The sequence below is a fragment of the Plectropomus leopardus genome, chromosome 11 (assembly GCF_008729295.1).
Source record: "Plectropomus leopardus isolate mb chromosome 11, YSFRI_Pleo_2.0, whole genome shotgun sequence".
NCBI lineage: Eukaryota > Metazoa > Chordata > Actinopteri > Perciformes > Serranidae > Plectropomus > Plectropomus leopardus.
Window position 1 is genome coordinate 28,513,484 of NC_056473.1, and position 72,089 is coordinate 28,585,572.

Genomic DNA, 72,089 nt, shown 5'->3' on the forward strand with positions numbered 1-72,089 from the left:
ATGTATTTCATTAGGATGTAAATGATCAACATAATGATGATTTTTAATTAGAATGTAAATGATAATTATTTGTATGAAGATATCAGCAGCTGTGGGAGAGGACTGTGACAGCGAGCTGTTGTCTCTGACTGACTGACTGAATGGATGGATGGCTGCTCTTTCATTCGTCTGCTAACAGTATTCTGTTTTTTCCTCCTCTTTCATTTCTCCCTCTGGTTCTCTTTCTGTTCCTTCTGCCTGAGGTGTTAGGCACACACACACAAACACACATATATTCGAGGCTGACATTTTTGGGGAATCCTGTGGGTCACGGGATTCCTGTGGGATTCCCATGGGATGCCAATCAATTTCACTATTTATCACGTGAGTGGGATGGGACAGGAAAAATACAGTGTTGCGGTGAAGCCCAAAATTCATGTCGCTGCATGTTAAGTTAATATTAGACACAGTCAAACAGCGGAGGGGAGCTAATTCCTCTGGAGCTGTACCTGCTGATCATTTAACACATCGTCCCTCTTCAGCCCGGGTCGGACCTGGGGATGAACATCCCCATGTGACCGGCGGAGGCTTCATTGCCCACGGCCGCTATCAGCGACAATCTCAGCCGATAACGATTGTTTGTGAATTGTCCTGTCGCCGCTGATTAACAAAAAGTCATTGTAACGCCACCTGGTCCAACACTATAGCACATAATATTCACTTCAGTTTCAATCAGTGTCTGAATTTCTTCTTTGTGTAATGGCAGCACCACCCGTTCTCACATTGTAACGCTGCATCTAAATAAATGTATGGCTTATATCGTACAGACAAGGCTGTTCCTCAAACAAACTGATGAGGTGATCCTCTCTCTCCTACATCCAAAACTGACATAATGACCACGCATGGCTAGTGAGCTCTCTCACTTGCTATTTCCACCATGCTGCCATGTTACACTGGTTACAGAGAATGAGGATTATCCTTACAGTAATACATACTGTTAGCGTCTGTCAGCGTCTGTCAGTGTGTCCAAATGTTTATTTTGAAAGAAAGAACAACTGTCAATGGGGAAAAGGCAACGTCACACACCATCAGTCACACTGACCCAATATTAACTTAGTCAGTCAGTCAGTCACTCACTCACTCACAGCCAATAACACACACACACATGCTTGTCTGCTGCAGAGCCATGTACACAGCTCTGCTGTCCTGGCAGCGCCTCCCCATGTTTAAAAAGCCTGCTTATATGCACTGATTTTGGTGCATAAGGAGTATTAGAAATCCGTTTCTCTGCCAGGTGTGGTGCATCACCTTGTGCATACACACACACACACACACACACTCAGAGATGTATACACCATCCTCAAAGATACACCCAAATTTAATACTCTACAAATTCAGAAGTGAGGCACTGTTGAATAGAAAAAGACTTTTCATCGGCTCTCTCTCTCTCTCTCTCTCTCTCTCTCTGTTTCATTCATTCATTCAGCTCGTCATTTCTTTCTGTCTTCCATCGGCCAGCGGGTGGCTGCAAAATGAGAATGGGGTCAACCCCTCCTCATTTACCTAACAAAAGACTGGAAAAAAGAGAGAGAAAGAGGAGCTGACGGCTGTCACAGACAGAAAGAGAGAGGGGATCCAAGACAGATGACCTGCAGCTTCACTCTGAAAAGTTTCATTCCATTACATCTCACACAATCCACATCATGTCAGCACCTATCAATTACTGTCTGCATCAAACAGCACAATAGGAAGTCTAATCATCAAAGAGCATTTAGTGATGATCAATGATGGCTCCCTACCTTCCACCACTGAAACAAGAGGGATGACAAGATCATTAGGTTATTCTGGCCATAACGGGACTATGATTGTGTGTGTGTGTGTGTGTGTGTGTGTGTGTGTGTGTGTGTGTGAGTGTGATTGTGATTGTGATATTGTAGTATTTCTGAATGCCATTTGCCAGGTTATTGCCATTTTCCATCCATTAACCCCAGACATCAACCCTCAATTCACACTAGAGCTGCAACTAACAATTATTTTGATAATCTATTAATCAGTTGATTATTTTTTCAGTTAATCGATGATTCTGATTTAAAAAAATAAAAACAGAAATAATGATAAAATAAGCATTTTTTTCTCCCATCACTTTGTTCAAAAACGTCATTGACAACAGTGCTAAAAGTGCAGTGCATAAACAGGCGGTTGCTTTAACATCCCTGAGCTGTCAAAATAATATTAAATTATTAAAAATAACTACAAACATGAAACAATTCAAAAGCTAAATGTTGATAGCTTTTACAACATACCTTTACATTTCCTTACTTTAAAACTGAACATATGTCGTTTTTGTCAAGACTTATCCCGCCATTAAGCTCTCCTATTCCTCACTTTCGGTTTCGTTTCAGATGCTGCGTCATAACCGTCATGCTCCTGTGCCGTGCCATGTCACGTTTGCATATTTATTTTGCAGCTAACACACTTCCTTGTTTTGCATAACGTGAAGTGCTTCCAAACTTTTTTTTTCATATGAAACGTTCTCTCTGCCTCCGCCATGCCTCCTCAAAACACCGGCTTCTCCCATCTGCATATGACGTAAACAGTCCCGCGACATAGCGAGGGATGTAATAATCACGCAACACGACGAATCGATAATTTTATTCGTTGCCAACACATTAACACAACAATTATAATCGATTTTAGCGATTTGTTGTTGCAGCCCTACTTCACAGAATACCTCGCATCATTAGACGTGATGGCTGATTATATAGAAAGTTGATAGTAAATACACATTGGTGTGTGGCAACAAAAGCATGTTGGCGAAGGTTAGAGTAAGATTGTGGCTTCTGTTTTAATGTTTTATTAAAATTATATATCAAATCACTTGACTTTTTTATATTCCTATCACTCAGTAACTAGAGGTACATCATATGACAGAAAAGACTTTACAAGTCTTTACTCTCAATATTAATTTCATATATACGCATTTCCCGCTTTGTGACGCAGCATGATAAAGTTTTTAATGCAATTTATTAAATTTTGGAATAACCTCAAGAGGGGGAGTTGTGTTATTATGAGGTGTTACTGGTGGTCCCAGAGACCACTCTAGTCACGTTGCAAGAAGACAGTGTTGCTTCAGATCAGCTTCAGTGCTCCTTTTACTACATCCTCCAGCGCTACAGGAGGGATTAACAGCATCCTTCAAAAAGATAGTCCTCTATTTGAAGTTTTGATTATTTTGCTAAAGGGGTGCACACGTATTGATGAGCATTAATTCTTCAGAGAAGCAACAATTTGATTATGTTCACTCCCAGTACGTTCCAGCGACCGCACCTTGACGACTCTGCACCGCGTAGTGAATTTGGTGTTTGGTGCCACATGACTTGGGCTGCCCCTTTAAAGTTGGAGATTTGAATTCTCCTTCATTCCTGAGACCTGAGAGCAGTTGAGCTTGAGTCAAGCAGTTGTGTTTTTGTTTTTGTTTTGTCTCTGTGGTAATTTTGGACTTTTGTTGTGGAGTGAGCACTCTTCACTTTCACTATACGCTCTTAGTTACAAGCAGCTGCGTGCATATACCTCCGAGATAACACCATCATCTCTCCTCTGCTTAGAAGTGGTGAATTTAAATTTCGCTGCAACTTAATACGACATAATTCTGAGTCGGGTACAGCCCTACAAATGACACTACACATCGTGATATGGCCTATGTGTTATCAAGTTGCTCACTTTCCAAAGGGTTTTTTATTTGAATGCATCCAAAATACATACATGTAATCTGCATGCAGTTGGTCCATTTCTTTTCTCTTGAGATGGATAGCACTACAGCCTGTACTGTTTCAGGTTTGTTTTCCATAGCAAAAGCCTGAAGCTCTTAAGTTTCAGATGCTCAGGTAAGGTCCAAAAGGCCTTTGAGAGTCATGTCTGGGTCTCTCAGTGCTCTGCTCCAAAGACGTGATAGAGTTCAGTTATTAGATCTATATGTCTTACTAGTGCTGGGTGGTAAACTGGTTCATACGGTATGCTGGTATTAATTTTTCATGTGATATCAATTTTTCAAATACCGTCATACCACTACATAGCAGCGACAGCTGCTGAGGTGCAATCTTTGTTTCTTACTTATACAATAGAATATTTGAGATATTTTTCTTTAAATACTTAAATACTTTGAGTATATGTGTTTATTTTAGTTATTTATTAATTTGATATTGTTGCTGTCCATACATATGTTTAGTTTGCTTTTGATAATGTTCGATAATGTTGACATAGTTATCTGTTAGCTTGATTACTGTATTAACTGAATGCCACTGTCACACTGAATGTCCCCGCTGAGCCCCACTCAAACTTTAAAACTTTATATGGAAATTTAAAAAAAAACAGACTCGTCAAAAATATTGATATTGATATTGATTCAACTTGAAAAATTCTGATTCGGGTACTTCCCTAGTAACAAGAACTGTATTTGAAATAACTTTATTATGGAAACCCTCCCAGATCACTGGAGAAGACGAATACTTTACACTTTAAAATTAGAAACAGATTTACATCCCAGACACAATCTATTGTTCACTTTTTACAACCCAGCAAAGTGTTTGATCTGTGTCCAGTCTTTGAATAGTTTGTTTACTGTTAAACTTCTGGACAAAGGATCTTTGGAATTAAAACAAACTGAGACCCCCCCCCAAACAGACATAGTTTTTCACTTCAGAATCAGAGTTCATGCCAGTTAGGAGATCACATCCAGGTCAGGGTTTTTTACAATACCAAACACACGTCACCAGAATCCACATTCTGAAATTCTGTACAAATACTCCAGACTGGAGCTTTTGGAGTCTGCTGATGTAACACATTCACAGCAGACAGTTCATTTAAGTTCTTCCCTTTATGTTTCAGTCAACAACTTTTTGCTACAAATACACCAACATGATATAAATTAGGAACTGAAAGTGGAGGTAATTTGTCGGACACTGAGCAGTTCATTCCCGTCTGGAGTTCAGTGTCAGGATGGGCCACCTTCCTGAGCTTCCTGAGTACAGCTCAGACTCGTGCTTTTCATTCTGGGCTTGTGCCAAAGTGTCCTCACCAACCAGACTTTGAATGGCAGCTGGAGATGGTTTTGAGACAGACCTTTCCAAGACCATGTGGTAACATTACAATCAATATTGGAAGAAGTTTCTGTCCTGCTTGTCTCATGAATTTGGTCTTCGCGCAAACATTAATGAGAGTATTTCTTCATATTTATTTGCTGAGGTGCAGTCTGTTGTTGTCAATGACAGGTCCTTTTTGACATTCAAGCTGTAAAGTAGGGATAGGTCTTTCTCTGATGTCCCATATGGTCCTGTTGCAGCAGCCACTGCTGACCATCACTACAGTAAAGAACAATTGCCGTGGGAAATGACATCACTGCAGGCGTGGCCAGTATTGTGACATGTCCGCCTCATTTCCTGGAACTTGGACTGGAACTGAGACACCAGGGGAAATCAGACCTGGTCGCAGGAGAAAGAAGAGGTCATTAGAGTTGACAAATAATGACACAACTTTAAAGGTGTGTTTCAACTAAACACATAAGCACATTTTAGAAGCAGCATAGTTGCAAAAAAGAGCAGATGCAAGTCTTTTCTTATTGAACAGAGTCCATGCAAGGCATGTAAACCAAAGTAACCATGCAGCTGTCATGAAAAGAGCAAGAGCAGACCTGTACAGGTAGGATGTTGCACTCAAACCAGCAATGAATGACAAGCAATCTGAGATTTCCATCTAATCTTTTTTTTAAGTATTTTTGGAGAATTTCAGCTACATTATAGCTTGCTTTTTGTTTGTACCAGCTGTCAGAATTTTTGTTCTGCATTTGGGTCCACATCCTGACAGTAGTTATGTTTTCAGTTATAGTTTTCACAGTTTTTACAGTCCTTAATGCAACATCAAAACCAAAAAACGATTGATAAAATCCTACATTCCATGTCTTGGTATTTTTAAGACTTTAAAAAGATTTGACTTAAGACATTTTAATACTAATTAAGGCTTTTTTTTATTAGATTAATGAATTAAATGCCTTTTAAGACTTTTTAAGGCTACGCAGTAACCCTGTGTTTACTAACTAACTAATACAGTACGGCTAAGCATTGTCCAAGCACACAGAACTCTATCATAAATTCTAGTGATTTCAGGGTTTCCAAAAGTACCAAACATGACAAATGAATCTTGGAAAAAATGTGCAAAAAAAGAAGCTTTTTTTTCCATTGGATGGAATGGTGCAGAACATGTAATATAGTACTGTGAAAAAATGTGATCTGGGCTCCAAGTCTTTGTTTTTTGTTAGTAATTTGTATTTGGTGTTCCAGTCACTGAGGGTTTGCTGCCGTCTCGAAATATAAATGACAGTTCAGAATATACAGTTGTTGGAGTTTAAGAGTTAAACTTATTATCCTTGAATGTTCTCAATGTGTATCTGAAATTTTACCATAACTAGCTTTGCTGTGGATACATTTTTTTAAATTCCAAGAATTCTTACACTGAAAAATTTGAACCCCAAATTTTATACATGATTGATTATCATCAGTATTAAGTGCAAGGTATGAACATGCATCCTGTTAGCTCAGGCAGCAGGACAGGTATGTAAAGAGTCCAACAGTGGGGAACTTCCTACCTGTTGACGATGTTGCAGAGGACGTCATTGTCTGGCTGTTGATGTGAGGCTGCATGTGTGGTGGAGTATATGTCTCATAACTTCTTCCATTTACAGTGGGGCTGGTGGGCAGCATGCATGAATAAGAGGTCTGACTGGAGGCCTGGAAACAAATAATATTACCCATTCAAACAGCAGAATTGATCTGTTCACCATTTAATTGTTGTCATGCAAGATTAACTGTGTATGCAACATTCAGGACATTAATACTGCAACAAATCATTATTTTTACACAACTAAATATAAGAAGTGTGAGGGCGCTTATAAGGCGAGTGGGAGGCGCTGTTTATGGGTGGGAGTCTGGTGTTTCAGTTAGCATCTGAATGTGAAAGTTTTTTCTTGGCCTTATGTGTCTCCTTCCCCTAAACCTAACCATCTGTGGCAGCATGTACGTTTGTTGACGTTGGTTTTCATGTGCTTTTGTTGCCTAAACATAACCACGTGCTGAGTTATATCATCTTGTGATTGTGTTGACATCATAGTATCAGCATCCTAGAGCATAATGAGCAGACACAGAAGGATACTGAGTCCACAACGAACAATGGTCATCCATGACAAACATTACCACAAGATGGTCTGGGCAACTGCAGGAGCAACACTTTAATTTGTCACATGAATATCAGCCAGCCTGATCAGGAGAGAGATACTGACACGTAGAAGATGCCGTCTCTAATAGGGTATCTATTGTTTTTTTTTCCAATATTGGTGTCAAAACAATACTTTTAAAACAGTACCAGTACCTGGCGTTGCCTGAACGGATACTTTTTTTTTCAAAGTAAAACACAAGTTAATGGCTTTTTTTTACATTGCAAAGACAAATTTGAAATGGAAATTGAGTGCTTTAGCTCCTACCAGTTTAAAATAGATACAGATATATAAATATGAATTAATACAAAACATTATCAACAAATTCATGTAATGCATTAACATAAATAATACAACTTAACCCAACAACAATAATTTACACTAATTAACACTTATAGTAATAACTGCAACAAAAATTTTGAGATTGGATCAAATATTGTCTCCCTAACTCTCGTGAGACTCAGCAGCCAGAGATTCCTCCATCATCTGATTAAGAGCGGCAGAGATCAGGGCTGGTCCACCTTAACAGTCCACTTTAAGTGAGCCTGGTCAGTGTGAATGTGAAGCTAACTTCACTAGCTAACTTTGGGGCTAAACACCTTTGCTTTAATTAGCAGGTGGCAAGAATGACTTGTGGACTTGTAGCATTTATTCCCTGACAAATCGCCTATTACCATACCCTGTGTTGTTTTTAACTACATAGTCTGCTCTCTCAGGTTCGGACCTTGGGCAGGGGGGCCCTTCTGCTGTGGAGTTTGCATGTTCGCTCCGGGTTCTCCGGCTTCCTCTCACATTCCAAAGACATGCAGGTTTAGGTCAATTGGTGACTCTAAATTGCTCGTAGGTGTGAATGAGAGTGTGAAAGGTTGTCTGTCTATATGTGTCAGCCCTGTGATAGTCTGGCGACCTGTCCAGGGTGTACCCCGCCTTTGCCCAATGACATCTGGAATGGACTCCAGCCCCCCTGGCGACCCTTACGAGGACAAGCGGTTACGGACAATGAATGGACTCTCTGCTCCAGTCGCCACAGCCTCACTATCACCAGCACACATTCACTGCACACATAATCTGGCACTGAAATACGGCACCGAAATTTGCATGAGTTGAATGGAATCGGTGCCATATTAGCACTGGGTTTCGGTACCCGATCCTCATCTCTAACTTGAGGTGTTCCAGTGCTTAATTAATTGTGTATTGTGCTGTTATGTAAAGTAATCTTACTTGCATAGGCAGGCTGGCAGCCATACTGAAGCTGGGCATGGCTGGTAGGCTGTAGCTGTTGGACAGAACTGGGTCGGACCTTCCCAGCATGGATCCTGATGAGAAGGACACTAGAGCGATAAGGATGGAGAAATGGAGAGAACAGAGATTTGTATGGTATCCCAGTTATTTTAATTGACCAAATAAGATAATACAGTATCTCTATGACAGTGGTGGATGTAGGGAAGATAGTTCCAGGCTGTTTGCAAGTCACAAGCAAATCTGAAGTCGTACAGTTCAAAACTCTATACTTCCTAAACTAAGACAGTTATCAGCAGATAATCCATTAATTGCAGGGTTAGTGGGTTGATTCCTATGTCCAGAGGAAGACATAAAATCCCCATATTGTAAATGGTAAATTTGATGCACTCATTAAATTCCACCACAAACACTAAAATGGGAAAGTCTATCAAGCTCAGCATGGATCTCGCAAAGCAGATTTCAGAAATTACAGAAAGTATTTGAAACTGAAGACTGCAATGACATGCATGCTCTTTACAAGTGTATGTAAACGTTTGACCACAACTGTATTTGTACTTGTAGCACATTTCCTGGTCAGCACCTGGTGTAGTAGGTTGTGGTATAGGCTGGTAAACACTGGTGTTGAAACTGCTGCTGATGGGAATGTGGTTGGAGGAGCTGGACACCTGACGACGTTGATTTCTCAGCTTCTCCTCTCTTCTCCACTTTGCTCGTCTGTTGGAAAACCAAACCTGTCCATGCCACATAGAAAAGAACAAAACCCAGGTTGTTATAGGGTTATTGGATTAGTTCACAAAAGTCTGTCCATCTGGTCCATTCTTGTGAATGTGATATTTCAAGAAGACCTTGAAGGAATTACTTTAAACTTTGGTATAGACGCTCGAGGAGACTCATGGGTGAGCTGATTGGAATTTGGTATTCAAAGGTCACTGTGACCTTGCATCCGTCTCATTTTCGTGAATGCAGTATCTGAAGATGGAAGCCTTCAGTGAGTTTCCCTGTTTCCTCAAATTTTGCACAAACGTCTACCTTGACTCAAGAATGACCTGATTAGAATCTGGTAGTCAAAGGTCAGAGATCATGTCCACATGTAAACAAGTTTTTTATTAGGGTTATTTAATGATAAATATTAGTACAACATATACTCACAAGCTGATGCACTGACTTGTGTTTAAGAAGAATTATATCCAGTAGAGATTACCTGTATTCTCGCCTCTGGAAGGTCTATTTTGTTGGCAAGGCGTTCTCGGGCAAACACGTCTGGGTAGTGAGTCCTTTCAAACTCTGGAACAAAATCATGATAACATAAGTTGTGCTGTGTTAGACTGATACAGTCAAAGAAATTATTTAGTCTTTTCTGTTCGATTTGCCTGTTTCATTTACATAAAAGATTTCCATGCAACAGAGTCAACATAAACCATACGTTATATTTAACCCGGCCTATTTAAATCAACTAAAACAAAGATGAATAGACTGAGAATTTATGTAACTATAGTGCATAGAATTGACCTAATTTAATCTTATCAAGTTTGTGCGATTACTGTTAAGACATTCTGTGTATTTCAAATCTGTATTTATCCTTTAAAACCTGGAGAGACATCACTTTTCTTATGCTGCATTCAGACACCTTAAACCTTTAAACCCAGAGGAAATGGGTTTGATCTCTTACCCAAACATGTGAAAAAAGGCAATGAGCAACTTCACAAAAAATTATTATTATTATTATTCAGAAAATCATTTTTTAAAGGGAAAAGGGAAACACTAAACAATATGTATAAATATATAATTATAATTTTGAAATTATTTCATTGAATTATTTTACCAATACAATACAGCTAAGCAATTAACTAATTTCTTGCAAATTTTCAGGCCTCTTCTTCTCAAGTTGCACATTGCCTTCTTCCCATGTTTGTCAAATAAGTCAAGCCAGTTTGCCCGGGTTTCAAAGGGTTAAACTACAAATGATGGCTTTATGTGCGATCTGCCGTATGCAGAGGACTGACTCTGGTATCTGTCTCAGGGAATCTACAGAGAATCAATTCAGCGCAGACTAATTAGCAAACATTTACACGATTACATAAACTTGCTGCTTCCCAAATTCCAGAGCATAGTTGACAACCAGATGTTTTAGGAGAGATTTGACATTTCCAGAACAACAGGAGCGTTTTCCTTACATGCAGTCATTTTTAACACACAGTAGATGACATGACATTACAACACAACACAACATGTGCTGGGTGACAGCACACAGGAAGTGACTGATAGTTGTCTACATGAGACAGCATCATGGTCATTTCTGATCAGCAAAACTTGCTGAGCTGTCATTGTCTTTATTTTTGATCATTTGTGTTGAAGAACATGATGTTTGTTATGGAGACATTTTCTCCTTAGGCCCCAAAATCAGGCTTTGAATGAAATGATACCAAAAGAACCACAACATTTACACATTAAACAACATGCTTAGCTTGTTATTTTAAACTCAGTTACCTTTCTCCAGGGCTTCTATCTGGTCCTGTGTGAAAGACGTTCTGTTTCTCTGCAGTTTCCTTTTCAGCTGAAGCCTCATCTGAGTCTCCTCTGAGTCTTCACCGTTTGAACTCACTGATATGGTGTTTTCCCCTCCCTCAGCTTGTGAGCACTCTGCACCAAGGAGGAAGGAACAAGTTGTGGTTAGGCTCACAGGGGTTTTAACATCTTAAACATCAAATAGCACCACTTTTGCCATGATTTTGGCATAAGATCCTGTTGCCAAAAACCACCTTTCGCATCTGCATGATATGTCATTGGATGTCATCAGCTGAGAACCCGGCAGGATAGAACCATTTGCGGTGTTATGATTTGCGACGGCATCAAGTTGAAACACTGCATGTAACAACGTTATATAAGGAGCATGAAGGTCTGTAAAAGGCGGTCGGGAGTGGTGTTGGATGGATCGAACAAACCAAGGACTTTCATGTGAGAGTCTGCTGTTCGCTTCCCATTAGAATATGATATTTTCCCCCACACTTTACCATTTGCCCTTTTGCCTAAACCGAATCTGTGTCAGCATGTGCTTTTGTTAAGGTCGCAGCGTTGGTTGCCATGTGCTTGTGGTGTTTAAACATAACCATGTGCAGCATAAACCCACTATGTGCTTTTGTTCACATCACGGTTGAGGCATCCTGAAATGTTAACAGCAGACGCAGAAGGATGCCTACAGTATTGTATTTACATGCAGAAGTCCACTGCAAAATGGCAATATGTGACGACTTGGGATGAGAATGTATTTAAAAAAGGCAAAAAGCAACTTGGCAAGATCCTGCAAATTGCAAGAAATTAGACGATTCAGGAGATTATATTTTTAAAAGGCTAGAGAAAAATGTCCAGAGAACTATATATTCAGAATTTTATATTTTAAGTTATTTCACAGATTTTTTAAAATTTTTAACAGTTGTTTTTTTTTTGCTAATTTGCCCAGGTTTCAGAGGTTTAAACCAGGCTTGAATTAGTATGATCTCATTAGCTCTGATTTGGGTTTGTGGGATATCACGTTCCCCTGATTTAGTAAAATTTATCAGTTTTGAAACATAGAAATGTGTATTTTTTTGTAAGTCAAAGCTCTTTAATTATATTGTCTCAATTTATGTGTTGATAGGCACATGAAGTCATATTTTACTCATATTGTTTCACTACCGTTGATATGTTATATTAAGGTATTTTAAAATGTTATATTTTATATTATATACTAAGTATGTCAGAATTTAATAGTTTAATAGTTTAATGCTGTAGGTAACTTGCATAAAATTAAGCTATGTATTTAATTAAATAAATGTTAAATTATTTGTATAGTATGCTGAGTGAGACTGTCTGTGTGTGAGCTGCAGGGTCTAGCAGGTTTATTAGCAAAACCAACTGAATCAGTGGCTGCAGCACTTCAATAAAACCCAGACCTTTATCAGAGTAGACAAAACAATATATATTATTCAGATCCATGAGATGAAACCATGCATGTAAGTTAAAGATGAGTGAAGGTACAGGGCACTTAAGAGTGGAGATCCCTGAGCAGACGGGGAGCTTGACTCCAGCTCCCTGTGGAACTCATGTTATTTGTGGTGCTAGCCTAATTATTCATTATCCCCAGCAGACAGAGACTGCAAAACAGAATGAAGCTCAGTGTCACACTCAGTCAGGCAGAAAGAGACACAGATAAGAGCAGACGCCCCCTCTCCCTCCCCCACACACACACACACACAGGCACAAACATGCTGCGGACTGATGAGGAGGCAGCAGCCGTGGTATATAGCATGACTTTGTTTCACTGTTGTAATCCCAGGGTGCTGGAGGAGGCGCAGCATATGAGCCTACTCCATACAGCAAATGGGGCCCCCCTTAGCCACACACATTTAAAAAAGGAGGCTGCTCTTGTCCTCTGCCCCATATTATTTCAGTTTTAGTATATTCTGCAAGCAGTTAATTTAATGCCACTGACCTCTTTAAAATCAAACACAATCGGACAAACATGACTGAAATGTGACCTGAGATCAGGATTTTTGAATCGTGGTGCGTACAACATAACGAGATTTCATAACAACAGAAATATTTTGAGTTTTGTGCAGTAAAGGTGAAGTGGCCTGCACTCACACAACTTTGTAAAACAGTGGGGCAGTAATGCAGAGTATCAGAATTACATCTTAAAGGTTTTTTTTGTCTGTTATGTCTTTTAAATGCAAAGTCTATTAAACAAGCAGACAGAGTCTCACTAACAGTAGCTGCATTTACTCTAGAAATATGATGCTATTATGCTGTCTCGCCATTCTGTGTATGACATCTGATTGTGAAACAGAAACTGAAAAAAAGGTCTATGTAAAATGAAAAGCTGGAAAAACATGACAATGGGCAGCATAGGTGGGACATTTAGATGACATATTCATGTGTATGGCCCACAGTGAGAGATTTAAAAGCAGGTGTTACCATAGCAGCTAATTCAGAGAAGCAGAGCAGTGGTTGGAAATGTCCACTAAGTGGGAAAACGATGAGACCCTCCAAGCAGAAGACAAGACCAACTACCTTATATCAGAGACTGTGCATATGCTATATGGGATGCTACTGCCCAGCACTGAGTAGTAGTAGTAGTAGTAGTAGTAGTAGTAGTAGTAGTAGTAGTAGTAGTAGTCAAATAGAAGAAGTAGAGAGGTTAGTGTCTAACCTGTGGCAGTGAGTGTAGTCCCGGCAAACCACCCTGAGCGTCCCCCCCACGTGGTTTGTCCATTGAGCATCTTGAGTTTGTCAAACATCCCTTCAGCTCCCACTGTGCCCATTTGCTGCTTGTCACTGGCCAGGTTCCTGAGCACTCGGTTTATTGACGAAACCTGGTGATTAACACAACGACGTTAGTACATAAGAGCAAATACATTGTTTGAAACCACTGATGAACAGACACTAAGGAATCAAACACTTCAATCTTGAACTTAAACCAAAGCATTAATGACCCTCTGTCAACCTTCAGCAAGCCTCACCACGTCCTTTCAAAGAAACGGCATCGATGTTTCATGCGTAAACCGAGTGGACAGACAGATATTGGTCCTCCTCTATCACTCATTTGTAGAGAGATGAACAATGTTATGTGTGTCAAGGGTTATCATGGCCACCTAATCAGAAATTGGGGAGTTATTAAGAGGAATATTGGGCGGCTGGTGTGCGCCACAGCCCTCGTCGCCACAGTGTGTCACATGGGCCCTCATCGGCTTTTTTTCCACCGGATTTAGCATGTTGAATCAGTGGTGGCGGGCACTGAGCCGCACTCTCAAAATGCCCGATCTCGGCCCTTTGCTGCGTGTCGTCCCCCCCCCCCCCCACCTTTACACACTTACTCCTCTATCTGAATAAAGGCAAAAAGCTCCCCCAAAAAATATTTGAAAAAGCCTACCTAAAAAATACTATATCAGTGTAAGACACTTTATTGAGTATTTTCAACATGAAGTTTAATTTCAGTTAGATCCCATAACGGCCGCTAACAGTACTTTCTGACCCAAACAGCTTACTGCAGGCGGATGAGAAATATAGTGCCAAAAGAAAAGACTTTGTAACAATGAGGTGCGCGTCCCGTCTGTCTCCTCAAACCTGGAGTACACTGACTGCCAGCTACTTTATTTAATACACTGAATAGACATGTGTATGTCATAAAGCCCCACTTTGTAAAATCCCGAACTATCCCAGGTTTCCTGATTGGTTCTGTTGTTATACACTCTGTAAATATTCTTTGTTCTTTCAATATTGGGATGTGCTGGCTTAACTGGCTAACTGGCGGTCTTCCAGTTTCCTGTGTGAGTGATGATAACAGACAAGCACCGTCTGCGGGTATGGAGGGGATTCTCCTCTCATGGAGGTGCAGAACATACATGATGGTTGGCCGTCGGGTTGGTGATTTTATGTGCAAGATTTGGCCCAGACACGGCATGAGGCAACGCAGCAAGTGGCTTTCGTCACCGCTAGTTCTTGGATGTTGACTTAGTGTGTCACGGTCTTAACTGACATGACTCAGCTGAAAAACAAAAGGGTCTTACGCTGGGTATATTGTCGTTGGTGCAGATTCCCTCTGCCAGCAGTCGGTCTCTGATCTCCCAGGCGAAAATGGACGGACACTCTCTCTTGTACTGGGCAATCTTTCCCACCACATCTGGAGTAGCCACCCTGGGTTTACTCCCTCCTATGGCCCGAGGACGGATTGAACCTGTCTCGTAATACCTGCCCAAGATCTTACTCACACAGCCGTTAGACACCTGGACACAAAAAGAGCAGACATCACAACCGTTATTTGTGACTGGAAAAAAAAATACATCCAAATAATTGCTGTTTGGTGGAAGATTTAGGGCAGTTGTTCTTGTCTGGTCGAGCCATGGGCTATAGACTTCTCCTTAGTCATTAGTTCAAGGTCCACACATTTGATGAATTACCACATATTTAGTCATACTGCAGCTCTGTGCGTGAAATAAAGTAATAAAGTGTGTTTTTTGCAAACTTGACACTTTCACAAGTTTCCACCAGTTAGGAACCACTGATTTAGGAAATGAGCACCATAAAAATTAAAGGGTAACTCCACCAATTTAACACATCAGTGTTTGAGGAGAACAACAGCCAATGAGAAAAACATACCTAGTTCTGATTGATGGATTGATTAATTGATCGCAATATTTTGATACAAAACAACCAACTGTTCATATTGAGTCCAACAATCTTATAGGATTGCAATGCTTAATCGACAGGGTACTCCTCTATAAGAACTAGGGCCGTACCTGTCTCAGAATTTTGCAAGTCAAATTAGACTTGGCTGTTCAATACGAATGTTTGACAAATTACACTTTATGTTTAAAGTTTGAATGGGCTCAGCAGGATGTTCAGTGTGACGGCGGCATTTACTTAATATAGTAAACAAGCTAACGGCACTAACAACGGGTCGTCAGTGCACAGTAACGTTTTTTGCCAACACTAGATATCAAAAGACAGATAAGAAATTTCTGTGCACTGTAAATTCACCATTTCTAAACCGCATTGAATCAGCTGCAGCTTGTATCAAAGAGTATCATAAAAGTCAAGAGCGTTCACTCTGCAGCAAAGCCTAGGGATCAAAACTTTCCCAGAAGTACCCTACACAGCACACTGACTAGCAACAAAAAAAAAAACAACTGCTTGACCTGAAGCACTCTCAGTCAACTGAAGGGTCTCCAACTGATGATTCGAATGTCCGACTTTTGGGGAGGGGGTCCCTAAAGAGAACCAACTGGTGATTGTAGGAACGAGGAAACAAGCAGTACTGCTTAATTTCAAAGTCAGATGCTTTATTTACCACCCTGACAACCTGATCACTGTCACTACAAGGCATCTTGGCTACATCAGCGTCACATCTCTTCCTTTTGATTCTTATGAAAACAGTCAAAATTTACAAGGCAAACCAGAGCTCGTCAGTTACACATAAACAAACCCACTGAGAGTGTTTGGGGCGGCAGAGAGTCCAAACTGAGCTCACGTCATAGTTACCAGGCTATGTCCCTGTGCTCTGCGTGACCCGTGTGATGTTAAGATGGTTATGCAACCAGCTCACTATTCCTGTACGTACAGTCTCTACTCCCACATTTGGTACGACTGCTGAAAGTGTTAGCTCTAAGCATGAGGAGTTTACCTGTAGTATTCTGGATATGTCACAGGGTCGAGCTCCACTGTGTGCCAGCTCCACTATCTTCTGCCTGGTAGAATCAGGTAAAGGTCTCCCATTTACAAACACACCTCCCAGCTGGTTAACTCCACTGTGACCTACACACACACACACACACATAGAGTAAAAAAAAAAAAGATGTTTTCAGCAGTGTATTCACTTAGCTATAGCTAATGCAACAATAATTTTTGAAAATAATTCCATTTAAAGCAAAAAAAAAAACTGAGAATGAAATGAAAAGTCAGACTACAATGACTTGACCCACACTGATCAGGTTCAAACAAGGGAAAGAAGTATGTTTGTTTATATTTGTGTGAAGTGAGGAAACACAGGTCAGAGGTGACAAAGGGAAAAAAATATCTCAAGCCAAAAACATGTGGATTCTTGTGTATTTTTTGGCAGATCTTTCTGTCTTTACAGCAGGTGTTACTATAGATTTGAGTATTCTAATATGATATGATCTGGTTTCTTAAGACATGGTAGATGGTAGATTTCTTAGTCATCTTTTAAACAAAGTTTAAAAAATGAAATTACAATATCTCCTTAATCCTGCTACATCTTTGTAGTTGAAGGAGGAGTTCATTAACATCCCCAGCTACTATGAAAATTTCATCTGGTTGTTTGGGCATGCTGCTGCTGATGGCGTCATAAAATGCCTGCAGTGAAATTTTTGAATTTGTTAATAGATTGAATTTTATCAATTATTACAACAATGTTAAGTGATGCCTTGATGCCGGACTGGGGACTCGGACTCAGTTAATTCTGACTGGACTCGGACTCAAGTCAAACTATTATCTGGTGACTTGACTACAACACTTTTTCATGGACAAGGTCTGAATCTAAAGTAGTTTTTTACTATAACATACAGTTTATCTTACGTCACATAAAACATTTTTTGTAAGAAGTTATAATGGAATTGCAGTCCCAATCGTTTAACCAAGGGAATAGGGTCAAGCTGCAAACTGGCACTTGTGTAGGCTTTTGTGTGGAGCTTAACATGCTCTGTCTGCTGATCAGCATGTTGCAGGTCTGACACGTTTCAGTCAGCAGCAGCAGCGGCAGCAGCAGACCACAGTCTGTGCTGTGACACTGTGCAGGTTAAGTAGGGATTTGCACTGAATCAATTGTCTATTGTCCGTTAATGGCTCTGTGGGGGAAAGCATATTGCAGATTTATAAACCTCTCAACGGGACATTAATAAATCATACAACCGGCCAACACACACACGCGCACACACACACACACACACACACACAGGAGGTAAGCAATGAAGCGGGGCTGCTGTAAATCAAAAGATCAAAATGGGTTTCCCTATAGACTCTGTTCAGTCATCATCAGGAGGCCACAAATATGAATAAAAACAATATATTCATGTTTTTTTTCCACTAAAGAACAACATATGTGCAGGGTGGGAAACACACTGCAAAAATCTCAATTTTATCATCACCGAGTCTGTAAACATTATTTTCTAGATAAACAACATTTAGTCCTTTTTTATGGAAATTTCCAGAGATAAGTATCTTTGTCTTCATACAAACAATAATAAAGGAAGTTGCTGCACTAAAAAAAAAAAAACAGCAATGATTTGACTTGAAGTTTTTGCAGTGTGGGCACTGGTGCCAACAAAGGAGTGGGTGGCATGCTGACAATACTGGTTCATCTTCAGAAAAAGTAAAGAAACTGCACATCTTTTTAACATGCATGATCTAGTATATGTGTTAAGATATTGTTTGTCCCATAGAAATACTGGTTTTTGAATCCTTCATGTAGATGTTTAATAAAGGTTTAAGGCTATCCAATATTTATACAGTAGTTAGGGGTGGGCGATAAATCCAATACACCCAATGTATTGCGGCTTGTTCCAGGTGCGATTTATAAATGACTTCATCATGAGCATCGAGTATATATTGTCTAGTTTTTTTTAGCCACTAGCACGAGACTCACTTTGCATTTCATTTTCCCCTCTCTCTCCTTTCTCTGCCTCTCACAGACACACACACACACACAAAGGAGGGCTTTTGCAGAGCTCCAGACCGTGACTATTTAGTCACATTAAGTGACCATGGAGCACCACCATGACTTACATATACTATTAATATATGAAGTGGAGAGCTGTTAGTTTGTTTCAGCTTACAGAGAATAAATCATGATGTTGACCTGCGCTGCGGTAACAGTGTTATGAGTGGTCGTGGCGGTAGTCTGAGCAGTTGAGGCTTTGTGTTTTAGTATCTGTAGAGCTTGATCATGAACATTTAGTCACATTTTGTGACCACGGAGCACCAGTGCAACTTGGAAATCTTTGCAATATATGAACTGGAGATACAGTACTCGTCAAAAATTTGGACACACCTCCTCATCCAATGGTTTTTCTTTATTTCTATCATTTTCTGCATTGTAAATTAATACTGAAGACGTCAGAACTATGAAATAACACATATGGGAATATGTAGTGATATGTATGATTCTTCAAAGTAGCCACCTTTTGCTCTTATGACAGCTGTGCACACTTCTGGCATTCTCTCCATCAGATTGGACTATAACTGTAAGCTTTTACCAAAAAAGGAGGGAGGGGTTAGACTTTGAGTCATCAAGTCATTACTAAAAAAATACCAAGGCACACTGTTTGGCAAAATGGGCTTAGCACCTATGCGTTTCTACTCACAGACTTCATCAGGGCGTCACGCCTTGAGTTAATGACAAAACAAACGTCAGGTTTAAACTCTCCCTGCTTTCTTGGTCATGTTTGTCCTTGAAATCAAAGAGCACCTATTTTGATACCTACATATATAAAGTAGCACTCCTCAGCCAGTCTACATGAAATAAGTTTTTACCTCTGAAACCGTCTTCGCAAGAAAACTGGCACTTTCAATTGTTCGTTCAAATACCTAAATATGACCAATATTTGCCTGACAGGCAAAATAATGAACATTACGGTTATGACAGAGCAGAGGTGGAAGTAGTGTGATGTTGTAGCACTGCATACTAGATTTGGTGGTAGTTCAGATAGATTGTTACTGTATGTCAACAAAGCAAGTAGTCTGAACATGGGAGACGGTGTTTCTCAACTGTCAACACGACCATGATTGTTGCCGAATCAAACTAAACCTTAAACCAGTGATACTCATCTGATGGCCCACAGTCCATATCTGGCCCCAGATGGGGTGGTGGGTACCACCAAACATTTTCTAATTCACAATAAATATAAAGTGATTCACACTGGGAATTGTTTTTGCACTTTAAGTATACATAAGGTGCCAGAGTGCATAAAAACGCATCAAAATAGTGCTTGTTTATTTATTTTTTTTTTAAAAAAGCGCCAATAGAGGATCCCTGCACCCCTGGACGGGGGTCATAACTTACCCCCTAATGTCCTTAATTCCTGGAAATTTCCTAAAATCAGAGAAATGTCCAGAAATCCTGGAAATGTCCTAAAATCTAAGAAATGTCTTAAAATCCTAGAAACATCCAAAAATCAGAGAAATGTCTCAAAATCCTAGAAACATCCAAAAATCAGAGAAATGTCTTACAATCTGAGAGAAGCCCTTAAATCCTAGATATGTCCTAAAATCCTTGAAATGTCTTAAAGTCCTACAAACATTGTAAATTCCTAGAAAATTTTACAAAAGCAGCCCCTAAGCAAAGCAAGTTGAGTATCCCTGCTCTAAACCATGTACGAGTTGCATATCCAGATAAAGTAATATAAATAGTTTTTGTAGCAGCTGTGTGCAAGAACACTGACGAATGCAAGGTGTCGGACCAGAAAATTCTCATATGTGTTGACACAAAAACATATTTTGTTATGGGTTATATGCGATTTCAGATCATTGACTGTGTTAATTTGCTTTATTTATTTGCGCTTTTTAAAAAATATAATGCTGCATGTGTTGTCATGGTGAGGAAAGACAGAAGATGGCCCACACATTCTGAGGTGTAAGCAGGAAAGACAACAGTAATGTAACTAATATATAACAGCAGTAAAATTGAGCTAAAGGTGATCTGTTTCATTCATTTAGATCTGTATGGAGGACAGAGGGTGGAGGCACTCACCCACCGTCCTTTGGAGATGAGCAACGGATGGATAAACAGGATCACAGGTAGTGTACCTCCCAACACACCTCACACTGTTGTGGCTTTAAAATTCTCTCCTGGTTAATTAAATTATAAGGAGAGCCGTGGCCCCTGTAGAAGCTGCCATTGACTTTGAGTGTGACGGTGGATTATTTCACCTTCTAAATCTCCCTCATGCTGCCTCACATCATGTTCACTTTGAGTTCAGGGGTTGATCGCTTCGCTGAAGAAATGTTAATCACAGTGTCATTTCCCAGAGGAACACACCCGGGCTTTCCTCTGCTGACACACAATTAATAGACAGACATATGGAGTCAATTTGGCTGTGGTCCCTCTGTGACACACACACACACATGCACACACATACACACACACACACACACACACACACACACACACACACACAGCAGGCGGGCCCCTGGGAGCAGCTCAGCAGCTTTCACTTTAAATCAGCTCATTCACACTGAACCTGACTTCAATTAACTTTCACTTTAACCATGTTCTGTTATTTTCAATGAGTTCTTCAAATTAAACAACAAATGACGCTGTTTGTGCGTGCACTACAGAGTGATCTGATCTCATCTCTGATCTGCATGAAGACATCATTTATTTGTGCCTTCAAAAACTGCTACATATCACTGTTGAGAAATTATCCTGTTTTATGACACTAATGTCAACACAGTCAGCAGAAAATGTCTTTCTGCAGACCTTCATATGTTATATTTTCAGGTTATTATATAGCTGATATGTTGAAACTTTTACGTTTCAACACGCTGGTTAACTTGAGTTAAGTTGAGGCACAAACCCTGGTTACAGTTCAGAAAATACCTTTTTTTGCCCAAAATGCCCATTTTTTTGTGGCATAATAAATACGGAGATGTCCCTATAAAAAACAACTGCTTGTTTTGGCACTTTGCTTTACAATTAAAAAAACAGGACGTCATCAAACACACATGCTTGCATGCATGGTTAGGATGCCGCAACAAGGGCCTGATTGATTAAGTTCCTTCCCACCCTATAGGTGCCCTCACGCTCCATACGTCACGTCATTAACAGCAGTGTTTCATCCTGACGCTATCCTGAGGCGCAACAGGTTCTGTCCAGACGAACTCTCGTGGCAGGGCCAGCTGCCAACGTATAGTAACACCGCGAGTGGTTCTGTCCAGCTGCTTTCTCACCTGACACTTTACAGCAGTGTTTCATGCAGACGCAAAAGGTCGATTTTGACGTAGCGATCTTACGCCAAAAGCACTGTCAAAACGTTGGTATTTTACGAGTTTGGAATGAGCACGGGCTGATTTTACAGCATTACCTCTACATTTGGAAATCACATACTGTTGCACAAACTAGTCTACAGTCATGTCAGCTGCAGGAACTCTTTTGAATAGACTGTAGAGATAGATAGATAGATAGATAGATCCTTTATTGCTACATAACTACACAACAAAATTTAGTTTGGCAGCATCTTTCAAACTTAGCAGCTTCAATATAAATTTAAAGAGATACGAAGCAGACAAAAGTATGATGTGTATTTCGAACATAAGAAAATACTATGCATATGAATGTCTGAAAGGGGGTAGGAAGAAGCAAAATGCTTGTCTGGTCCTACTACTGATCTTTTCTAACCTGTTAATCATCAAACATGAACCAACTCTGCAGCCAAGTGTCCATCTCCACACCTAAACCTCTCTGATCATGCTCCTCATATAAATAATCAACAATACTACAGAAATACAGAAAACAACAAAATCACCATTAGCATGCTTTAAATTCCCCTTCCTCGCCTCTGTATCTTGCAAAAATGATCTTTTTGAACATATTTTTAAACTGTCTGATACTCTTCCATTATTTAATTTCTTCTTTCGGTCCATTCCACTAAAGCACACCACAAATTAAACCTTAAATTATAACCTCCTTCTCTACCCATGAACATTTTTTGTTTATTTCCAAGAAGTACATTATTTTTTGCTTTGTACACGACCTTACTCTCATACACAACTTTACTCTATTACACAAGCATACTGCGCGCACAAGCACATACACACAGACACAAACGATGACGTGCGCAGACTCACACATCTCAAACTCAAAAAAGAGTTGGACGCTTTGGAGAATTTCAGCTCTCATGGAGCACACTGCAGACTGACTGAGCCCATTCCAATCAATGCCTGATGTAATCTGCGCCTCATTCACTAATGATCTTCGCTAATGAATATTGGTGTTCACCTTTAGTTACTCCTCAACAACCTCCAGCGGCTCCATTCTCACTATATTTGAATTAGAAATGATTAAAGCGGAGGTGATGTGATAATAGCACCCAGTCTGACATTTGACCCAGTGCTGCTGCCTGACAGAAACCCGGCTAAAATCTGACATGAAGCAGCATCATCCAGCAAGGCGGGGTGTAGAGGCGGTGTGGTGTCAGAGGAGAGATGCAGGACAAAAAATAAATAAAACAAGCACAGACACAGAGAGAGAAGTAATCCACACACCTTCACCGCAGACAGCATGGACCTCTTGTCCCGCAGAAAGAAAAAAAGAAATCAGGTGGAGTTCATTGTCATTTCCACCCAAAGTAATTTCCACAGCCCAGCATTTTGACTTTACAAAAAAGGTCCAATTAGTGGTTTTGAGATGCATTCAAATACATTACTGAAAAGTTAGAAGTTAGTGACAGAAGATCAGCATCTTATACTGAATGTCTCAACAGACTGGAAAACAGTCATTAAAGGGTCATTACAGTTTATTACAATTTAGGCCCTGTTTTTGTTGTTTTGTCCATCGTTTCTATCAGTAATAGCATGATATTATACACCAAAGAACATATGATGACTTCAACAAAGTCCATGGGGGTAGAAAATGTCAGCGTGTGTTTCTTACACTTGCCTGTTTACGGCTGTCAGCATTAATGTGTTAATTGCAATGAGATTAAGGTCTGACCATAATGTGTGTTGTTTTTTTAGGAAATTATGGTAATCACGTGCTGCTATTTTGTCGCCCATGCTTCCACAGAGATGGAGCATTATGACACTACTGCTTTTGTGAATGGCTCATTTCACTTCAAAAAAACTCCCAGACGGCTCAGTTGACGAGTCAAAAGTAATATGCTCCTCCAGAGGAAAAACTATTAGTGTGTCTCTCAGAGCTGCCGCTGCCATTGGTCTGTGAAGGAGAGCCAGTTTTACCCTCGGCATCAGGGCGCAATGTATCCTAAAAGTCCGTTTGAAATGTCGTTTTGAATGTTTGAAAAGTTTACACCAACTACCAGCAATACTGTGAGTAGCTACCAGGTGTTTGTAAATAATTTCCTGCCCCTGAACTGCAAATATAGCCGTGGATACCATCAATCAATTAATCAAGCAATCAATTTTATTTATATAGCTCCTTTCAAACAAATCAAATGCAGTTCAGAGTGTGTTACAGTTTGATGATCATAGTTGTATCAAGAGAGATTTGGATGCTATTTTGATTTCCTGATTTATTTGTGGGGATTCACAGCAAAACCGGGGGTGGACTTTTGAATTGTATTTTCTTTCAGTGGTTCAAGCTGGACTGGGATTGAACTGTGCTGAGTGGCCAGCAAAAACAAAAAAAAGACTCAGTGGACTGAACTTTTGATGCTGTGGGGCAGTTTTTTCACCTACTCACTGTTACTGCAGTGCAGCACTGATTTGACAAAAATAGATTAAAAAATTAAGATGATAAAGTCACTTTTCTTTGCAGTAAGCGGTTAATGTGGTTTAAAAGAAAACAATTTTTTTTGACAGTCCTGCTATTTACACATCCAGCAGATATTCGTCTCTTTAGATGCTGAATGCTCCACTATGTTCCCCAGTTAGGGGACATAGTGGAGCAAAACTGTGTGTGTGCCTGCAGTTTGCAGCTGAGCAGTTGGTGTACAGTGACTACATCAGAGCTCTGTCACTGAAAGCAGCTGCTGGAGAAAACGACACTGTGAGAGCAGTGAGAGCCAGCCACAAATCGTTTTAAAGCTCCGTAAAGCTGCAGAGTCTCTGTAGGCTCATCACTATGAGTGAACCCTCACAGATTGTCACATTGTCACTTGTTATCATAAAAATATCAATTATAGCCGCATTAAGACCCAAGATGACAAACTGAGTTGTGTATATCTGATATTTTACGACACTGGAAAACACTACAGAGATGGTCGAAATGATCAGTAATGAATCAGATGTCCCAGTTTTGAATGCTGCAGGTGAAGCTCTGCTGAGCATTTGTTTTTGTCAGATCAGCCCGTCGTTTTGTGAGGGTTGATTTTATTTGACATGGGCCCCTAAAAGTATTTCTCAGTTGGAATATTAATGTGGATTGCTTTATAACTGTAAGATGTTTATATATGTACATACATAATATTTATCATTAACCCTTTAAAACCTGGATAAGCATAAACTTTTCTTGTGCTGCCTCCAGACTCCATTAACAAGTATTTACACCTTGAGCAAATTGGTTTGATTTCTTATAAAAATATTGGGGGGAAAAGACAATGAACAACTTTGAATTTTTTTCACAGATTGCAAGAAAATAGTAGATTTAGAAAAATATTTTTTAAAAGCTAGGTAAAAATGTCTAGGGGAAAAAGCTATATAATGAATAAAAATTACATATTTAGCATTATTTTTATGCAATTAATTTATAGCACTATTTGCATATAATTTCCTTCTTTTTTAGCTTTCTTTTTCTTCTTTGTGCTGACTTTCAGGCACTTTCCTTGCACTTTTTTTTTCTAATTTCTTGCTTATTTGGGGTGGTATCTTCTTAAGTTGCCTTCTTTCCATGTTTTAAAAAGAAATCAAGCCTATTTGCTCAGGTTTCAAAGGGTTAAAGCACTGTTGGATACAATTAGTGACAACAAAAGCATAAATTATAGTAAAAACAAATACTTTTGGGGATGTAACTCACTGTTTTGCATCATGGAGGCTACACCAGTCTCCCAGCTTGTTTGACTTCTGAAATCTGTACAGAAAGAGAAACATTATAAAGTACACAGATAGATATTACAGCACACACATCTGTCCCTGCACATGAATCAGAGCAAAGGAAGACATCCTCTTAAATTATCAGGACACTTTTTGTCTAATCAGTTTTCCTACAGCAGTGAGAGACACACATTTCATTCTTTCCTTTTTAAAATTGGTTTGTAGGGATTTGGAGGAAATGGCGAACACTTTTTTTCCCCAGAAATAAAAGCATGTTGAGAAGAAATGATACCCACAGACACTGTCTGGACTGAATGGCTGAATGCCAGGCCATCCTGTGATTGGTTCATATGCTAATGTATGCTAATGTCCATAAAGTTATGAGCACAGACTTGAGCTCTCACAGTCGGGTTCAGTGAGCTGCCACAAACTGAGAAGCTTTGTTTCATTCTCATTTTCTGTATTTATTTATCTTTTGGAAACACGTCTGTGTCTGTTTTATTCTACGACCTAACTTACTGCACTGCAGAGTTCTTAATAGTTTTTGTTCTTTCTCTTTAAAACATTACAGTTTTTGTCATTTCAAACTGAAGCTGTCCACTTATGAAAAAAAACAACCCAACTTTTTTTCTTGTTTGTGCCTCAGTTAGACATTGTGTCTGTGTGTTGCTGAACAATGTGTGCACAGTTGCATGCATGCTAAATATACAATGGCATTGTATGAGAATATATCTCATTTAGGTGAAGCCTCGGCACCTTATGATAACCTGAAATTTAGCTACATTGTGGGATTTGGGCGACAGCTGGTATACAGTATAAAAAAAATCAAGGAGTGTTTGTTTAAAGTATAATAATTTGGATGAAAGATGGCTTTAGCTGTTTTAGATTATTTTCAGGGGCAAAGGTCTGGACACATCCAAAGTTTTTACCAAATATATTTAAAGATCACGCAGAGTTGCATATTGAAATGAGAGGCTGCTTTTTCCCGAGAAGTCATGCAGGTGGAAAGACGTACAGCCACAGACTCTCACAAAGTTAACGGGAGCCTCAGAGATCATGGAGAGACTGAATATAGGCCCATAACATAAGTCTTTTGCCAAATGTTAAGTAGACAAAGGAAGAATCCCAGGCAATTCACAGTGTCCAAATTAAGGAGAGGCAATGAATCACCTACAAAAACAAAAAACTTAATGTAACCATGAAATTGTAAATTGTTCTGAAATGTTATTTCACCCTGCTTCCTTTCACAATAAGAGAGTTTATTAGAAATAATGAAAACAAATTTTGTAACAAGAACATGCTGGAAAACAAAACAAATCATAGTAAAGATGAAGTAAATAAATCAGGATGAATAAAAATTCATGAAAGTGAACAGTTGTTTAGAAAGTGATAGTTCACTTGTCCATTTATTTAGTCTGTATTTGTTATCATTAGTAGTCATGTATTTATTTATTTAATTCTAAATAATTGTGAGCACTTTTTTTTTATCAAAATTTGATGGTGTAGCAGGGGTAGCTAAGAAAAGTAGGAAATCAGAGTTACTCCTAAATGAGATTAAGTTGAGTTGGAATGATAACAAATACAGACTAATAATAATAATAATAATAATAAATAATAATAACAACATATATAATATTAATGATAACCACACATGTGTGGTTGCGGTTTCTTTTAAAAACAAACAAACAAAAAAGAAGAATTACTGATAATTGGTGTGAGTGCCAGATCAGTATAGCTTGTTTCCTGCCTCTCTCTCTTATAGAAAAGGTATTTAAAGAGGTAAAAATTAAAAAAAAAAATAAAATTGTAAATGTGTGTGTGTATATATCGTATATATATAATCGCTAAAAAATGCACTGCTGTGGAAGGATGATTGTAGGCATACTAAGATGACCAGTTCAGCTATCTATTGTCATTAATGCATGTAGAAAGCACGTGACATTCATTATACTTCATCTCAATACTCGAAACCAAAGCGCTTTTAGTTTGGCTTAAAAAAAGCTAACCAATAAAGGCTTCAAAGCAGCTACTTCTGTGAAGCTCTTGTCATTAACAACCTGCATAATGAACATGAAGCAGCTCCACACACACACGCGCACACACACGCACGCACACAGGCCGGCTAAAGGCACCTTGTCCCCGCTATAACTCAGCGCCTTTCTGCAGTGAAAGGAGACAAAGAGCCGGAGGAGCGGAGCCGCAGCTCTGCTCGGTAAATACCCGCCAGGCTTTGTGTGTCCGCGGGATTTTGGTGTCGTTGCCTCGTTAGTTGCGGCTCGTTAAAAAACCTGCGACACAAAACCGCGGCGGGGAGCCCAATTTGACCAGTACAACCGACATAAAGGAGTTCTGTTGAACACACTGATGACAATATAAAAGTTTCATTCAGCCGCATTCAGCGCGCTGATATGAGCAGAAAAGAGCTGAGAGAGACACAGAGCTGCTGCCCAACACTCACCACACTGCTGCTGATCTACACCACATCCTACTGCATCCTCATAATACTCAGAATAATAATAATAACAATAACAATAATAATGTTTTATTTTACATTGTATGTGCTGCAGTAAAATGAAACGACAGGACAGGGATATGAGACAAGGCTACTGTTGCTGTTATACATTACACTAGTGTATGTTTATATCTCCCAATATTATTATATCAAGCACATTATAGTCTTTCAAACACTGTAAAAAGTTGATCTTACTTAAATAATCTTGGAAACCGATTGCCTTTAGAAAAGGGAAAGTAAATTTAAATTTAATCTTAATTTATGGTTTCTTCATATCTAATTGTTGAGTTTAATCAAAATGTGTCTCTATTTATGATTTATTTACAAAATTACCGTGTTCTTTTGAAGTTTTTAGCAACTTCAGTGAATCAAGTTAGTCTGACTTAATTTTATCATGACAGAGGATTTAGCCAATGATGAACCAGGAGATCTGCGAGTCTGTTTTGTTAACATGTTTAAGAAAATACAAATATGACTGACTAGTTTGCAGCCGGCAGAATAAAGATATCTAGCACTGTAAACTTGGTTTAACTTAGAAAGACTGAATTAAACTTGACATTTTAAGTTGCAACAACTTTACAAAATGAAGTAAATATAACTAAGATTTAAGTAAATATTACAATGAGACATAAAGTAAACATAAATCAAGACTTATATACTTAGATTTTTCAACGCAATCAGTTTTCTAGATAAAAAAAAAAAAAGAGTTAAATCCGCCTATCAGATTTTACACTGAATGTACACAGCTGCAATAAAACTTCAGGTTATCCAACATTATGTGAAATCGTGATCTGTTTTAAAGGCACATTCTCTTTTATGTGAAACCTGTGGCCCCTAAAAGCAGTGAATAAAACACAACCCCCCTAAAATCTTATACAAGTACCCTGACCAGGATCGATAGGTTTAAAGGATTTCTGAGTAGCGTTTATTTTTTATTTTGTGTGTTTCTAACCTGTTTATGCTTTTATGATGTCTGACCAAAGCAAGTTGCTGACAACTTTTGTTTGAATAGATTCAGTAATAAACTCACCTTCATTTGAAGAGAGAGCAACAACAGAATATAAACTACAAACATTTGTTCTGTTTACATTAAAATGAAATGGGCTGATTAAGTCAAGCTGTAATGCTGCTTATGCTCCTCAGTCTGTTCAGCCCAGTGATTAGGGGTTTGCATCAGTTATCAACGTGATCTTCTTGGAAAGTTGGTGAACAAATAGCCGAAACTGAACAGTTCTGAGATCAAAGTTAAATGATGATTTGCGAAGGTGACACGATACAGAGTAGCAGATCACATATTCTGTAATTATAGCTACATATGATTTAATTTTGTATTTTAGTGTCCATGCAAGTGCGTTTTCCCGGGAAAGGCAAATCTATTCTTCTGTATTCAGCCAGTGCAGCCTGTGGATATGTTTTTAAACATGAAATACAATTGGAAATTGTAACATAAATACACCAATTCTGATTTCTGTGTGATAATATATCCAAATGTGTGTCGGTGAGGCTCTGTCCTGCTCTCCTCAACAATAACCCGTGGCTCAGGTGCGCGCGGCACATTCACATACAGAGGCGTTTGCGCATATCTCGTGTGATCATCACAACATATGGGAGCATCGCGCTCGCGCCCCTGTGACACACACAAAAAGCTTCAGACTCACATGTTGGATGAATTCACTTCCGACCTGATTAATCATGCAGTTAATTGGATTCGATTTAATTAAGACGTTAATTAACATCGGACTTAATTGGATCATCAATTCTTGTATTTGTTGGTTTGGGGTTTTAAAAAAGCCTCCCACTCCAAACAACATGCATTGTTTTACACTGAGAGCGTTTTCATGATCAGAATCACATTTTGTATGATGACGGATTTCTTAATGTGATCCACAAAAGTCAAGTATTAAAATGAACTTCTCTTCTCCAGTTGTGACTTTAACATCGCGCAGGCCTTCGAGCTCTCACTTATTTTAGTTTGGGCCTCCATAAAGTACAACTCCGAGAAAAGACAGGAAAGGCCTTCGTTGCATAACCTGATAGTTTATAGGTTTAACCCTTTGAAACCTGGAACGACGTTAATTTTCTTTTGCTGCGTTCAGACGCCCCTCAAATGCATTTAAACCTCTGAAAGCTGAGATAATTGGTTAGATTTCTTTTGAAGACGTGGATCAAAAGGCAACAAGCAGCTTTGCAAGAAATGGCCCACAAAACACAAGAATTTAATTTTAAAAAATTACCTTAAATTTTGTTTACAGAGAGAGGGGGAGAGAGATAGGATTTTGTTAAAAGGGAAAATGCTGAGGAATCTATATACTGTGAAAATAGCTATTAACTGTTTTATCTCTATGTTGATTATTTTAGATTTATATTATTTATTTTCCTGTTCTTTGTATTTTGCATTTTATTTTTATTTTTAAGCTAAATCTCAGGTTCTTTTTCTGTAACTTGTAACTTCTTCCTGTGTTTTCGAAGGAAATCAAGCCAATTTGCTGAGGTTTCAAAGTGTTGTATTGATATTGATATCGTCACAGGTCTTACGTTTAACTAACAATTAAATGTTTCCACACATATTCTACAAATGCGTATTTTTAGCGGACAATAACAAAGACGTGACGGGCTTTACAAGCTAAAAAGGATGGGTTTTAAATGATTGAGCTGTGTCAGAGCCTTTGGTGTTTGGGTCAAATGCAGCGCTTTCCCCTCGCAAGATTCACAAATCCTGTTTGGATTTTTAAAAATAATTTTATCGCTTTCGAGGTCTTAAACAGCAGAGCAAAGAGGCCTGCTGCTCCAGAGGAGTCGGAAAAGAGTTGAAGTGCAGCGTTCACTTGACACATGTGATCATTTCGGGCTCAGCCTGCACACTGACAGTGATTTCACATTGGGAATTTTGTTTAAATAAATTCCTCAATAACCTACAATAACTGAGCTCTGAGATGTGTGAAATAAAGCAGTTTAGGCATGGTACGTTGGATAAATAAGTGAAAGGCAAAATACAATAGTCCTATTGGAAAATCCGTGATCGATGGGATTCATTAATTGGCTAATACTCTCCAAAGAAGCAATAATCCAACAATTTAATTGACAGATTGCCCAAAATATGTTATAGACTCCACCATGAAGCGGCAAAACAATTTAAGAATTTAGCCTAAGTTAAAAATGGCCAACTTCAACGACTTAGATATTACACGCACGCGCCCACAGCTTACTTTTGGGAACACATTTGGGCTTCTCTGCTTTTGAAAATTGTTGAATCAAAAAAAATCTCCCTTTGCTCTTTCCCAACCATTATAATCCAGCAGAGACTATGTTTTAATCCACATCACTCAGTGCTGAGTGAGCGCGAGGCGTGCACCACGCGCTCTCAGCACGAGCGTCAAAGCGGCAGGGAGCGCTGCTTTGAGGTTGTTTGTTTGTTTATTTGTTTGTTTGTTGTTTTGTCTGCATTGAGTTGTGCGTCTGTTAGTCAGCGTGCTCTCTCGGGGATCGGAGGGGAAATGATCTCGACCAAAGCAGTGTAGTCCGCTCTGAGCAAGACGTCAGATACAAACAGCAAGAATTCAAACATTTATCCAAAATCTGGATCTTAATGCCCAAATTGTGGAAAAGCGACGGGACAAAGCAATTTTTTTTTTAGTTAATAAGTAGTTTGTATGTTTCGTTCAAGGCAAAACTTCTACAACTACACATCTGTTGATATTTCACTTTGACAAAAACATCAGATTTGGGGTGAATTAGTTAATATTATCGTTGATTAATCACTTGTATTTTCAGTAAATTCAAAAGACATCCGAACTTTTTCTACTTTTTCTTTCTTTGACTGATACTTTATAAAACATTTCTGCCACCAAAGAGGAAACAGAGTGATTGGAAAACTGCTTTTCTTCCCTCCTTGATCCTTTTTAGTCGCTCTGTCCCTTGAAACCTGAAGTCCCTCTTTGCTCCTCTTTATCTATTTAAGCTGCTGAATTGTTCAGATGTAATAATTTTTAAATTTCTTTCCCTCTTTCTTTCTTTCTTTCTTTCTTTTCTCCGAGATTACAAACACTTTCCTCTTCTGTCTCAGCCAGGTTCAAAATTCATCCATCTTCATCTTGTTCTTATCTGTTGAATAAAGTTTTTTAACTCCATGCTGATGGGGAGAGAGAGTGAAGAGAGAGAGAGAGATGAGATGGACAGAGAGGGAGAGAGAGAGAGGAAGTGGGAGAGAAGGAGACAGAGAGGGAGAGAGAGAGGGGGAGAAAAGAGAGAGCGAGCTTACCTTTCTGTGGCATGCTGGAGAGAAGTAAAGTTTTGGTTCGTTTAGTTTTCCAACAGCTCCTTTCTTCTTTTCTTTCCTCCAATTAGTTTCTCCTTGACTGAGGAGACAAGTGCAGAGAGAGACAGAGCTGCTCCTCTGAGGAGGAGGGAGGAGAGAGGGAGGGAGAGCAAGTGGGAGGGCAGAGAGACTGCCAGGGAGAGAGGATGGAGAGAGAGAGGGAGGGAGAGGGAGGGGATGAGGGGTTTGAGCAAAAGTGGTGAGGTCTGTGTGTGTGTGTGTGTGTGTGTGTGTGTGTGTTTCTCTCAGTAACTCAGACATTATTTGTAGTGCACCAACCAAATTTAGATATATTGAACTTCTATTTTTCCACTATTTACCTCTACTATTTAAATTCAGTTACATATGGCAAATCATTCAGATTATTTATTTGAATGAAATAGGTCGGATGTTGCTAACGACCACAGCCCTGGTGACGGTTGCAACATGATGAAAAATACATTGAATTTCATTAACTTTTGCATTTTTGTCTCAGTAAGCATAGTATGCCTAAAATATGTAATGTTGTACAATAATAAGTTATTATTTATCAGTACAATAATATTGTTTCATTTATTTAATTAGTAATGTTTGAAATAGGTTTTGAGTTTTCTTTGTTAAAAATTCTCCTTTTAGATGATTTATACAGCGTGTGGTAAATAATAATGGCAGTTGCAACACCTTTTGCAGTTCTCTCAGTTCCTCTATTAGACTATTTGGAGTACAACAACCAAATTTATATATATATTAAAAAGATATTTGTCTGCTTTTGTTTCTGTAAGCATAGCATGCTGAAAATATGTATTGTTGTACATTATTTATTTTGTAATATTTATCAAATAAGAGTTGAGTTTTGTTTAACAGTTCTACTTTTAGTTGATATATTCAGTGTATGATAAATAATTATGGCAATTGCAACATTTTTTGCATTTCTCTCAGTTCCTCAGAGGCTATGTGGACGACACTAACCAAATGTATATTAAACTCACATTTGCCTGCTATTTCAAACCCATTATGTCCTTATCATTTATTTATAATAACACCTAAAAATAAAAAGAATTACAGACAGAAATATCCTTTACACACAACGGAAAAACACTATTTTAAAAGCCACCTGCTGGGTCAAGTTCCAAGAAACATCTATTGATTTCATATTGAGCAGGCGTTAGGGGGAAAGATGACTCAAGTGAGATAACCAGTTTATTTACCGACTTATATCACAGACGAGTTATGTTTACAATTTCTGTAGTTACATGATAAATACACAAACTTCTGCTTGGCATCTGATACCTCACCACATGCACTTACTGTGAAATGATGCGGTTGATCTGACAGAGTACATTTCATAGACTATGGGTCAATTAAAAACGTTGTAATAGTCCTTTAACAGGAAAAAATTAAAAATCTGCCTACAAAATACTGATAGTGAAGCTCCCCTTTAAGAGCCTGGTGCACCTCAGCCTGAGAGCATGGAGCCAGACGCAGGAGAGACGCAGAGAGATTGAGTAAATATACTTTATAAAGAGCTGATTTAGAGCCTGTCAAACAATACTTACATGGTTAGTGATTTAAACGGACTTTATCTTCATGAACCAGAACGGTTTTTGGTGAGTTTTAACTCCTTTGATTGAGACTTTCTCATGATGCACTTGACCTCTAATGAAGAAATGGATGCACGTACAGAGCTGACGTAACTGTGTGTAGAGGGCCATAAACACCACAGACTGTTTAGGACTTTTCTGTTTATTAAGTTGTGAACTAACTTTGTGTTAAAGCGGAAAAATGTGAGACTCGAAGAATGAGAGTAATGTTGCAGCTTCACCAGCGCAGTAACGTCACACTGCCATGTTGGGCCTGGTTAACATTTTAGCAATATTATTTAGTCACTCTGTGATTTATATTTACAAAGTAATTTATTTGTTATTCATGATTTCTCTTTCAGGTTTGCTTTTTTTGTAGACGTTGCAGTTTGGATTTACAGTGAGGATCTTTCCATGGTGTGTGTGTTGGATGACAGGGAAACAAAATGGCGAGCCAAACCCAGAGACCCAACTTCGTCGTGCCAGAGAGGGAACCCGCCGCGCACGGGTGGACTCGCTGCCAGAGTGGTAGGAGTGTTTAACCCTTTTTTCCCATTTGAAGTGAACTGAATTAAAAACAGAACAGCAGCTGTTGCACCAGCTGTGTGTAAGTTCTCTCTTAAAGTGTTACGCTGAAACTAGAGAGTTTGATACTAAAGCTGTACGGATGTTTGGTTGCACCATGGAGACGTAAGGTCCATCCTCGTTATACTGGCGTAAAGTCCATACTGACCAGAATATTATTGCAGCAAATTACGTTTTGTTGTTACTTTCTTGATGTTGAAACATTGTCCCAGCCTGTCAGCAGGTTTCTTTCATTTTTTCATCAGCACCAACAAAATGAACTCGGAGTGCCGTTTCTACCCGTTTCATGTTGTAATTAAACAATACATTGATCAGTTATTTTTTTCAAATGGAGAGTGCATGTTAACATCATTATAAATATCAAAGGGATGCAGGCTGTGACGCACATCATCAAAAAACCCTCTCTCTAAATAATGTTGTTGTTCCATATCATCAATTGAGTTACGACGGACTTAACACATAGTAGGGGATAGATGTAAATTTTAAGTTATATTATGGTGGCCCACATTACAGAGACGTTATAGAGACATCCACCAGAGACTGCTACTCCTTTTGGGGTGCTTCCTTTTATAAGAAGCAGCGTTTAGAGTTGACAGAAGGGGATTATGGGAGATGGAGTTTCAGGGCTTTGTTGTTTGCATGGAGTAGCCTTCCTGCTGGTTTACTTTGAGCTTGTCCTGAGCTGTGTTGTTGCTGTTTTGCAGTGAGAGTAAACAGACTCAACGGATGCACTCCTACAATATCTTAGCCTTACTTGGGAACTAACTTGTGTGATGCAGCCGCCAAAATGAAGTCATAGCGCAGATCACCCCCTATGCTATAACTCAGGCTACGTTTGAACCTGGTGCAACAGGCTGCAGGATTCCTGAACGGAGTTTGAACTGAAGTGAAGTTTTATATTTTGTATACTGTTCTCCTTTATGATTGTCAAGGTTATGATGTGAGGTATATCGTTTTTCACTTATTTTGAGTTTGGTTTTGTGCTATTGATGAAAGAAGTGAACTTAAGAAAATAATGAAACAAAAATTGGAACAACCTGTAAACCTGAAATAAGATAGTTAAAGACCAGTCTAAACCAAAGTAACAGTAGCTACCTAATTTATAAGCCCCCATATGAGTAGTCTAAACTAAACTATTCCAAAAACAGTTTAAAGAGCCTCAAAGAGGGAAAGGTGAGTTTTACTTACCTGCGGCGACTTTTTTATTTTGATACCTGCAGGATAATCAATCTCTTGATTAAATGTTACATACTGTGTTTTACCTTGTCTACGTTCAGAAAAGCACCTGCTTTTATGTTTAAAGTATCTGGTCTATGGTCTATTTTTACACTGTTACTACGACTCCATCCGAACCTAAAACTGGTCCACTAACTTTGTTGTATTAGTTGATCGAAAGTTCTACATGTGACGACAGCAACCTTGAACCTTTGTACCTGTGTGATGTTACAAACGATGGACCACCGTTTTAGAGATACTGCAACGTTTATTTGCTACTGTATTACAGAACAATGTTCAGCTGATTTAGGAAGCTTTTTTTCATAGGCCTCCATGTCTGTTCTCCACATTGCTCCATTTTCCGCCAACACAGCAGAGGTCACCTGAGGCCTTTTTTATGCTCCAACGCATGACTGAAGTGTTTGGCTGATTAAGTTTGATGAGGAAAGACATGAGTGAGACCATTTGTTAATAAGAGTGTGGCAATTTACTTGCCGGTGTTTCCAGGTTAAGTGATGCAGGTTGTGCTGAGAGTTGTGCATAGATGTGATTTATAATCCCATTGGGGTGAAAACATTGAAATTGTGCTCAGAGTTTAGCAGTCTGGAGTCCTGTTGTTGATGCACAAGCTTCAAGTTTTCAGATTTGTGTGCATTGTTTTATTTTTGTGTGTATACAGGGGAGAAAAACTGTGATGTAATCAGAAGGTCAGTATACTACGCCATAAAACATTAATAATGTCGCATGTCAAAAAAAGTTAAAGTATAGTGTGCCATGAGAATGTCATAAAAAAATGTGCCATAAAACATTAATAATGTCGCATGTAAAAAAAAAGTCATATGTCACAAAAATGTCATAGTATAATGCTTTATAAAAATATGTGTCATAGACAAAGTCATAGTATAATATGTCATACAAATGTAATGAAAAAATGTCAAGGTATAGAATGCCATGAAAAATATAATAAGTCATAGTGCAGTATGCCATAAAAATCATAATATATATATTTTTAAGTCAATGTATAGAATGTCATAAAGAAATTCATGCCATAAAAAAGTCATGAAAAATGCCCTAACAGTGTTTGACATAAATAAATTAACTAAAAAATCACAGGACATTATGCCATTAAAAACATAATACTTAATGTCATAAAAAGTGTCATAGTAGAGCATGCTATAATACCATAATAAATGTTATTAAAGTCATAGTATAGTACGCCATAAACAATTCATAATTTAGTATGTAAAAAAGGGGCGTATAGTATGCCATACAATGTCATAAAAATTCATAGTGACAATAGAAAACAATCACTTTTTACCTTTTGAGTATTCAGAATATTTTATCTTTGTGATGATGCTTTATATTTGTTTTTAATTCTAAAATCTTATCCCGTAATGAGTTTTTTTTTTTTTTTTTTTTAAAAAGATAAAACAGATGAATTTTAGAAGCATGTTGTTTGTATTGTTTATACTGACTCAGTTTCAGAATTCATGGCAATATTCAGAAATTAAAGTCTAATTAAAAAATTAGATTTTTATCTAATTTAAAATTAAAATTAAATTAAATTAAATTAAAAAAGTTTTTTGATTAATTGATTGAGTAATTTCCTGTTAACACTTCTGCTTGCTCTGCTCTGTTCTGATCTTTTTAACTTCACGTCAGAAGCTATTTTTCCACATTTAACTCACCTTCACTTATGATAAAAGGTTTCCCTCTCTTCTCTTTATAGCTGACAGAATAATAACACCTGCTGCCTGTTCATGTTCAAACTAATCACTAATTCACATCGACGTTTAATGACACAGTCAGCCCTAGAAATAGTCTTTCTTTGATCTATATATATCTATAATCCTTACTACACTTCTGCTCTTCTGTTTGTTCTCTTTCCAGAACAGAAAGTGTTACTTTTTGTCTTGTTTGAAACAGATTGCAACGATTGAACTGAAACATCCTTTGAAATCTGAGCAAATTGGCGTGATTTCTTTCACAAACATGGGAAGAATGCAATGAGCAACAGAACAAGAAATGACCCAAAACAAGCAAAAAATGATTAAAACAAAAACAAAAAACAAGAAAACTACATGGAAATTAAAAAGAAAATATAATAATTCTGTAACATAATTTAAAATATGTCATTTTGATTATTATAATAATTATTATAGTTTTCCCCATAGCTTTTTCCTTTTTTCCCTAGACATCTTTTCCTAGCTTTAGAAAGTAACTTTTTAAAATTTCTAATTTCTTGCAATTTGCAACATTTCACACCATGTTTCTTATTGGTTTATCCCTTGTTTTTTAAAGAAATGGCATCAATTTGCTCAGGGTTCAATGGTTTAAATACTTGTAAAAGGCATCTGTAACAGGACAAGAAATGTGATGTAGCCTCAGGGTTCAAGGGGTGAAGTTTTTTTTTTCACTTACATAGACTGTGTCACCAGACTGGAGCAGACCCAGTCCAGTTTGGTCTGATCAGCCATCTGACCAAACTGGTCTCACCAGCCATCCCACCCCTAACAATAATGAGCTGAGTAAAGACCCACCAGTTGTCTTGCAGTATTGAAACATCATACACAATAAATTATTTATTTTATAGTATCATGTAGTAAACTCTACATGAAAGTTAGGGTACACATTTGCATCTATTTTATTTAATTTAATTCCACTTTGTTGCACGTTAACAATGCTACCCCACTTCATCCACTAGAGGGCTTTGTAGATGCTGTGGAAATCGGCTCTGTCATTCCTCTTTGACAGACTGTCTTAATGCTTTACACAGTCACTTTACACAGCATTTGCATATGCCAGGGGTCGGCCCTGCAGTTAATTTGATTCAGAGGAGCAGTGTTAAAAGCATTGCTATAATTGGCAGTTGTGAGGGCGCTCATATTTTAGCCAGTTCATGTCAGCCGCACATTCAGATGTGGTCCTCTTATAGCCGTCTGTCTCTCAGCAGTGAATGAGAATGAAGCAGCAGAGGCTAATGTACGATCAGATGCTGCTGACCTGGACATTAAACTCTGTCCTGTTTTCTATTAGTCTTATTAATGTTTTTAAATTCACGTCTGTAACAGGGTGATATCTTTCCATTCCCTCCTCTACCCCTCCCTCCTCATTTTCCAGCCTTCCCGCTCTCTTCCTCCATCATTCCCTCCCTCTGTCCATCCATCTTTGCTTTGTATTAGTCCTCACATCAGGATCTGTAATGCAGTGATAGGTCTGTCTCTTCCTCCAGCTCTGAGGCGGTCACACAGCACACACTGTCGTATGTTTGCTATGGTGCTAAAAGATGCAAAGACAGACCTTTAATTCCATTTATCTGTGGCATGATTTAGTATTAAAACCTAATTTTAAAAAAGTGAGGGCAGCCAGGAATGACTAAAAATGCTGGTTTGGTGGCAACAAAAAAAACCCCATGATGTTATATATGACGTGTCAAAATATTATATCATTTTTGGGCCCAAATCTTCATATTTTTTAATTATTTTTTTTCATAAACTAATTCTATTGGTCCCCCCTTGTCTCTATCACTGGGTTTTACTATTTCTCAACCAATGAAATGTATTTAAAAAGCTTGTGAACTTTCTCTCTCCATTGGATCCCTTTAAAAAACACAGCGTTTTTTTCTAATTCCTGAAAAATAGCTGTTTTGGAGACAGGAGGTTTGCGCCTTACAGCAGCGATATGAAAGATTACTTTTACTACTTTTACTCAGGACACTGGAAAATTTAAATAGGGAAATATGGTTCTGATTTGATTTTCTAATGACACAGTCAGTCAAAATATTCGTCTTAAGGTTCATTTGTACTCCCTTTACCTATGAAAATATTTACATCTGTTTCAAACGTACATATGTACATCTCATTCATATTAATGTAATATCTCAAGAACACCTTAAGTGAATTTCTTCAAACTTGGCACAAATATTCACTTGGACTTAGCGATAAGCTGATCTGAAATTGGGGTTCAAAGGTCAAGGTCACGGTGACCTTGCATCCGTTTCATTTTCGTGAATGGAATATCTCTAGATGACCTTAGGAGTTTCCTCAATTTTGGCACAAACAGAACTGATTAGCATCTAGTGGTCGAAGGTCAAAGGTCAATGTCAAGGTCCTGGTGACATCATATAACATGTTTTTGGCCATAAATCAAGAATCCTCAAGAACAACCTTGAAATTTTGTTGATTGTTTAGATGTTCTGTGTGTGAAGCGTCCATGTTTTTCACAGACATGGATGTAAACTTGACTGGTGTGATGAGGCGTACAACAGTGTGGCGGTATATATGTTTTTTCTTTTGCTCTTTTTATGAGTGTGTTTACAGTAGAAATCCACAATTACAAAATGGTTTTCATTGTTTATTAAGTTCTGAACAGTACATTATGTTCAAACTGCTTATCTAGCTGCAATGCCATTTTTGTTTTTTTATTTATTTTTTATTTTATTTTAGGGGCTTACTGCTATTACTTGAGGCTTCAACATTATTTAATACTAGTTTTAATATGACAAATCATAATAATAATTGTGGTAGAAGAATTGAAGCTCAACGCGCATCAACAACATCACAGCAATGAGTGCTTTTAACTACAGAAAAGACCTAAGAGAGTCCATTTCTTAATATTACCTCCTGACTCTCTCGTGACGTGTGGAAAAAACAGCATCGTTGCCATCAGAGAGCAGATCAGTAGCCCTGCAATTACTGCTGCTGTCGGAGGTCTGCTTCATCTCTGCAAATGAAGAGGAGATTAATTCACTGGCACTCTCTGATGGACGGCAACTGAAAGAAGAGACAGCAACCGCTTGACCCCAGCTGACAGAAACACATGTCAACACTCTGCTCTATGTCCCCGGCTCCTCCTCCCCTGCTTCTCCTCCACCCCATTCCCCCACTCTTCCTCCTTTTCCATCACTTCCTCCTCTTTGTCCTCCTCCCACTGTCATCTCCTCTCCTACCACCTCTGCCCCCTTCTAACTTTTCCTCCAATTTTACCCTCCTCCACCTCCACGTCCTCCCCATCCTCCTCCTCGTGTCTCAGAGGCTGAGTTTCTGTCTGATGCTGACAGCTAACAAGTAATTACAGGTAATCATCTAAATGGACAGTAATTACTTCAAGGAGGGAGGGACTAGAGTTTGTCTTTACAATATTGTGAGCTGGAGCCTAGCCCTTGACTTGCTTCTGTAAGTCCTCAATCCAGCAGCAGTTCACATACCTACGCACACTCTCACACACACACACACACACACACACACACACACACACACACACACACACACACACACACACACAAACACACAGCTTGATTATGTCACTCTTAAACCATTTTTTTAACTTACATTCATTCACTGATTGTTGTTGACGGCAAATGTCCACTTTTACACCTGCGTCCTCAGTCAGTCTGCTCCAGAGACCTTCCACAGTACCCACTCTGCAGTAAAAAAGTTTTTGCCATATTTCATCCACATGGTCTCTGTTCAAAGTTGGTTTCTTGTGCCATCTGTAAATGTCCTCCAGCTGTTCACTGACTCCTTGACAATGACCTTTGACCCTTTATTCCATGTTGATGCAGTAAAGTGTTTGGTCTAATGGCATTTGCATGTTAACACATTATATTTTTCCTTATACAATTTTGAAAAAGATAAAACATTCTGGCAATCACATACAAATAATCTTTACAGACTAGATAAATACTTAATCAGTGGTAATTCTTTTGAGGCCCACAAATATTTTAATTTGATGTAGTCAGAGGGTCTTGGGTATCAATAACTGGTCCAAAACTCCTTATATTTCACACTTTGAATGTCTTTGAATGGCACATCTAGAGAAACAAAGTCACACCTTTTCTTTTTCTTTTTTTTTCTTCTGTGTGACTCGCGAAGGATTTTCACTAAAATAGACAGTGGAAAAAAGACAGGCTTCTGCTGATTATATTAAGTCTATGCCACCTTTTACTACAGTGTCTTTATCCAACACGTTTTCATCCCAAGTCATCATATTTTGCAGTCAAGGTGGTTTTGTCTTTTGTTTGTATCAGCAGAGATCTTAAATGTGCACCATCTACATTTACATATTATGCTCTAGCTATCCCTCGCAATCTGCTGTTAACTTTCCAGGATGCGGCTACTGTGATGTCAACAAAAGCACACGGTTAGATGATGCTGAAAGTGGTTATGTATAGGCAACAAAAGCACATGGCAACTAATGCTGGGACGTCAACAAAAGCACATGGCAACTAATGCCGGGACGTCAACAAAAGCACATGTCGGGACGTGTTGTTTGGATTAGGAAACAAGGGAACATGGTAAGATGTAGAAAAAAAACATGGGGTGCAAACACCAGATTCCCGTATTAAAGTCTGGGGTTTGCTGGACCCATCCACCGCCCCTCCCTCCCACCTTACAGGGATTTGCGTGCTCCTTATATCAACAGGATCTGTCCGGCTCTGTTCACAACTGGTGCCACCCGTCTGCGTATCAGACTGCAGGGGCAGGTGCCATCCGGCTTTGAAGGGTTTTTGTCCGGCTGCATTCTCAGCTGATGCCCCCTAGGCATATCATACAGCCACGAGAGGTGACTTTTGGGGATGGGATCTTACCCAAAAATCACTGCAAAAGTGGCAGCAGCTTTAGAATTAGAACGGGCCGGGACGACAAAGCACGTAATCTCTACTGAACTGTCGGTCGTAGTATTTCAGTATCCTCATCTGTGTGTCTGCTAGGAGACCTTTTCTCAATTGAGCTGCTGTTGACTTATGAATAATCCACACTCGTCCTAACAATCGCTAAAAAACAATCCACTATGTTCCAGTGTCAACTTCTTCTATTGAAGTCTAATGTCATCATTTACTCGTTTCCTAGCAAAGCAATCAGACATATTAAAAAGGCATTACATTACACAGAGGTGTCATCACATAATTTTCTATCATGAGCTTCTTGTTTAATAGTTATATTTTTTATACACTGTGCTATATTTCATGACATGTTTTATGTCTTACAGTCATATTAATATCAAGAAAATGAAATATGAGCCCGATCAAGTCAAACTGACTCAGAAAAGTAATTTGATTATTGGTGTCCTGTCTTGTAGACAGGATTAGCATCTCATCGCTCAGTCAATTACTAAAATCATTTAAGTGATAGTAGTGTTATCTACACCTCCTAAGTGAAAACCGGGTGAATCAGACGTATTTAACCCCGTCTGTTTGAGTATGAATAGGTGTCACATGGGGTCATATTGGACCATTAATGTAAATGAGTTACTGGTGTCGTCAGCTGAGGACACTGCAGTTTTTGGATTTATATGCCATCATTTAGAAAATGAAAGTCATTCATGAAAATAACTGAAATCATCATGACAGAGAGGGCTTTTTAATTATTCAGTCACCCATTTTAATGTGATAATTGTTGACTTGTGTAAGGTTAGAAAATACAGTCATGCTTAATGTTTTAGCTTAAATATTTCTTTACAGTGTATACAAAGACACATGTACAGTGTAAAGATGGTAGATGACTATGAAAGAAGAAAAATAAAAAATGATTATGTTAAGTGTTTTATTTTGTGGTCAAGTAAGCGCACCTGAAATAATCCTACATTGCACAGAGAAATGATGTGCACAAAACCACAGTAAAGGGTTAGATCTGACTTTCTAAACGGAGTTGTATAAGGTATCTATAGTCGGTGTATTACATACAGTCGAGGGTAATCAGCACATCCTCAGTTTGGAGAAGCAGGCAGGACTACCACCCCAGATTCTCAGCAATGCATTGCACTGGATATGTGTTAGCTGCAAAATGTTTTTTTTCGACATTATATAAAAGACTACAAACAAAAAATGCGGATCAGTCCAAGTGGACGCTTTATTTAGAATATTTTCACTCCTTTACCTTGCTGTCAGTTTTGTGTCTAAGTCTTTAGAGAAAACTTTTGGGGGGGCTTGGTTGTACATAGGATCTGTAGCAATTTTTTTTTTTCTAATAAAATTGAATTTGTACATATTTACTATGGGCTGTCAGTGGCAACACATTAATTACGATGTGATTAAGGTCCATTATTAAGACATTAATGCAGTTCGACAGTCCGGTAAGAACTGCTGTACCCTGTCAATATGGAAATCAAAATTATTTTGTAATGCAAAAGAATGGAATTGAAAATATGCAATCACAAAATTACATTAATCTCAATTAACTATTGAAATTCGGCCAATAATCACAATTTAAAAAAATGTTTGACAGCACTAATATTTACAAAAGAGAATTACAGATTGGATGTTTGGGTTCATGCAATATGCACATTATGACATTTCTATTTATGACTGCAAAGAAAATTTGACATCTAGGAAAACCAGATCTGCCACACTGTATTAGCAGAGAGCAACTGTAGCCACAAAGAGACCATGCTGAAGTGCGACTCTGGGCTGTCGGTTATGATGGTTTAGAAAATAGAAATACTTGTGATAGCATTAAAGAATATATAACGAAAACGTACAAAGTCTGCTACATCATAAACAATAAAAAAGGAAACTACAACCATAGAAGAATGAAATAGAGAATAAAAACAAACAAGGCACTGGAGAAAAAATATGATTTTTAACTTGGATTTAAGGTGCAATAAAGAAATAAATAGAGATAGAGAATTTTTGTGCAAATTGACATATTATAACTGTGACTAGAGGGCCTGAGAGGCATTGTTTTGTGGGAACTGAGGATTACTTAAAAGGCCACTGCAGAAGGATCTCTATCTGATGGCCATTAAAAGATTTGCAGCATATGTACAAACAAAAGGTAAAGTTTATTTCATTCTGTTACTGCACAGGGAAATTCATTTGGCTGTTTGCTGCGCCTCCTTTCAGAACAGTGTGCTGCCATCTTCATCCATTTCCTTCTTTCATGCTCTGTGCTGCCATGCTCTTGACACTGAGAGCCATCATTCATCTTTAGAGCTGTGACATGTCCTGTCTCAGTGTGATGGGTGATCTCTCTCTTTGCTCTAATGACTATTATCTTTAATTCGCAGAGTCTCAATTAACGGCTTACTGCAGGTCAGTGATTAACAATTAGCTGATAAAGACCCTGACACACTAACAGGACCAAAGACGGGGGCTGCGGGGCCACATCACCGAAAATGTTTAAATTGATGTTGCTTTTTTTCCCCTAATGTTTCATGTGCATTAAAGGTAAAGAAAGAATTTTATAATTTATCATAGTTTACTGCTGTGTGTAGAACAAAATGCTTTAACAGTCCAACAAATAAGAATACTTTACTGTTATTATTATTATTTTGTCATTTTATTTAAAATTTGCAATTGAATAATAGCTTTTTTTTTAAGATATATTTTTGGGGCTTTTTCAATGCCTTTATTTGATAGGACAGATATAGCGTGAAAGGGGGAAAGAAAGAAGGGGTGACATGTAGCAAAGGGCCGAAACCGGACTTGAACCCGCGACCACTGCGGCGAGGACACAGCCTCTGTCCATGGGGCGCCTTGTCTGCCACTGGGTGCCCCACAGTTGGGTAATAGCTTTAATATTTTGTCAAATTTGTATTTCCTGTGTGGATTAAAACAGAGTTGTTGTGTTATTACTATTATGAGACATTATAAAGTCCTTTTCTCATTCTGAAGTCGTCAAATATTGCTACTTTCACAGTGATTTCATCTTAAGATCCCGAGACCAAAAGCCACCTTTCGCATCTGCATGTTACACCGCTGGATATCGTCAGCTGAGAACATGGCCAGACAGAATCATACGCAGTGTTATTACAGGCTGCCGGAGGGTACCTGTCACAGCAGCATGATATGTGGACGGGTGGTGTCAGTTGAAAACGTGGCTGGACAGAACCTGTATCGTCTGCGTCAGGTTGAAACGCTGCCGTTAACAACATAATATAAGGAGCACAACAAACCTCTGAGTTTCCATCTGAATGTAATGTTTTTTCTGCACTTTACCATGTGCCTCTTTCCTCTAATCCGGAATCATCCGTGACGTTATGTGTGTTTGTTGACATCCTGGCGTTGGTTGCCATGTGCTTTTATTGCCTCAACATAAACACGTGCAACGTCATCCTACCATGTGCTTTAGTAGACATCACGGTAGCGGCATCCCGGAACGTAAATAGCAGACACAGAGGGACACCTAGAGCGTGATATGTAGACATGGTAGTCCGCTGCAAAGCGGCAATATGTGACGTCTTGGGATGAGACGACATGTTCTCATTCTGAAACGCGGCTGGACAGCGTCAGGTGAGAATGCAGTGCAGAACCACTGTTTTTGTTATTATCGGCCAGCGAACAGCACCAGGCAGATCCACATGATATGCACACAGGTGGTGTCACTTGAGAACGTGGCCGTGTGGACCTGTGCGCATGAAATGTTGAAGGACGGCGTTTAAATGCTGCTGGAGACAATGTAATATAAGGATTTCTATGGCTCATATAGGTTGTAGAAATGGGTGGTGGTTGGGTCCCACAAACAACTGGCTTTCACGCGGGCGTCCAGTGTTTGCTTACCATGTGGATATGAGGCTTTTGCAAGAATATGTTGCAGAAACATACATGTTTCGAACAAAGTTAGTTTTCTCCTGATTTGCCTGTCTGAAAAAAAAATCAAATTCAGTGTCAGAATGATTAGAAAGGCTGGGGTTTGTGACAAAAGGATCCTTTATTTACTGAAGTGACTCTGGCGCTAAGAGAACAGTCATAATCTGCACTCTCGTTCACTTTTCCATTTGTAATGAATAGACTCCTAAAGGGGCGGGGCACCATGTGACACAGATACAAAAAATGGATCTAAAATGAGCCGTCTCAGTTTATCAACAGTGTCTGAAAGAACTCAGAGGATTTCCTTTTTCCAAACACTGAAACATGCTGCTCTGTTTACTTAGTGTGAAGCAAAGGGACAGGTATTGATTACCTTTGCACTTCACAAAGCATTTGAACTAAAAAAATCCTCCTGCAACCATAAATGGCGGCCTGTGAACTTGATAACATTTTGAGGATTGAAACACCATACACACAAACGCTCACACGGAGCACAAAAAGACCCTACGGTCCCCCTCCCCCTCTCTGTCATCACACACACACACACACACACACACACACACACACACAGAGCTAATAGCTGCTAAGAAATCACATTTGGTAAATTGCATTGTGGCACTAACCTTTTCTCTAGTAATTAAATGAGTGAGGAGAGAAGGCCTGCCTTAATGAAGTCAGCAATTTACTATTACACACACACACACACACACACACACACACACACACACACACACACACACATCTACCAACAGATTCGGCTGGGGAGGATCAGCTTATGAAGTTTTGCAAAACATGATATTTTTATTTCTTGCTTATGAAATTTGCATGTTGTTGCAGTATTTTTTCTTCTTTGTCATTAATCTGATAAATTTAATTATGAGCAGTGTTGGGTTTCAAATCTGGGCTGAACTCTGGAGACTGTGGAAGGACCGGGCACAACACACAAAAAATATCTGATTTTTTTTCTTACTTTAAACCGAAAACTTTAACTGGGGGGCCACATGGTTGTGCCTCATGACCATTCAGTTCACGTTTCATGGACAGAATCTCGAGCTGAGGTGTGAAGAGAGTCCCGTATGGGGACGTATTCATGAGCAGGGTGAGAGGGAGCGTAAGATAGACAGGTTAATTGGTGCTTCAACGCTGTGACGGACTGTCATGTTTCAGATTTACAGGGTTGGGTATTGTTTGGGTTTTTTCCGACACTGGTGCTAAAACGAAACTTTTAAAACAGTGCCGGTGTCTAAATGGTGTCAGTAACAGTTAATTTATTTATTGATTTATTTTATTATTATTGTGAAGGCAAATTTAAACTTGAAATTGTTGTGAAAGTATACTTAAATATACAGTATAAACATGGATCAATAAAAATTACTGTAAACAAATTCCCCTCATAATTAAAACTGAACCTGGCTACAGTAATTTAACACTAAACTACAGTTATAGGCCAACTAACAGCAAAATACATTTCGATTCGGGATCTGTAATTGTGTCACTAACTCAGGAGACACTCAACAGCCAGACATTTCTCTGGTATCTATTTAGGAGTGGTAGGACTGACATTACAAAGCTGGTCCACCTTAACAGTCCACCTTAAGGGAGCCTGGGAGGCTAACTTTGAGCTCGGCTCCAGTCTAAAGAAGTCGTAGCATTTATTCACTGACTGTTCACGCATTGCAACTGAACTTCATCCTGTCTGCTCCGCTCGCCGCGGCCTCACTCTCACTCTCTGCTCGGTCTCTGTCTCATTAATCACACAACCTGGCACCAAAATCTGCGTTATGATTCGATCTGGTTCAGTCTCGGCACTGAGTTTCAGTACCCGACCCTAAAGATTTAAGGGTCAGCTCTCTCAGCTTTGCTCATGAGCTTTGGGGAATCTCGTAGAAAAGAATAAGATTCCTTTGCAGGGCGGTTTTGGAGAGTCCTGAGTGTTTTTAAATTATTCTACAGGACTTTCTATAAATTTATGAACTAGTAACATGGTGTACATGAAATTTGCAGACCGCTAAGCTACTAATATCTATCCATCCTCACATTACTTGCTGCGTGTCCAGGTTCAGGACATAAAGGTAGCAGGCTTATTGAGAACCCCAGGAATGAGTCCTTAAAACTGGAAATTCGTTCGTATCTCAGCACCTACGGTTCCCTCGTCTCAAAGTCGATGGGTTTTTTGAATGGGATTTTGGTGAGAAGCCTTAAAACACAAGCTCAAATGACTTTCACATTTCGTTCTTCAACATAAAATATGTCAGTAAAACCCCCATTTGCAAACTTTTAAGACAGACTGAAAATCTCGTACTTTTTCAGTCTGTCTTTCAAACTCGGTTCAGACAAATTTGAATTGATTTTTAGGCGCTGTTTAGGTGGAGGCGGAGGGTGATTAGGGACGGCTCCTCGTTGCATCCTGCTGGTTAAGGAGCTGAAATCACAGCGTTCACCCGATGGTTGTGTTTCCATCGATGCCGATCGCAGTCTGAGGCGATAAATACCCGTGACTACTGCAGAATCACAGGTATAAATGCCGACTGTACACTTTCTCACCGCAGTAAAAAGACAGATGTTAACAGGTGTTTTTTAAATTATAAATACAAACTATTAGTGTTCCTTTTGAATGATGTCCCTGGCTCGAACATCACACTGCTGTCTGTGTGAAACCGGTTTAAAAATGACAAATACGATGGCAGACTCCAACAACAATGCTGTGTGTTGGCACACACTCCAGCTCTCCACTGACTCTGTGCTGTCCTGTCTTCTCTCTCTGGGTCAGTGGGCCTCCAGCTGCTCCAGCAGTCCCTCTGTTGGTGTCCTGGATGTGTTTCTGTGTGTGTGTGTGTGTGTGTGTGTGTGTGTGTGTGTGTGTGTGTGTGTGTGTGTGTGTGTGTGTGTGTGTGTGTGTGTGTGTGTGTGTGTGTGTGTGTGTGTGTGTGTGTACACTGTATTGTGGGGGAATTGTTGGCATGCTTCAGTTGATGTGAAACAGCTCAGCAGTTTGCCTCAGTCTGTTGTCAGCAGTAACACACTCTCCCTCCTCTCGTCTCATTCTGGTCCAGTCCTGGGATAAAGTGTCACAAACCTAAAGTCCAAGAACTGAGCTCTGATGTCATTTAAAGTTCTGCGTGTTGCGACATTACAGACAATAATATCGAGTATAATGTCAAAAAATGCAAGTTCATCCACTGATAAGCCCAAGATTTAAACCCAGTACTGTGAAACACTAGGCAGGTTTCCATTAACCCTCAAATTTATACTGCAAATATAAAATACACCTAATGGAAACATGATAATTAAATAAAAAACGTCCATTTATTGCACACATTATTAAGTTTTTACACTCGCTTGAGGTAGTATTTCAGGTGTTTTGAACATCCATGCTTCTTGGAAAGTTATCGCGAGAGGAGACGTCGCAAAACATCGCTTGATGGAAACACAGTAACCTCACAACTGTGTTTTATTGACATTGCAAACTTTGCACAAATTTGTAATGAAAACCTGCCTACTGAATCACTTTTTCTGCGGATGAAGAGTCCGAGGTGGGTGGACCTCAGTGGGTGCATTACAGCAGAAGTTGCAGCAGGGCTGTAGGTACAGACAGCGCAGAGAGTCCGGCTGCAAGGGGCCCGTGGCGTAAAGGGGCCCGTGACACAAGCAGACCCACCTAATGGAGGGTCTTTTTAAACCCAAAGCCTCAAATCACTTTCTTTTTGTTGGGTTTCCACAAAACAGTAACTAGTGCATTTAAATGTCTCCATGAGATAAAGGCTACAGTTTACATGTAGCTTGTTTTGCCGAGGATGCTGCAGAGACATCATCATCTCGTACTCAGTGTCATCACCAGCCCCTTCGTCAGTTTGCAGTCATTTTGCTGTGATCATTCTGTTTTCTGGCCAATCTTTGATATCAGCTCTTTAATCTGATCTACTTAAATTGTTGCAATTAAATATAGTACATTTTCGGACCAATCAGAATGATTTTCTCCCTGCAAATTCATCACCCTCTCTTGCTCTGAGAATCAGTCTGTTTGTAAAAGACGATTTCATTAACTTTATCCATTTAGTTCAAAATTGAAAATCTAATTGGGAAATGGTGGTGATGTCTGTGCGTGTGTGTGTGTATGCGTGTATGTATGTGTGTGTGTGTGTGAGGGTGCGTGTATGTCCAGTGAATAAAAGAAAGCTTTTAATTGCATTGTTCTTTGATCAAGGCATGTTTATTAGTGGGTGAAAGTCACATTAACCTTTCCATCGGCCCTGACATTTCCCCTCCTCCTAAATGGAGAATTAAAGACCATTGGAAAGTCATTAGTGAAATTTACTGCTTCTGTTGGCTGGTCAGCCATTAGTGAGGCTGCAGGACCACAGAACACTGTTCACAATCTTCTGCCAAGTCACTTTTTATTGTTTAGAGAATTACATGTAGACAAAAAGCTTCTTCCAGTACAACATTGATTTCTGTCAGCGAGTAAACTTGCATAGGGGAGAGTTACTGTTGATTCAGCAGAATTACAATTAAAAATTAGGATTGCACCAATTGTGCAATTCTTGGTCAATGCCTATACCATTTTTTTATGTTGTTAATTTTGTTTTTGTTGTTATTTTTTTCCCCATTTGTGCCAAGGAAACAAAGAAAACTTTTTACGAAAAATCAATTTTGGTCATTCAGCCCTTCATTACACTACCTTTATATGAGCACATTTTCAATCACACATACAGTGTGCCTCCTCATGTGCATATTAATGATAAAAATAAGGAAAAAATCACCAGTAAGTCATAGTGTACTACTTAGTAAAATATATGTTTTTCTTTTAAGACACATACAATATCTATGCCTTGTTGCAGCTCGGTCTGTTTCTGTTCTCTTCCAGCATCCGACTGTAAAATTTCATCTGCAGACACTGACAGGACTAAGTGCACTTTTTGTCAGTTTTCGTTGACTAAATTCCCCTTATTCCTATTGAGCCTGAAAGCACAGGTTCTTTAAAGCTTTTAAACCTGAGCAAATTGGCTTGTTTTCTTTCAAAAGCGTGCCAAAAAGTTGTCAAGAAATGAAAAGAAAAAAGTTAAAAGAAAATTACCTAAAAGTATATCCTACCTGTACACACAGTTAAACCTTTTTTAACCTGGGCAATTTGGCTTGATTTCTTAAAAAAATAAAAATTAAAAAAAAAACATAGGAAGAGGCAATGACCAACTTAATGGGAAAATGCCCAAAAATTAGTTTAAAAAAAATATATATAAATATATATAAATACATTTTTTTGAAAAAGTTAGCAGAAAATTATCTGAAATTTGCACCAAAAAAAGATAGAAAAGAAAGGTAGAATAACAAAAACAGGAAATTGATTTTAAGGGAAAATATATAATATTCTAATTCTGTCATTACAATTTTTATTATTGTTTCTTTTAATTTATTATTTGTATTTATTTATTTATTTGCAATTTACCAGTAATTTCTTGCTGGGTAGCTCGTGCTGTTTTACCTGTTTTTTTTAAAGAATCAAACCGATTTTCTCAGGTTTCAGAGGTGTAAATGCTTATGAAATGAGTCTGAAAGCAGCACCAGAAAACTGAGGGGAATCCGGGGGTTAAAAATGTTACCTAACGTGTTTGCAGCAGACTGACACGGGCAAACCCTTCAGAGCACGTGTGAAACACGCTGACGACCTTAATGGACTCTGAGGCGATGACTCCCTCTACATCATGACTCTCCCACATCCATGTTTGACTGCGAGCACAGTGCAGGGACAGACGCAGAGACAGACTGAGGACAGCAGAGCCTCAGAGAGGACAGAGAGCTGAACTAAAGCTTCCCATCAGTTGAGTTTATATGTGGTTATAACGAGAGTAGCAACAAAGCGGACGTGGAGTTGGTATGCAGCACTGTGCAGTTTATAAATGTGAACTCTGGGGTGTCCGGTGGTTTAGTGGATTAAGCAGGCACCCCATGTATAATGGCACTGTCCGTGCCGCAGCAGTCACAGGTTCAAGTCCAGCTTGCGGCCCTTTGCTGCATGTCATCCCCTCTCTCTCCCCCTTTCACGCTGCTGATCTGTCCTATCTAATAAAGGCAAAAACGCCTAAAAAAAATAATCTTAATAAATGTGAACTCTATCATTTTCTATAGTTTATATATTTTTTCTCAACATAATCAAGGTCACTCTATATTTTAACCCTTTGAAGCCTGAAGCAAAGACACTTTCCATGTGCTGCTTTCAGATGCCTTTTACAATATTCAAATCTTTGAGCCCTGAGCAAATTTGTGCAAAAACATTTGGAAAGGGAATGAGCAACTTGGTAATTAATAAGTACATTTTCAAATTTCTTTATTTAAAAGCTAGACAAAAAAAGTTTAGGGGGAAAAAAAGATAAAAGATAGGGAAAAAATCTAGTGTTTATAATTATCATAATGACATATTTAAAATTATGTTATGAAAGTATTAGAATTTTTTACTTACTTTTTCTTCTTCATTCAGGTCATTTCTTCTTTTTTTTGTGGAAATAGATATTTCCAGTATTTTCTTATGAGACGAACAATAAAAAAAAAGTTTCAGTTTTCTTGTACTGCGTCCAGACGCCTTTCACAAGTATTAAATCTCTAATATGTGAGCAAATTGTTGTGATTTCTTAAAAAAAAGAAATAAATAAAATAAAATTAATAAGGCTAAGGCAAGAAATGTGCAGAAGATTGCAAAATAAAAAATGCATTGGCAGCATGAACATTCATAGCTTTGTTTTTAAGTGTATAACATACTTATAATTGTTTGTAAAGCTTCTTATTCTGCTCTAGTTGTGTGGTTGTGTTGACTAAGCTGGTTCATGATGTCTGAGCTGCTGTCACAGGACGGTGTTGAGCTCATTTCACAGTAAACAGGGTCCCCTGGTGGTGAAGACGGGTCAGAAAATACCTCAATTTGCAAAGCAAAGAGAAAAATGATGAAATGAGCTAGAGAAAGAGAATAAACCTGGAGTTCAAGAACCTGGACCTGGAAGAAACTTGGACTTTATATCAATGGAAGGACTCACCTTTTTCTGCAGAAATGGAGGAACTTTTGGGAGCTGATTATAACCTGGACTTAAATTTGTGATATGATGGTTAATTGCCAGATTTTTGAACAAGGAACAAAGGGCATGGGTTTCATTCATATTTTATTTTTATTGATGTATTTCACCACATAATATAGGATACTGCACAAGTGTTGTGTTTTATTTCTATTTCTTTGTAAGCTTCTTCATCATATGGACCAGTGTCACAGCATTTTTCATGTAATATGTTTTTTTAATTGTTTGTGCATTTGTGTTGTAAAAACAAAAAAATGTAATAAACAGAATTTACAAAAAAAAAAAAAAATTAAAAATAATTATGGATGTAGTTCAGTGGACATTTTCCTACACTTTTTTTTGACAAATAATCTGATAAATCTACTAATCTCTTCTTTTTTCTTTTTCATCTCTCTTGTTTACTGTTTACTATGCTGGTAATATTATCTTATTTGGTGCTCACAGCTTCAGTAAAACGAACTGCTACTACTTGTGTGTAGCATTTTTATATTGACAAAACTTTAAACATTTCTACATATTGTATGCGTGACTGAGGTTATCTCCAGCAGGTAGCCAACAACCGGGTTTTTAATTTACATCCAAAGCACTTCTACAAAAATGAACTGTATGGCAGCCAGATGGGGCCTCGAATTTAAAAACAGGCACTGAACACGGCTGTCCATCACGGACAGTCCTTCCCGTCCTCTTCAGGACAGTATTCAGAGACAGCGGAGCTCGTTCTCCAACAGACTCCTTCAGCTCTGCCTCACAAAGAGCGGTTCAAACAATCACACCTCCCATCTGCAGTACGGCTCTTTAACAGCTCCCCTCTGTGTGGCAGGTGAACTCGACATCTGCTCTGGGCTCACTTGCACATCCATCTTCAGTTTTTGCACACTTATTTGCACTTTTCTTCTTTTTTTAATTTCCCTTTTTAATCTTTTTTTGTTTGTTTGTTGTCTGTACATACTGTACATATCTTTATTTTATTTTATGTTTATGTGTATGGTATAATTTCATTTTTTGCCTTTTTAATAAATATTTTATTCAGTTGCTGCTCTCTTATTTGCTGCTGTGACAAAACAGTTTCCTTTATTTCTATTCTGTTCATGTCAAAATGTGTCGCCACGTTGGGCTGGTTCAAGGGCGTTTATCTGAGGTTTTAGGGTAAATTTTATTGCACTTTGAGTTGTATGACATGCGCTATACAAAGAAAGCTGCCTTGCCTACCCTTACTTTATAAATATTAGTCAATAATAGTACAAGAGACATCATTATAAATCCAGTAGGTGGCGGTAATGCAGTTTTATGGATGGCATTAATAAGAAGAAGAAGTCCCCCTGCAGGCGGAGGAGGAAGACAAACGCCGCTCTTCACCGAAAATGTCCACGATTCAAACGCTGAGAGCTTTTGTGAACCAGCGGCTGACTGCAGCCGTGGAGGAGATCTTCGGACTGCTGGAAAAAACGATATCAAACTACGAAGAAGAGATCGGTCGGCAGCGCAGACTGTTGGAGGATGTTGACATCCGCAGACACGCAGCAGGTCCGTGCCTCGTTTAACCCTTTAACCGCTGCTACAGAGAGTCGGGTTAAACACCTGAGCAGCGCTCGCGCTAAAGTGAGTCCTGTTAGCAGAGACAGTGAATCTGAATCTGACAGTCTCTCACAGCTGCTGGACTTAAACCAGCCCGGAAGTTGATCGATGTAGTCCTTCAGAATAAAAGCGCAAAGCAAATGAACAAATGAGATGGACGAGAAAGGTTCACTGTGGAAAAAATAATTTAAAAAACGACTGAATCATGTTGGATTAATGTGTAATACCAGTTTAACTCAAGCTTAGTCTTGAACGATGCTAAACAAAGTATGTTTGAGCTTTAGATCCTGGTCACAAGTGTGTCATAATGTGCAGAGGTGAACAAAGTACATGATTAATGTGATTTGAGGTATTTAATACATTTTTAAAACTACATGTGAAGATAGATAGATGTTACAGTGAAAATGTAAATGGGAAGGGACAGGCAGAAAAGGACAGAAATACATAGGTAAAGAAGAGAAGAAAGGGTAAACGTGAATAACACGTGCTTTTCAGGTGAACTTATTATGAAGTTATGTGTCAAAGTATAGATAGTCCTGGTCACATAGTACTGCAATACAACAGGAAGTTGCTGAGTCAAATTATTACTTGAGTTAAAATACTAGAGTACTCGCTTTTAAAAAACACTTAAGTATTCAAAGTACCTTTTTTATCTTGATGCATTGTTGTATATATATATATATGATATATATGATATATTTCATTATATTTACAGAACTTAATAACTCTGAAACAACCCACTGAATGCACTGAAGCAAGTAAACAAGTCATAGACTTGGTGATTTCAACGTCTTTGTATTTCTCATCATTTTGTTTTATTTTAACTTAAGAGATTTATAACTTGAAATCTTTTAAATATTAACAACAACAACAGGAACAGGAACACCACTTAGACAAACAAACCACATGCAGAATCGCATGCATGTGCATGCATGATCAAAATTTATTATCTTTTGTATTTTAGAAAAAAAAAACAGCTGCTGGCTTCAAGCAAATGTAATAAGTAAAGAGAGCCTTCACAGGAATGTAGTGGAGTCAAAAGTACAATATTTTTAATAATTTTCTTAAAAAATGTACTTAATGTACAGATACTCAAGAACTTTACTTAGGTACAGTATTTTAGTAAATGTACTTCATGACTGTCCGCCACCGAATAAGTTCCTTCAATAAAAGCATTTTTTTCCCCTATGAAATTAGAAATTAATATCCTAATACCCAGTTATTATTTTATGGACGCAGCCATGTTTCAACATTTCCATGAAAACAACATTTCTTTGGATCTGTGATTCCAAATAATTAATCAAGTGCATCATTTAAATTAGGTTAATTATAATATTATTGTATCATATTAAAATATTGTATCAACCTGGCAGATTTAGATTCAGCTGTAGTGGTTATAATATCAGCATTTTGTAAAAATATCACTATCAGCTTTGAAAAATTACAACTTGAGCTATGGACGCGAGGATGCGAAATTCACGCGCTTCACTTTACGCCCAAAACATCTATCACGTGCGTCGCGCCGCCCCACGTGAATTTGTGTCCATTCACGTCTTTGCTTTTACTTTGAATGTAAAGCTGTCCTCTGAAATACTTGCATCACATTTGATGTCACACAACATAACCCTCAAGTTAGCAGAGTAAACACAGCAATAAGTGAAGTTAATTTAGTAACAGTCAATAACAGCAATCAGACAAGAACAAGGGGATGCACTTGCTGAGTTTTTGTTTTGTTTTGGGTTTTTTTTTTGGAGAAATATACTTTTTCGCCTTGTTTTCTGACTGGATCTGACAAAAGCTTGATTTACTCACTGGCTCTGTTGGTGAAGAAGTTCCCTGGTACAAACCCATGTTCATTTTTGTTTCGCGCCTGATTGTTGTCGTGGAGGATCATGTCACGTACAAATGGTAAATATAAATAAATTATATTTTTTAGACTATTAGTCAGGATTGGCTGAAGGAGTTTGTCTGTCAAAGAAAGTGACCAGACTCATACAGGAGAAAACGCACCTTATCAGGATGGTTTCACCAGGTTACTTTATTTGTGTTTTCAGTTTACAGTAAAAGTCACTGTAGCCCTCCAAAAGGAAGCTCCCAAAAAACATTAAACTAATGTCTTTAACTAATTTAATAAAGCATGGTAATTATAAGTTTACTTCTACTGCAAACAAAAACTATCAGGGGATGAGAAAATCATAACACCGGTTTTGCAGATCTTGATAGATATGTTGATGATGTCCTCTGTGTGATGGAAAAAAAAGCTGTTGGGACAAAACATTTAAAAGACGGCACCTTGGCTGATGTGACTTAATCTCAAATTGTTGTGTAGCCGGGAGCGTTAAAAACATGAAACAAGAACAGTGAAAACAAAATGAGCAGCTTGATACGAAATGTCCCACAAATTGCAAGAAAATAGCTGATTTAGGAAATTGTTTTTAAAAAAGCAAGGGAAAATGTCAATGGAATAAAATATTAAAAAATTTAGGAAAAAAATGTTAACTTTTTTTGGGGTTTTTTTGTAAACTGTTTTTAAGGTAATTCTCTTGTTTGTTTGTTTTTTGTTTTGTTTTTTACCAATGTCTTGCTAATTTTGGAGTCATTTCTTCTTGTGTTGCTCGTTGCCTTCTTCCCATGTTTTTGAAAGAAATCAATCTGCTCGTGTTTCGAAGGGTTAACTTTGGGCCGTCTTGGAGGAGATGGAGCACAGCTTTTTTTTCTGAGCTTTGCGATCAACAGATGTCACAGCACATCAGCTTCAGGGTCTGTTCGTTTCTGTGAACCAGCGATGAAAAATCCAGATCATGTCTAACAGCGGAGGGCTCGTCGGCATCAGATTTTTAGAAAATGTTTGATTCCGTTTTTACTGCATCGGTTTTATTTTTACGTGTAGACGAGACAGAGAACGTAATTTCCTCTTTTATCATGACATCATAGCGTTTAACAGCCATTTAAAGTATAAAGAAGACAAAGACAAGAAAAGACGTAAAAAAAAAAGGAGCAATTAAAGGAAAGAAATGATGTAGGAATAAAAACATCTTTGCCATACAGCGAAATATTGTTTATATCAAAAGCTGCTTGTCGTTTTTTTTTGTGTTTTTTTTACTGCAGATGTCCAAAAACTGCTTGACAGACAAGAAAAGGAGCAGGAGTGGAGGAGCAGTGTGGACCAGGAGGACCCAGAGCCCCCGCACATTAAAGAGGAAGAGCAGGAGGTGTGGAGCAGCCAGGAGGGAGAGGATGAGGTCACCACGCTCCCAGTCACTGGTATCTCAGTGAAAAGTGAAGACGAGGAGGAGAAAACTCAGTTCTTACAGCTTCATCAGAGACGAAACGAGGAGCAGAAAGAGGCCGACACCTCAACCTGCAGCTCAGCTCCACAGGTGGAAACAAAAACTGACCGCAGTCATCCGCTGCTGTCTTCACGCTGCTGTGAGACTGAGGACAGCGCTGATGACTGGAAGGAGACGAGGGAGCACGAGTCCGGTTCGGACGCACTGAAAAACGAGAGCACTTTGAATCACGATAAGTCCCACAGCCACGAGAGGCCGTTCAGTTGCACAGTTTGTGATAAAAGATTCGGATGCAAAGGAAATCTGCACGCTCACATGAGGAGCCACACGGGGGAGAAACCTTTCACCTGCACCGTTTGTAACAAAAGCTTCAGCGCAAAGGTCAACCTGAAGACTCACATGAGGAGTCACACCGGGGAGAAACCGTTCAGCTGCTCCATGTGCAACAAAAGCTTCAGTCAGAAGAAGACATTAGTCATACACTTGAGGAGTCATACGGGGGAGAAACCGTTCAGCTGCTCGTTCTGTGGAAAACGTTTCAGCGAAAAAGGAACGCTGAAGAGACACATTCGAGTGCACACGGGAGAGAAACCATACAGTTGCAGTGTTTGTGGGAGGAATTTCAGTTTGCTGTCGCACGTTAAAAGCCACAAGTGTGCCGGCGCGAGCAGTAACGAGTGAATCTTGACGGATTTGTGCTTTCAAACTGCAGCGTTCAGACCACAAATGGAGACTTGGTGAGATGATCCTGCGCTCAACAGTGTGTCACTCAGTCAGGACTCAGCCGCCTCAAATTATTTTAATCCACCGCAGTACAGTCAGGGATCCCCACTGTAGCTGAAAACGTGGGCAGCCGCTCAAAGACTGCGCTGTAGTCGATCACGTAACGCTGCTTTCCAAACACATCTTCTTGGTCAAAGGTCACATTGACCTTGTATTCGTTTCATTCTTGTGAAAGCGATATTTTAAGCACTTTTTTAGCATTTTGTTTTGTCAAATTTGACACAAACATTCATTTGGACTCAATAATGAGCTGATTAGAATTTGGTGATCAAAGGTCAAGGTCATTGTGAACTTGCATCTGGCTTATTTTATGTAAATGCAAAATCTGAAAATGACCTTGAGGAAGTTTCCTCAATTTTGGTGCAAATGTCCACTTGGACTCACGAATGAATTGATTTTAATCTGGTGGGCAAAGGGCGAAGGTCAAAGGTCAAGGTCATGGTGACTTCATACAACAGGTTTTTGGCCAAGTCAAGAACTTTTAAGTAAGGGTCAACCGATACTGGTTTCTCAGGGCCGATACTGATTATTAGTAGCTAATGAGACAGATAACCGATATTTGGAACTAATATGCATTTACAAAAACAATGAAAATCTTTCCATCAGTACTTAGAATTTGGAATATTACAAACTCAAACACAAAACTTTGGTCAAATATCAGCAAATACTTTATGAAAACTGAAACTTTCAACGTCATGTACAGCAAGTTCCTAGCAACTTTTTTTTTTATAAAGTTGAGCGAAATTTTAAATACAAAAATGTATTGATAAAATATCTCCCTGAGGTTTTTACAAAGTAAAATTCCTCCCATGCTGACACTTTTTTTGCACTTTTTAAATGAATTAATTGTATCAGCGATGATTAAAATAAAATAAATAGATAATTGAAAAAATGTTAAATATGGCATGACCGGTGCGTGGAGGCATACGACCCTTTGTGCTGGAAACCAACAGTGCCAACCGGAGCCCAACTCGTACATGAACACGGCTGATACACAGAAGAACATCACAGCACATGGTCTCATGAAAGATGAGCAGGCATTATTTGATGCTCGGCTAACGTCGGCCTGAATGTGTCCCGACTGATTCTCAATCGTCCTTTTGTTATCACTAACTGTAACTGGCTGTTCAAACATTTGTTGAACTGAAATTTCGCTGTTTTACTGGTTGGTTTGTTAACATTTTTAAATAATAAAGAATCATGTGTATTCTATAGCAACGTGTTGTATGATCTTAATTCACAGTTATTGAGTGTCTCTGGGAAGAAAGGGGAGGCACAGATATGTTTCCTGTAGACGAGATGCTGCAGTGGTGTCAGGTGTGTTTAGGATTGTAACAGGGTTGGACAGTCAGAATGACAAAAATGAGTGATGAAGAAAGATAATGGATCTGTCATGTTGCATTTGAACTCAAAATCTTTCCTTACCGAGCAGGTGCATTTCTAGGATTTAAGGGCATTACGGGCTTAGCCCAGACCTCTGTAGGATCCCACATGATATCGACATGCCTGCAGGTTTAGAGTGCATGTTTTCTTTAAAAAATAAATTAATTTTTTTTTTTAAGTTTTAGAGTATTTTTAAATATTTTGCGACTGTTTATTTTTCTCTAAATATTTTTGGCAATATTTTTTTAAACCCTTTTGGTGATTGTTTTTTTTCTTCAAAACTTTTTGGCTTTTTTTGTCTTGAAAAAAGATATTTTTGGCAACATTTTTTCCTCCTAAAATGTTTGGTGATTTTTTTCTTTTCTTTGAAAATGTTTAGTGATTTACAAAGAAAACATTCTCTAAACCTGAGGGTCCTGCCAAAATAAAAACTACCAAAAGTACACCATATATTATAGCTAGAAACTGCAAAAAAAAATGTTGTTTTTTTTTTTAATTTCCAATGGTCCTTGACCATGAACACATTTTGTGAGAAAAGGAAAAATATTTGTAGCTTTGAGGAAGATTAAATGGAGAAAAAAACAGCCATACTGTATATATGAAGCACATTGCATTCTGGTAGTAGTAGTTTTTCTACCTCAGTCTTTTGTCTGTTTTCTCTAGTTGTGTAGCATCAGTTTTAGAAGTATTTGTGTCTTTCTAAAGCAGAGACAGCCCAGTTTTATAAAGAGAACATCTTTCCATCTTTTTCCACTAAATGATTCAATGTTAACATAAAAACACATTTGTTTTTTCTTCTTCCTTTCAGATGTCCCATGGCTGTTGGCAATTAAACAAGAGGCTCCCTTTGAGCAGCAGGAGGACAGACGCAGCGTTGGTCAGGGGAACCCAGAGTCCTCACACATTAAACAGGAACAGGAGGACGTGTGGAGCAGTCAGGAGGGAGAGCATAACACTAAGTTCCCATTCACTGCTGTCTCTGTGAAGACAGAAGACGAAGAAGGAGCTCAGTCCTCGGAGCTTCGTCAGAGTCAAACTGAGGACAGCAGAGAGGTCGAGGCTCCCGCCTGCAGCTCGACTCAACTCATGGAAACAGACTTGACTGATTCTGAGACTGAAGACAGTGATGGCGAGTGGAAGGCAAGAAAACAAAAGACAAGGACACCTCAGCCGGCTTCATCCTTCATCAAACATAAAGAAATCAATAACAGAGTTGAGAAATGTACCTGTGGTATCAGCAAGAAAACCCACGAGTGCTCCGAGTGTGGTAAAAAATTTAAACTGAAGGGATCTCTGCGGAGACACATTAAAGTTCACACAGGAGAGAAACCATTTAGTTGCTCTGTCTGTGGTAAAAAATTTGGCCGGAAACAGGTTCTGCAGGCACACATGACCATTCACACTGGGGAGAAACCATTCAGCTGCACAGTCTGTGGCAGAAGTTTTCGTTATAGAGAAACCATGAAGAACCACATGAAAGTACACAAGGACCAAACATTAAACCAGAGAGGAGTATTACCTCCTTAACATACGACTCACCCTAACCCTTCTGCTCTGCATGTTTGTCCTATCACAGAAAAGAAAACTCATCTGCTGATCAACACGCCGGGTGTGGTTTGAAGCTCCAGAGTATTTTGTGAGAGGTGTTATCTTTAAATTAGATATGACACAAATTGGTCTGATCATATTAGGAATATTTAATTCTGTCATTTTAATATTGAGGTTAATTTTCATGTGATGAATGTTGGTGATACTTCTGAAATGGGTTTTCAACTGTAACCATTCAGTAGAAACCATATAAAGATGGACATTACAATTGTAGCCGCCCTAAAGCGAAGCTTAAATACCTGATGGACAAAAATTAGATTAATAAGGCAATCTGCATTAGAGTTTTTGTTACAATAATAATGGCAGCCAAATACAGCATCTATATAGTAAATAGTAAAATAATGATAATGTCATAAGCTATAAATTTGGCAATATCTTTCCAAAGTGCAAATGTAAAACTACACAACCAAAAAAAAGCATGTTTCAGGATGTAATTCACAAAAGGAGCTATTAACATCAAAGTCACCTGTTAACTTTTTTAATAATTGCTTCACGGGATAAAATCAGTGAGCCAATTTAAGTGACACCCCTGTTGCCTTTTTTATTAGGAGAAACTTTAGTGTCATTAACAAAATTACACTAATAAAATGTTGCTGCAGAAATGGAGACCACTGACTCGTTTTCCCCAAAGGTTTTTCAACATGGAAACTTTTCTCAAACAGACTTTTTAATGGACTTGTCATAACAAGGGTACCACTCTAATACTTGTAAAGTTTTATCTAATCAAATCCAAGTATATGAAGATGAAGACCAGGTTCATTGTGTTCTTATAATGTTTTTTTTTCCTATGTGTCCCATTTCCTGTTTGTTATGTTAACTAAACCTGCATTCCAATACCCATACTACCTTACTATTTAGTATGCCAGAAAAAGATTTAGTATGTCCCAATACAAAGTATGTGAAATGCAGTATTCCAAAAATACCAGGATGTCCTACTACATCCGGATGCATTTTGCAGTATGCAAGCCAGCATGCTTTTCTGGCTATTCTGACCCACAATCCTCTGCGCAGCGGGTTATACGTCACATACGTCAGGGTGTGTCACGCGATATAAACAAAGCCAAACTTGTGTCAGCTCAGTGACAGATGTCAGTTGGTTAGATGGATAAACAGACACCACAAAAACAAATGACAGCACATTCAAGTGTAAGTACTAATAATGTTTTGAGACTTGTCTGTACAATTAAATATCTTAATATACTATCGCTGCAGCTAAATGGATAAGTGAGTCAAAAACTGTAAACCAATATTTGAACAAATGTTACCTTTGAATGGCTCAGTATGTCCTCATTGTATGCATACTGCATGTAAAAGTATGTACTTTGTAAGGGCAGCTGCAGTACGTACTAAAAGTAAACAGAAAAAGTATGCAATTCTATTCGATTTGTAAATATACTTGAGCCATGCGTGAAACAACATCGGGTTACTGCGCATGTGCATTACCCCAATTGTGTGACGTATTTTGAAACCGTGACACTCCTGTCTCCGCCCTCCTTTGGGCAGAACGCGGAAGTCAGTGATTTTGTTCTAGCGACGGACGGAGGTTAGTTTGGCAATGTCCGTATGACAATTTTAAACATGTCTAAAGTGGAAATGTTGAGAGCGGTGGTGAGTGAGCGTCTGACTGCGGCAGCTGTAGAGATTTTTGGGCACTTTGAAAGGACAATAGCGGAGTATGAGGAGGAACTTCGTCGTTGCAGAGAGGACAACGAGCGACACCGGAAACTGCTGGACGCCGTGCTGAAGCCTGAAGTCCGGCTGCACAGAGCAGGTTAGTGTCTGTTTTACAGCTGTTTGACCAGCTAACTTCACGTTATTTGGTCCTGGGGTATTGTTCAAATGTGGGTGTTTAGTATGCATCTGTGTCGGCGGACTAACATCTTAAAAAAAACTCATTCAGGCTAAACTGTGGAAGGTGCACGAGAGCAGGAGGTGGTGACAAAATGCTGCTATGGAGTCAGTTTTTTTGACTTTTCCAGCAGCCTTCAGTCTATACCGGAAGTCAGAGACACCCACATCCTGTAACATTTGATTCCTCTTCATTGAAATCTTATCAGATCCCTGTATCAGTTTGTTTACACTCTCCCATGAGTGTATTGATGACACTGTAACCTTATGCAGGCGGTTTGTAATTTCTGTTCATGGTTCAACCTTTATTTTGCATGAAATCTCATGTAAATCAGCATCATATTAGTTTGATGCTGTATATAAATCTATATAAACCTCAAACTACATCAAAAACAACACAACAGCTGCTATCAGTGCCGATCAGTCAGACAGCAGACAGTCAGGACGTCACATCTGTACAGATGTTATTTTAAGAATCCTCACATCCCACTTAAGGCTACTTACCACAAGTCTTTGTGTTTTAAAGTAGTCCTACATAAAATATACAAAAAAAATATATGATTATGAATGTATCTAGTCTCTCTGACTTCAGAAAAAAGCCTTCAAATAAGACAAATACACTTTGAATCTCTGAAATTAAACAAAAGTAAAATGTTTATCTGAAAAGTCATTACTGAGCCAACATCTAAACCAATCAGCTGAGAGCTCGGCGTTTCCGTCCCGTCCGGGTCTTGCAGTTGTTTGGAGAGCTGCTGCAGCAACCAGTGGAGCAACCAGCAGCTGTTGTTGCAGGTTTACCTTTCTGCGTGTTCTCGGGAAATAGAGCCGCCATTGTGCCTTTTTATTAGTATTTGTTGATGGTCTGTGTGAGATCGTCTGAAGGGCCTCATACGTGGCTGCTCCCACATATGAGAGGCTGACCTTTCCATTATCGCTCACATAACTCGCCTACGTCGCCTTCGACTGGAAATAATCACAGTTACTGCGGTGGCTGCAATAGAAATAAACCTGTTAAAGTTTTGAACATCCATCGGCATACTTCGAGGAATGTTATTGCGAGAGAAGTCGCATAGCATCACTCAGTGGAAACACAGTCATCTTACAATCATCTTTTATTGATATTTTGACTTTAGTTTTGCTCAAATCTGTAATCCCACCTAATGTTACCGGCACACACCAGCAGACAAACACTCTCTCTCGTAATGTGGCACGAAAATGTGTGTCATGATTGGTGCCACAGTAGCACCAGGTTTCGGTAGCCAACCCTGTTTGAACTGTGTCGCACATGTAATCACTTTTCCCCCCAAAACTCTCTGCATTCATTTTTTTGTGTTTTCAGTCTTACCTGCAGGTGTTCAACAGGACACAGAGCCCCCACGTGCTAAAGAGGAAGAGGAGCAACTCTGGAGCAGACAGGGAGGAGAGCAGCTTCAAGGACCTGTCCCTGTGAAGACAGACGACCTTAAGGAGGAAGCTCAGTCCTCACATCTTCATCACAGACAAAATGAAGAAAACAGAGAGGCGGAGGCTCCAGCCGGGAGCTCACTTCAACAGATTTGAAACAGAGAGTGATGAGGAGGACTGTGGAGGATCAGAAGCAACCAAGAGCTTAGATCCAGATTTGAGACCAGCTAAATGATGATGAGACTCCAGAGTCTGTGAAATTAAAGGGGACGCAGACAGCTCGGGATGACGGGACTTCAGACTGTTCTGGGCCTGAGACTGAAAACAGAGCTGATGACTGGAAGGAGACAAGGAAACCTAAGTCAGATTTAAAAGCGCTGACAAAAAATGGGATTCCTGCTCCTGGTAGAAAACACAGCAGTGACAAGAAGTCTTACAGCTGCTCTGAGTGTGGTAAAACATTTGAATTAAAGAAATATAGTCAGAAAAAAAAACAGAAAAAGTCTTCTAGAAGATAAACCATTGGTTTGCTCGTTGTGTGATGAAAGATCCACGCAGAGTGTGCTTTTTATCACACATAAGAGTACTCACTCAGGGGAGACATCCTTCAAATGTTCAGTCTGTAACAGACACTTTGGCCATAAAGGAGATGCTGTGAGACACATCAGAACTCACACAGGAGAGAAACCGTTCAGCTGCTCGGTTTGTGGTAAGAGGTTCACCCAGAGCACAGCTGTGGGTTTACACATGAGAACCCACACAGGAGAGAGGCCGTTCGGCTGCTCGCTCTGTCCGAAACGCTTCAGGCAGAGAGGAATCCTGACCAGACACATGAGAGTTCATACGGGAGAAAAACCGTACAGCTGCTCCGTGTGTAGCACCACTTTTAGCCTGAGTCAGTCACTGTCAAAACACATGAGGATCCACACAGGAGAGAAACCGTTCAGCTGCTCAGTTTGTGATAAAAAATTCACCCAAAAGGGAAATATGACTCAGCACATGACGCTCCACACCAGGGAGAAGTCATTCAGCTGTCACCTGTGTGGTAAGACATTCACCAGAAAGTTTTGTGTAAAGAGACATAAATGTGTCACTGAGAGCAGCGGCACTAAATAAAACTGTAACTGAGAAACGTCTCAGTTTGAATGTCTTAATTTCCGCCCAAGATGGATGGACATCTTTTTTTTTAAAAAAAGCACTCTTAAATTAAAACAAACACAGAATTTCTTACCCCTTACATCTCTGTGACATGAAAAATCTTGCACTCTCATGATTTTGTGGAAACTTTTTCATTTATTTATTATTATTTTCCACATTTTTTATTTGAATCAACACTATGGTTGATGCAGGACTAACATTAGGTTTGCTTTGTCTGCAACAACTGAAGGCGGCGTGTGGTTAAGCTCAGTTCACCCATATTTGTTTTCATTTATTCTCTTGCTGAGACATTGTAGCTGTCAGTATGAGATGTGAGTCAGATAATAGGAAAAGCACTGTGGGCAGATGTCCGTGTAGATTTACTGCTAAAATTATACATGCAAAGATAAAAATCTGCAAACACATTCAGATCTATATATCAGATTACATATACATACATATCTATATTCTACATATCAGATTTCCAAAGATCACGTGCACGATCCTCATTTTCACTCCCACAGGAGGCTGTAAATGTAATGGATGTAAATGCCGTTAAACATCTGTTTGCATATCAGCAGTTGTCGCCGCGCCATCTTTCGTTAGACTTGTCGGTGAGAGGTACTGCAGAGAAGAAGTGCAAATTGACTGATTGTATCCCATTTCGCCAGCAGCTGTGGTAAAATGTCAATCATCATTATTGTTAAATGTCAGAGGGTCGTAGCTCTCATTCATTAGCAACCTCATTAACGATCAAGTTTTGTGCTCATGTTGAAACAGACTTCATGAAGGGAGATTTAAATGTAAATAAGAGGAAAGATAAAAAACTCAATACTCATGATGTTTTTGGCCTTTTTTCCCCCTTTTTTTCGAAATTCTATGCTATGACGGATCTCTATGAGCTATAATAAGTCGTTTTAGCCATTTGTGGGAAATGTCAAAATTTGAGATTTTTCGCCGTACTATACTATGCAGTGTTTGGCCATTTATATATATATATATTATATATATATATATATACCCCACCATAATTTTTCAGCCAGTTGTAAAGCTGGTGACGCATGTTCAGACCAAGTGTACCGTAATATTATTAATTCTGCACACATACATTAATAATATCTAGGGAAGGACATTTTGACACCTCAGCACTCTTCTCTTTAAGTCTTGCATGTGCGCGCACACACACACACACACACACACACACACACACACACACACACACACACACACACACACACACACACACACACACACACACACAGTGATTATACCGTCAACACATCTACCTCCATCTGAACAGTAATTACAGACAACCTGAGGTGGTTATCTTCTCTCATCTTTTCTTCTTTCCTCTGTTCTTCTATCCGTCCGTCTACACTCTTCACTCGTGTCTTTATCACTCTCTAAAACTCTTTTTCTTTCTTCTTCTCCTTTCCCTTTTCTGTCCTCTCCTGCTTTCCTCCCTTTTGGTCCTCTACTTTTCTCTGTTCCCCTTTCGTCATTTTGACATCACTGATGGTGAAAAGAATAAGCATCTCCTTACACACACACACACACACACACACACACACACACAAACTCGACATAAATCCAACGTAAGGCCCACATTGGTTCTCCAGTATGCAGTAATTATAAGCCCTCAGCAGTGCTATCTATCTGCGAACATTAATTACACACTGACCTGGTCCACATACACGGAGCAGTGCAGAACATTAATTACATACAGTGAACGGAGAAAGTGAGACAAGGTGACATCGCAACACTCCTCTCATGACGACGACATCTGTGTGAACGTGTGTGTGTGTCTTACTTAAGATAAACACAAGACTTCAAGTGCACAGAATGGGTTTAACTTTATTTTCAGTGTTTAGTTCTGCACTTGGCTGGATTTTTAGTTGTAATTGAAGTTTCAAAAGTCATCCTGATCATCATCTCTATGATGTTTTTTGATAAAATGTTAACAATAAAACATACATTAACCTTTGTTTGCTGAGGGGCATGGGTTTAATTAAAGTCCTCACTAAGAAAAAAACAATTACTATTTCTTTCTTTATGTCCTTTTGGATTTAATAGCAAAAATCAATTAGTCTTTTTAATGTTTAGTTTTTTAAACAGACCACATTGTTTTTTTTAATATAGACTTCTACCAAATGTTTTAGATGGCCATTCATGGTAATGTTAAAACAAGAAGCAAAAAAATCAAAATATGCCTGTAATATGTTAGTACACCAACATATATCAATTTCTGACCATGGAATTAGTTTAGTACAAAAATTATTTTCCACCCATATTTACCATTACAATACTTTTAAAATGTCACTGAAATGTTGAAAAAATATACTGATATGATGTTTTTTACTAAATATATGATGGCATAACATTACATATCAACCGAGGTCATTCAGTGACCTTCTAAATAAAAGGTTTAGGAGTTGTTATTGCAAAAGATACAATATTGGGGCCCATGGATGGATTATAAAGCTTCTAGTGGGTCGACTGAACATCAAGGCAAGGCAGCTTTGGTTATACATAATAAAGGATACAGACATACAATAAAAGAGAAAAGAGAAAATTAAAAGAAAAAAAATAAATTACTAAAAGATTTACAATTAAAATAAATATCACCATAAAAAATAAATAAAAAAATATAGTGTTAGAATAAGTTTACAGTCATTACTGGGTGGAGAAGGCAATGTAAAAAAAAAAAAAGGAACGTTTTAGCTTTAATTTAAAAGTGGTCAGTATACTGGGCTTGTCTACCATCATGTGGGGGGTTATTCCAGGTTTGTGCTGCATGATAACAAAAACGAACCATGTTTGGTTCGAGCTCTTGGGACGTTTAGGCGGACTGGCCCCGACTTTTTTCCACGTGATTCTTGGCTGCCATCTTCTGGCAAATCCACATACATGTAACTAACGTGGTGGTGTTTGTATGTGTAATCTGTGCCCTGAATTACACAAGGAGGTTCAATAATTTGTATTATCTCACATGCAAAGGTTTAAAAATTTCAAAACAACATTTTCTCTCTAAAATCCCACATAAATATTACACCTATAGAAACTAAATAGGTGCAAGCTGCAGAAGTCTCACACAGCACATTTTTTATGAATCATTTGAAATCTCTGATGCCAATCAATAGTCATTTGAAGTATTATCTTATCAGTTTATTCTTGTTTTACATGTTTTCATACCTTGTAAGTTAAAAGAAACATTTAATAATTAACTCGTTTTTCAGTATCATTTTGAATAAGAAGCAGTGAGACAAAATTTCCTACTAGACTGGATTTAGATTTTTATGGGGGGAAAAGAGAAAAATACAAAATAATACAAAATAATCTGCATAACTCTGCTGATCTGGTATATAAACTCAGCAGATATGATGGATCTCATGCAAGAAATATGCAAAAAAATGTTTCTCTTTTTTGCTCTTATCCACAATTTCTTCTCATTTTGTCAGTGCTCATTGTTTTTTGGGATTCACCAGTGTCCTCTTATATTTGCTCTTCTCTTAGGTAAGAGAACATTTTAGGCGTGAATTACCCTTTTACAAGCTCAAGAGTCAGAATCACAGAAAATGCAAAAAAAAAAAAAAAAAAAAAGTGATTTGAGTGATAAACAAGAGTAAAAACATAACATACAAATTAGATAAGATAAAGTCATATAAAATCTATGTACACTATTTACACCTTTTATACATATATATATATATGTATACAGATACTGTATGTTTATGATTGATAGTTAAACAGGATTACTGACATACATACATGCTGTTTTGTACATTGACTGTAGAAATATAGAAATTATAGGCTACAAATATTATTGCACAGTAAGTGGTAAGATATGATTCTGATATAAGATATATAGAAATACTACATTTCTTGACTCACCCTAAGTGTTTTGTTTTGTTTTTTTAATCTTATATCCTACATGTACACATTTTTGCTTTACAAACACATCTGCTGATGAGGTATTTCCTTTAATCACTCATTCAGCAGACAAACATTTAGTGAAATGTTTTCATATTTCACAGTGAACTTATAAAGAGTTGTAAGTGTTTATTAAAGTAATTGTCAACAGCTTCTCCCACAGTCACCAGTAAGTAGAAGCTGCACACAGAATGAATGACAAATAGTAAAATACAGTTGTAATAATGAAAAATACATCTTCAGAAAGTACTTATGCATGATAATCAGGAGTCCGGGGGAGTAGAGTAAAGTCAGTGTGACGTTTCTGGTCTGCTGTGTGCACTGCAGGCTGCAGGTGTGGTGTCAGTTGGGGCCCAAAGGTAGCGTCTTCCCCCTGGGTCCCCTAACAGGTTAATCCAGCTTTGACTGACACTGGCGTCTTGTGACGGTGCAGTGAATACACATTACATGATTGATTTCTGTCATTTTAGGAGGATCTCCTCCTGTTACACAGTTATTGAAAATATGTATAATGAATACATCCATGTTATACTTATGGTGTCCCGAATATACCACATAATCAGTAAATGTCAGTCACTGACTCTTCATGCATGTTGACAAAGTGGTGAATGCAGAAACAGGACAGCGTACGCTTCAGCTGAACTGACTGATCCGAAAAGTGGCTGCAGCGCTACCTAATTTTTAATGTCCAGCAGATGGCGATCAGGCACAACCTGAAAGTCTGTGTTAATGTCCCTGATATGTGATGTTTCCTCAACAAGGTTAAGTAAAGAGAAAGCAAAAATTTCAGTTTAATAAGATCAAAACAGGGTTTAATATCCCACAGAATTAAATCTTTTTGCACAATTACTGCATATGAAAAATGCTTTTGATGATCTTGCCATTTAAAATTTTCTTAGTTTCTCTTTAAAAAAATCCTCCCAAAAATACACATTTGCTAAATAAAATAAAAGTCAGACCAAGCATTAACAAACCAATCTGAAAATTACAAATGTAAATCTCAGTCTGCCCTCATAAATATATTCATTTCTGAATATCCATGAAAATGTAATTACCACGCAGAAATGAGATTAGACACGAGATCTCAGATCTCCAATCACCACACCAAAATGGTCCTGCTGGGCCAAACTTGACAATTGTACAAAGCAGACGATTTACAGTAATGCTTAATGCTGACAGGATGACGGCCCTGACCTCTAGGATGCAAAAGTTTGAGTCAGTGTGTAATGCTGCAGGAGAAGAGAAAACTGGACTCATGGTGTGAGAAAGGGATTTTTATTTTGTGTTTTTCCAATTGCAACCAGCTATTATAACCACCACGGTGGAATTGGATGTACTTTAAACAGTAAGTCAGTTCTCCCCCGTTGCTTGTGTACTGGGACAAGGACAGTAGTCCAACTACATGGCCTAATCGAGCTATCACAACAGTGAGCTGCTTTTCAGTTTCCCATGAAATCAGTGGACCCTTTTCATTTAGCTCACACAGTAACTGGTTGTGCCACATCCGTCAGATACATCTGCTGTCCTGTCTGCATCACTGTACGCTTTTCCAGTAACTCAACTGTTCTCACTTGTGCCTTTCAGATATCTCAGTACATGTTTCACAGTAGTCACTTTATCTTCTGTTGGTACAGTAAAGCACTTTTACACAGTTTGTTCACTGCAAAACTCAGATCTGCGATTC

General features: G+C 38.7%; 2 protein-coding genes and 1 pseudogene across 2 annotated transcripts; 2 read left to right on the forward strand and 1 right to left on the reverse strand.

The window, feature by feature from the left end:
- Positions 1-5,370: 5,370 nt before the first annotated feature.
- LOC121950135 (paired box protein Pax-6-like) lies at positions 5,371-32,458 on the reverse strand. The gene is made up of 11 exons (XM_042496054.1): positions 32,446-32,458; positions 25,659-25,712; positions 16,638-16,768; positions 15,025-15,240; positions 13,668-13,830; positions 10,970-11,122; positions 9,684-9,766; positions 9,063-9,213; positions 8,462-8,571; positions 6,617-6,758; positions 5,371-5,456 (listed from the first exon to the last, which is right to left on the reverse strand). The coding sequence occupies exons 1-11, from the start codon at positions 32,456-32,458 to the stop codon at positions 5,371-5,373; spliced, it is 1,302 nt and encodes a 433-aa protein (XP_042351988.1).
- Positions 32,459-54,782: 22,324 nt separating this feature from the next.
- Positions 54,783-59,199, forward strand: LOC121950136 (gastrula zinc finger protein XlCGF52.1-like). Its single transcript, XM_042496055.1, has 2 exons — positions 54,783-54,971; positions 58,131-59,199. The coding sequence occupies exons 1-2, from the start codon at positions 54,809-54,811 to the stop codon at positions 58,991-58,993; spliced, it is 1,026 nt and encodes a 341-aa protein (XP_042351989.1). The 5' UTR covers positions 54,783-54,808; the 3' UTR covers positions 58,994-59,199.
- Positions 59,200-63,664: 4,465 nt separating this feature from the next.
- Positions 63,665-66,806, forward strand: LOC121950134 (annotated as a pseudogene).
- Positions 66,807-72,089: the final 5,283 nt, after the last annotated feature.

Excerpts from the sequence above, each read along its gene's own strand:
- LOC121950135 (XM_042496054.1), bottom strand. Across the intron at positions 9,214-9,683 it reads TTCCAGAGGCGAGAATACAG|GTTTGGTTTTCCAACAGACG; the intron begins GTAATCTCTACT and ends TGGCATGGACAG. Across the intron at positions 6,759-8,461 it reads CTGCCAGCCTGCCTATGCAA|GCCTCCAGTCAGACCTCTTA; the intron begins GTAAGATTACTT and ends ATTTGTTTCCAG.
- LOC121950136 (XM_042496055.1), top strand. The coding sequence starts at position 54,809 with ATGTCCACGATTCAAACGCTGAGAGCTTTTGTGAACCAGCGGCTGACT. Across the intron at positions 54,972-58,130 it reads CATCCGCAGACACGCAGCAG|ATGTCCAAAAACTGCTTGAC; the intron begins GTCCGTGCCTCG and ends TTTTTACTGCAG.